Below are 67,039 nucleotides of genomic sequence, written 5' to 3' on the forward strand. Positions count from 1 at the left end.
ATTATACTAGCAAACACTCAGTGTACCTAGTGGCATCCTAAACGTGGCTATTGGACTTTGCTATAGTCCCACTAGTGCAAAGACATTTGCAGAGCACGTCTGCCTGCATTGCACACTCCAACTTTTTTAAACTAAGCAATTTTACTAGCAAACACTCAGTGTACCTAGTGGCATCCTATACGTGGCTATTGGACTTTGCTATAGTCCCACTAGTGCCAAGACATTTGCAGAGCGCATCTGCCTGCGTTGCACACTCCAACTCATAACTAAGCCATTATACTAGCAAACACTCAGTGTACCTAGTGGCATCCTATACATGGCTATTGGACTTTGCTATAGTACCACTAGTGCAAAGACATTTGCAGAGCGCATCTGCCTGCGTTGCACACTCCAACTCATAACTAAGCCATTATACTAGCAAACACTCAGTGTACCTAGTGGCATCCTATACGTGGCTATTGGACTTTGCTATAGTCCCACTAGTGCAAAGACATTTGCAGAGCGCATCTGCCTGCGTTGCACACTCCAACTCATAACTAAGCCATTATACTAGCAAACACTCAGTGTACCTAGTGGCATCCTATACATGGCTATTGGACTTTGCTATAGTCCCACTAGTGCAAAGACATTTGCAGAGCGCATCTGCCTGCGTTGCACACTCCAACTCATAACTAAGCCATTATACTAGCAAACACTCAGTGTACCTAGTGGCATCCTATACGTGGCTATTGGACTTTGCTATAGTCCCACTAGTGCCAAGACATTTGCAGAGCGCATCTGCCTGCGTTGCACACTCCAACTCATAACTAAGCCATTATACTAGCAAACACTCAGTGTACCTAGTGGCATCCTATACGTGGCTATTGGACTTTGCTGTAGTCCCACTAGTGCAAAGACATTTGCAGAGCGCATCTGCCTGCGTTGCACACTCCAACTCATAACTAAGCCATTATACTAGCAAACACTCAGTGTACCTAGTGGCATCCTATACGTGGCTATTGGACTTTGCTATAGTCCCACTAGTGCCAAGACATTTGCAGAGCGCATCTGCCTGCGTTGCACACTCCAACTCATAACTAAGCCATTATACTAGCAAACACTCAGTGTACCTAGTGGCATCCTATACGTGGCTATTGGACTTTGCTATAGTCCCACTAGTGCCAAGACATTTGCAGAGCGCATCTGCCTGCGTTGCACACTCCAACTCATAACTAAGCCATTATACTAGCAAACACTCAGTGTACCTAGTGGCATCCTATACGTGGCTATTGGACTTTGCTATAGTCCCACTAGTGCCAAGACATTTGCAGAGCGCATCTGCCTGCGTTGCACACTCCAACTCATAACTAAGCCATTATACTAGCAAACACTCAGTGTACCTAGTGGCATCCTATACGTGGCTATTGGACTTTGCTATAGTCCCACTAGTGCAAAGACATTTGCAGAGCGCATCTGCCTGCGTTGCACACTCCAACTCATAACTAAGCCATTATACTAGCAAACACTCAGTGTACCTAGTGGCATCCTATACGTGGCTATTGGACTTTGCTATAGTCCCACTAGTGCAAAGACATTTGCAGAGCGCATCTGCCTGCGTTGCACACTCCAACTCATAACTAAGCCATTATACTAGCAAACACTCAGTGTACCTAGTGGCATCCTATACGTGGCTATTGGACTTTGCTATAGTCCCACTAGTGCAAAGACATTTGCAGAGCGCATCTGCCTGCGTTGCACACTCCAACTCATAACTAAGCCATTATACTAGCAAACACTCAGTGTACCTAGTGGCATCCTATACGTGGCTATTGGACTTTGCTATAGTCCCACTAGTGCCAAGACATTTGCAGAGCGCATCTGCCTGCGTTGCACACTCCAACTCATAACTAAGCCATTATACTAGCAAACACTCAGTGTACCTAGTGGCATCCTATACGTGGCTATTGGACTTTGCTATAGTCCCACTAGTGCAAAGACATTTGCAGAGCGCATCTGCCTGCGTTGCACACTCCAACTCATAACTAAGCCATTATACTAGCAAACACTCAGTGTACCTAGTGGCATCCTATACGTGGCTATTGGACTTTGCTATAGTCCCACTAGTGCCAAGACATTTGCAGAGCGCATCTGCCTGCGTTGCACACTCCAACTCATAACTAAGCCATTATACTAGCAAACACTCAGTGTACCTAGTGGCATCCTATACGTGGCTATTGGACTTTGCTATAGTCCCACTAGTGCAAAGACATTTGCAGAGCGCATCTGCCTGCGTTGCACACTCCAACTCATAACTAAGCCATTATACTAGCAAACACTCAGTGTACCTAGTGGCATCCTATACGTGGCTATTGGACTTTGCTATAGTCCCACTAGTGCCAAGACATTTGCAGAGCGCATCTGCCTGCGTTGCACACTCCAACTCATAACTAAGCCATTATACTAGCAAACACTCAGTGTACCTAGTGGCATCCTATACGTGGCTATTGGACTTTGCTATAGTCCCACTAGTGCCAAGACATTTGCAGAGCGCATCTGCCTGCGTTGCACACTCCAACTCATAACTAAGCCATTATACTAGCAAACACTCAGTGTACCTAGTGGCATCCTATACGTGGCTATTGGACTTTGCTATAGTCCCACTAGTGCAAAGACATTTGCAGAGCGCATCTGCCTGCGTTGCACACTCCAACTCATAACTAAGCCATTATACTAGCAAACACTCAGTGTACCTAGTGGCATCCTATACGTGGCTATTGGACTTTGCTATAGTCCCACTAGTGCCAAGACATTTGCAGAGCGCATCTGCCTGCGTTGCACACTCCAACTCATAACTAAGCCATTATACTAGCAAACACTCAGTGTACCTAGTGGCATCCTATACGTGGCTATTGGACTTTGCTATAGTCCCACTAGTGCAAAGACATTTGCAGAGCGCATCTGCCTGCGTTGCACACTCCAACTCATAACTAAGCCATTATACTAGCAAACACTCAGTGTACCTAGTGGCATCCTATACGTGGCTATTGGACTTTGCTATAGTCCCACTAGTGCCAAGACATTTGCAGAGCGCATCTGCCTGCGTTGCACACTCCAACTCATAACTAAGCCATTATAGTAGCATTTTTTGCTGCCAGTTTAAGGGCTGTAGTTGCATTGTCAGGGATAGTTATTCTTTATTATTCTGCTGTTAATAAAGCTAGACCACCACTGCAATCTTCACCACCTCTCAATTTTTACTACCACATTTTCAGTCCACAATCTTGTCGCAATCAACATGAGTGGCAAAATGACAGATGCTGGTGGAAAGGGGAAGAGGCGTGGTGGAAAAGGCAAAAAAGGTTTTGTCTGTGGGGAAGGTGGCAAAGCTCCATTATCATCTGCTGAAGATAGACCATCTACCAGCAAAAGTAAGATGTCTACTACTTACCGTGGACAATCCGATGTGCTCCCTTTTTTACGGACACGAACAACAGGAAGAAAGGTAGATGATGGGCAAAAAAGGAAAATGCTTGAATGGATCTCAAGTGGTCCAACAAGTGCCCTCTCAGCCACTTCAAGTACCGCATCCAAAAAACACCAGTCCTCTGAGTTGTCATCCCAATCACACTTGATTTCTCCCAGCTCTGAAGTCTCCATCAGCCCTGCACAGTATGGTGGAACTGAGATGGCTGAGTCTGCAGAGCTGTTCAGTCACACTATAGCCTGGGAATCAGAGGTCTGCTCCCAAGCTACAGTGAGTACAGAACAGGAAATGGTCTGCAGTGATGCCCAGAACCTTTGTGACTCTAATTCAGGCCGTGAGGACCAAGTTTCTGAGCATAATGTTGACCCTTTGTCACAAACTGTAACACCTGTGGTTATAGACAATGAGGAACATACTGATGAAGATGAGACGCAGATACCCGATTGGGATGACAACTTAAATATTCGGTCAGGGCAAGAAGAGGCTCGGTCTAAGGGGGAGGGGAGTGCAAACACAACAATTGATGATGAAGTTCTAGATCCCACCTACTGTCAACCCCCAGTCAGGCAATCGAGGAGGTCAACAGAGGCGGTGGAGGAGGATGCAACCGACGACGAAGTTACCTTGCGCCTTCCTGGACAGAGTCGGAGCACTGGTAGCACGTCTACAACTGCATCCTCAGCCACCACTCTGCCTATGAGCATTATTCGGGGTGGATCAACAGGTCGCATGGCCTCTAAGCCTTGCCTAGCCTGGTCCTTTTTTGACATAGAAAAAGATCGCCCAAATCATGTGATATGTAAAATTTGTCATGATTCTCTTAGTAGAGGTCAAAACCTCAGCAGTTTGACAACTTCTTCCATGAATCGTCACATGAATAAATATCATAGGTCCCGGTGGGAAGCTCACTGTGCTGCAATGCGGCCTAGCGGAGCGAACCATCCACCGCCCGCCCCTTCCAGTGCATCCGCGCGATCTTCATCTTCTAGGACTGTGGGGACAGCTGTCACACCTGTTTTTCCACCCACAACTTCCACCACTGTAACCGCAACAGGCAGTTTGCTTGGTAGGTCGTCAGTTGGTTTGGAAGGGGAAACAAGTGAGTGTGTACAGCTCTCTCAGACATCGATAGCACCAACGTTGGATGAAGGCAACATCATGTCTCCGCCTGCACTTTCCTCACAAACCTGCATTTTTCCAGGGACACCCTACTCAACACCGTCTACACACAGCAGCCAGATCTCTGTCCCTCAGATGTGGTCAAATAAAAGGCCACTTCCTCCAACCCATGACAAATCTAAGAGGTTGACTCTATCCCTCTGTAAGCTGTTGGCTACAGAAATGCTGCCTTTCCGCCTAGTGGACACACAGGATTTTAGAGACCTTATGTCTGTCGCTGTGCCCCAGTACCAGATGCCTAGTCGCCACTACTTCTCTAAGAAAGGTGTGCCCGCGCTACACCAGCATGTCGCACACAACATCACCGCTTCCTTGAGAAACTCTGTGTGTGAACGGGTGCATTTCACCACCGATACTTGGACCAGTAAGCATGGACAGGGACGTTACATGTCGCTGACTGGGCACTGGGTAACTATGGTGATAGATGGTGAAGGGTCTGCTGCACAAGTCTTGCCGTCCCCACGACTTGTGTGTCAATCCTCTGTCTGTCCAAGTTCCGCCACAGCTTCTGCATCCTCCACCTCATCTGGGTCCTCCACCTCCGCCCCAAGCCTGCCTGGTCAGGCCACCAGCGTTCTCACTGCGCAGAAGGAATCACGCACGCCTCATTACTATTCTGGCAGCAGAGCGCAACGGCATCAGCCGGTCTTTAGCTTGACATGTCTTGGGAATAAGAGTCACACAGCTGAGGAGTTGTGGTCAGCTCTGCGGTCCGAGTTTAATAAATGGTTGTCTCCACTCAACCTGCAGCCTGGTAAGGCCGTGTGCGACAATGCTGCAAACCTGGGTGCGGCCCTTCGCCTGGGCAAGGTGACACACGTACCTTGTATGGCTCACGTGTTGAACCTTGTCGTCCAGCAATTTTTAACACACTATCCCGGCCTAGATGGCCTTCTGAACAGGGCACGAAAACTGTCTGCTCACTTCCGCCGTTCAAGCGCCGCAGCAGAGCGACTTGCATCGCTCCAGAAGTCTTTCGGCCTGCCGGTTCATCGCCTGAAATGCGATGTGGCGACACGCTGGAATTCAACTCTCCACATGTTACAGCGACTGTGGCAGCACCGCAGAGCCCTGGTGCAATACGTCATGACGTATAGCCTGGGCCAACGAGATGCAGAGGTGGGGCAGATCACCCTGATGGAGTGGTCTCAGATCAAGGACCTATGCACCCTTCTGCACAGTTTCGACATGGCGACGAATATGTTTAGCGCTGACAATGCCATTATCAGCATGACGATTCCAGTCATTTACATGCTGGAGCACACGCTAAACACTATTCGGAGTCAGGGGGTGGGACAACATGAAGGGGAGGAACTACAGGAGGATTCATATGCGCAAGGGACAACAACATCACCAAGGTCCAGACGTTCATCATCACCAACGCAGCAGGCATGGGACCATGGGGAACAGGGATCGACAAGGGCGCATAGTAGCAGGCGAAATGTTGAGCAAGGTGCAGGAGAACATGAAGAAATGGAGGACGAACTGTCCATGGACATGGAAGACTCAGCGGATGAGGGAGACCTTGGTCAAATTTCAGTTGAAAGAGGTTGGGGGGAGATGTCAGAGGAAGAAAGAACGGGTAGCACCTCTATGCCACAAACACAGCGTGGACTTGGTCCGCATGGCTGCGCAAGACACATGAGTGCCTTTTTGTTGCACTACCTCCAACATGACAGTCGTATTGTCAAAATTAGAAGTGATGATGACTACTGGATTGCCACACTATTAGATCCCCGGTACAAGTCCAAATTTTGTGACATAATTCCAGCCATAGAAAGGGACGCACGTATGCAGGAGTATCAGCAGAAGCTGTTACTCGATCTTAGCTCGGCTTTTCCACCAAACAACCGTGCAGGTGCAGGGAGGGAATCTCCCAGTTGTAACTTGACAAACATGGGACGGTCTCGTCATCTTCAACAGTCTACCCGTACCAGTAGGACCGTATCTGGTGCTGGTAACAGCAATTTTATGGAATCTTTTCATAATTTTTTTAGACCCTCTTTTGCAAGGCCACCAGAGACAACAAGTCTGACACATACTCAACGGCTGGAGAGGATGATACAGGAGTATTGTCACGGCCGGGCGGTCGGGCCGACCCAGGAGGTGGATCCACTGGACCGAACTCTTAAGATGGTGGTAGGGAGTCCGGCAGCTGAAGCACTGATGGGCAGCAGAACAGTCCGTGCGAGTGAAGGCAGCGGAGGAGTCCCTGGGACCACGGTGTCACAGATGGTAGTCCTGGTGACGTAGCTCAGGTTCGGAAGCCGAGATGATATCAGGCGGGGTCCGGAACCTCAGGAGCGAGATGACGGGTCACCGCAGGGATCCGAGATGGTACGGACTGTCAGATGGCAGATTGACAGTGTGCGGGGTTCAGGATACGGCAGACGGGATGGCGAGGCAGGTACGGCTCTACAAAGAGAGATAGGTGAGTACAGGCACATAAACACCAGGAGACCTGACTCCTAGCTCAGGGAACACGAAGATCAGGCCCCGCCCCCTTGGACACTAACCCCCTTTATACCCAGTACCTGTTCAACCTCATTTCCTGTTCATGGACGCTGGCCCTTTAAGAAAGGGTCAGTGACCGCGCGCGCGCCCTAACGCGCATGCGCGCCGCCCGGGTGCCAGAAGCCAGGGAAGGAGGCTGAGGGGAGGACGCAGGGGAGCCGGCCAGGTCCTGGGAAGCCGTCGGGCGCCGGGATCGGGGACCAGGGGGCCTGGGACGGACGGAATCCGGGGGCTGAGGAGCGGGCAGCGTGGCAGGTGAGCCGGGGAGCGGGGGTGAGGACCCGGGGAGCGTGACAGTACCCCCCCCCCCCACGCCCCCCACCCCGCAACCGGGACATGAAGGCACGGATAAGAGGAGTGCCCACGTTCTCCCTGGGCTCCCAAGACCTATCCTCAGGACCATACCCCTCCCAGTCCACCAGGAAGAACTGCCGACCTCGTACGGTCTTCATGGCCACGATATCCCTTACCGCATAGATGTCGTCATCGGCAATAGGTGGAGGGGCCGGACTGGCAGCATTGGAGAAGGGACCAAGGACAACCGGCTTGAGCAGGGAGACGTGGAATGAGTTGGGTATCCTCATCGTGGCCGGGAGCTGTAGCTTGTAGGAAACCTCATTGATCTTGCTGAGGACTTTAAACGGCCCAATGTAGCGAGGACCCAGCTTGTATGACGGTATCTTCAGGCGGACGTACTGGGAAGCAAGCCAGACGAGGTCTCCAGGAGAGAAACACGGGGGGTCTAGACGCCTTTTGTCAGCGTGTTTCTTCATCCGCTGGGAAGCGCGTCCAAGGGACGCCTTGACAGAGTCCCAAATGGTAGCGAAGTCACGGGCTACAGTATCAGCCGCAGGGACATCCGAAGAAGGGGATATAGGCAATGGAACGGAGGGCTGAAGTCCGTAAACGACATGGAAGGGAGATTTGGAGGACGACTCACTGATGTGGTGGTTATGTGAGAACTCAGCCCAAGGCAGAAGCGTGGACCAGTCGTCGTGATGGGTGTTGACATAGTGACGTAAGAAGGATGTCAAGATTTGATTGACCCTCTCCACTTGGCCATTAGACTGAGGATGGTAGGCGGAAGAAAAGTCCAGAGTTACTCCCAGGTGTTTGCAGAGCGCCCTCCAGAAGCGGGAGGTGAACTGAGTTCCTCTGTCGGACACGATGTGGGATGGAAAGCCATGCAAGCGGAAGATGTGATGGATATAGGCTTCCGCGAGTTCCTGAGCAGAGGGCAGTCCAGCCATGGGGATGAAGTGGGCCATTTTGGAGAACCGGTCCACCACGACCCATATGACTGTGTGTCCAGAGGATAATGGCAAGTCCGTAATAAAGTCCATCGCAATGTGTTGCCAGGGAACTGAGGGTATCGGTAGAGGCAGAAGACGGCCATAGGGCAGGTGTTTGGGCGTCTTGTTCCTGGCACAAGAGGAGCAGGCAGAGACAAAGGCGGCGACGTCAGTGCGAAGGGATGGCCACCAGTAATGGCGTACAATCGCACCCCATGTTCTCTTCTGGCCTGCATGGCCGGCTGTTTTTGAGGCATGACCCCAGTGTAACACTTTTTGCCTGTCGGTCTCCGAGACATAGGTCTTCCCGGGTGGTATTTGGGCCAGAGTGACGGGAGCCACCGGAACAATCTTGCTAGGAGGGATGATAGGTTGGGTAGTCTCTTCCTCCTGCTCCATGGACATGAGGGACCTAGACAAGGCATCGGCGCGTACATTCTTGTCCGCGGGTCGGAAGTGGAGCTGGAAGTCAAACCTGGCAAAGAATAAGGACCACCTGGCTTGCCGCGGGTTCAGTCGCTGAGCAGACCGCAGGTATTCCAGGTTCTTGTGGTCCGTGTAGATGGTCACGGGGTACACTGCTCCTTCCAGGAGGTAGCGCCACTCCTCCAGAGCTAGTTTGACCGCCAATAATTCTCGGTCACCGATGGTGTAATTCCGTTCTGGTGCTGAGAAGCTCTTAGAAAAGAAACCGCAAGTCACCATCTTCCCGGAGGAGGATTTTTGCATGAGCACTGCTCCGGCTCCTGAGGAGGAGGCATCCACCTCCAAGGTGAACTGGCGGTTTAACTCCGGTCGGTGGAGTACAGGAGAGGAGGCGAAAGCTCGCTTCAAAGAGCAAAACGCGGCGTCGGCCGCAGGTGACCAGTCCTTTGGTTTAGCCTCCTTTTTGGTCAAAGCGGAGAGAGGGGCAGTCAGGGCGGAGAAGTGCGGGATAAACTGGCGGTAGTAGTTGGCGAATCCCAGGAACCGTTGGATTGCCTTCAGTCCCGAAGGAGGAGGCCAGTTGAGTATGGAGGAGACCTTCTTTGGATCCATCTGCAACCCAGTACCCGAGATGATGTATCCCAGGAAAGGGAGAGAAGACTGCTCAAAGACGCACTTCTCATATTTGGCGTAGAGACGATTCTCTCTCAGTCTTTGTAGGACCAGCTTTACGTTCTCTCTGTGGGTCTGGAGGTCCGGAGAGAAGACAAGGATGTCATCCAGATAAACTACTACACAGAGGTAGAGGAGGTCCCGGAATATGTCGTTCACCAGTTCTTGGAATACGGCAGGAGCGTTACACAGACCGAAGGGCATCACGCAGTATTCGTAGTGCCCGTCGCGAGTATTAAATGCGGTCTTCCATTCGTCCCCAGAGTGGATACGAACTAGGTTGTAGGCACCCCGAAGATCCAGTTTGGTGAACACACGGGCTCCTCTGAGCCGGTCGAACAATTCGGGGATGAGCGGTAAGGGGTACTTGTTTTTTATGGTGATCTGATTCAAGCCCCGGTAGTCAATGCATGGGCGTAGGTCACCCTCTTTCTTCTTAACGAAGAAGAAGCCTGCTCCCGCAGGAGAGGAGGATCTCCGGATGAATCCCTTTGCCAGGCTTTCCGTGATGTATGTGGACATGGCCCTGGTTTCCGCTGGAGACAACGGATATATCCGTCCTCGAGGTGGTGTTGTTCCTGGGAGCAGGTCGATGGCGCAATCGTAGGGACGGTGTGGCGGAAGTACCTCAGACTCCTTCTTGTCAAAAACGTCCGCGAAGGACCAATAGGCCGAGGGCAGTTCCGGTAGGTTCTCTGGAGCCGGGGGACGTCGGATTGGTTGTAGGGACTTTAGACATCTCTCATGACAGGCAGAGCCCCAACGAGTGATTTCGCCAGTACCCCAGCTGACTGATGGTTCGTGTGTCCGCAACCAAGGAAGTCCCAGCAGGATTTGATGGGACATGTGTGGAAGGACGTAGAGAGCGATGTTCTCGGTGTGCAGAGCACCTATACGCAATTCCACCGGCTTGGTGATCCAGGAGATGGTATCAGAGAGGGGTCTCCCATCCACCGAGGCAATCATTAGGGGCTTATCGAGTGGAGTAACAGGCAGCTGGTACTTGTCCACCGTGGCCTGCTGGATAAAATTGCCTGCTGCTCCGGAGTCGAGGTATGCCTCAGCCGTGAAGCGCGTCTCTCCTGTTGACACTTGTACCGTCCACATAACTGGGTCTGAGAGAGTCCCAGCACCTAGGGTGGCCTCTCCTACCAACCCTAGGCTTTGGAGTTTCCCGGCCTTTCCGGACAGGAGCGTAAGAGATGTGTGCCCTCTCCGCAGTAAAAGCAGAGGCCTTTGGCGAGCCGCTCTGCTCTACGTTGGTCAGACTGTCGTACTCGGTCAACCTGCATGGGCTCGTGGACAGGAATCCCAGCTGTTGAAGAGTGAGGCACAGAGGACTTCTGTGGAGGAGGGGAGTGCCGTACTGCACGTCTCTCACGATACAGCTCTTTGGAGCGTTCCTGGAAACGAATGTCCACTCGAGTGGCTAGGGCAATCAGGGCATCTAGGGTGGAGGGCACGTCACGACCCGCCAACTCATCCTTGATGCGACTCGAGAGTCCTTCCCAGAAGGCGGCTGTCAGGGCCTCATTATTCCACCCGAGTTCAGAAGCCAAAGTACGGAAACGGATGGCATATTGACCCACCGTCAGTGTTCCTTGACGTAGGCGGAGGAGGGATGAAGCAGACGCAGAGGCGCGTCCCGGCTCGTCGAAGGTGCTGCGAAAGGCCTGCAGGAACTCTTGAAGGTTCTTGGTCATGGGGTCCTCCTTCTCCCACAAGGGGTTCATCCATGCCAGCGCCTCGCCCTCCAGATGAGACATTATAAAGGCGACCTTGGCTTGGTCAGAGGCGAACAGATGTGGCAGCTGCGTGAAATGAAGGGAACACTGGTTTATGAAGCCCCTGCAGGTCTTGGGATCTCCAGCATAACGAGGTGGTGACGCCAAACGGAGACGGGAAGCATCTGAAGAGGCTGCCACTGGTGCGGGAGCCATGGCTTGCATAGCTGGGGACCTGGGTGCCGCAGGCGTCATTGATGCTTGTAACGTGTACAGGCGGGTGTCCACGGAGGTCATAAATTGCAACATGCGGGTCTGGACTTCATGCTGACGTCGGAGTTCCTCTTGCAAGGCCGCTAGTGCTGCAGCGGGATCCATGGCCTGATCTTACTGTCACGGCCGGGCGGTCGGGCCGACCCAGGAGGTGGATCCACTGGACCGAACTCTTAAGATGGTGGTAGGGAGTCCGGCAGCTGAAGCACTGATGGGCAGCAGAACAGTCCGTGCGAGTGAAGGCAGCGGAGGAGTCCCTGGGACCTCGGTGTCACAGATGGTAGTCCTGGTGACGTAGCTCAGGTTCGGAAGCCGAGATGATATCAGGCGGGGTCCGGAACCTCAGGAGCGAGATGACGGGTCACCGCAGGGATCCGAGATGGTACGGACTGTCAGATGGCAGACGGACAGTGTGCGGGGTTCAGGATACGGCAGACGGGATGGCGAGGCAGGTACGGCTCTACAAAGAGAGATAGGTGAGTACAGGCACATAAACACCAGGAGACCTGACTCCTAGCTCAGGGAACACGAAGATCAGGCCCCGCCCCCTTGGACACTAACCCCCTTTATACCCAGTACCTGTTCAACCTCATTTCCTGTTCATGGACGCTGGCCCTTTAAGAAAGGGTCAGTGACCGCGCGCGCGCCCTAACGCGCATGCGCGCCGCCCGGGTGCCAGAAGCCAGGGAAGGAGGCTGAGGGGAGGACGCAGGGGAGCCGGCCAGGTCCTGGGAAGCCGTCGGGCGCCGGGATCGGGGACCAGGGGGCCTGGGACGGACGGAATCCGGGGGCTGAGGAGCGGGCAGCGTGGCAGGTGAGCCGGGGAGCGGGGGTGAGGACCCGGGGAGCGTGACAAGTATCTCCAAATGAACATCGATGCCATGACTGTGCAACTGGAGCCTTGCTCCTTTTGGGCTTCAAACCTAGAAAAATGGCCAGAGCTCGCAACTTATGCCTTGGAGATTTTGTCGTGTCCAGCTGCCAGCGTTGCCTCTGAACGTGTATTCAGTGCTGCTGGGTGTGTGCTGACAGATAAGCGCACGCGTCTGTCCAGTGACAATGTGGACAGACTGACGTTCATCAAAATGAACAAGTCATGGATCCAGAAGGAATTTACTACCCCTGTGTCATCCTGGGGAGAGTAAATGCTTGTTGATTTTGAATGTGCTTGATGCAAATCAAAACATCCTGTTTGCAACTAGGGCCCAAGTGCTGCCACTGATGGGGTGGGTGTCTGTGTGGCCCAATTTTTGGAAAAAAGGGAGACTCCGCTTGGAGTAACCCTTGCTTGCTGTGTTTTTAAAAGAAGCCAAGATGAACAGAGCTGGGATCAGGAAAGACTTTGCTACCTACCCCGGTGTCATCCTGGGGACGGATAAGAATGGCGTATTTTTGAATGTGCTTGATGCAAATCAAAACATCCTGTTTGCAACTAGGGCCCAAGTGCTGCCACTGATGGGGTGGGTGTCTGTGTGGCCCAATTTTTGGAAAAAAGGGAGACTCCGCTTGGAGTAACCCTTGCTTGCTGTGTTTTTAAAAGAAGCCAAGATGAACAGAGCTGGGATCAGGAAAGACTTTGCTACCTACCCCGGTGTCATCCTGGGGACGGTTAATTATGGCGTATTTTTGAATGTGCTTGATGCAAATCAAAACATCCTGTTTGCAACTAGGGCCCAAGTGCTGCCACTGATGGGGTGGGTGTCTGTGTGGCCCAATTTTTGGAAAAAAGGGAGACTCCGCTTGGAGTAACCCTTGCTTACATTGTTTTTAAAAGAAGCCAAGATGAACAAGTCATGGGTCAGCAAAGACTTTATCTACCTACCCCGGTGTCATCCTGGGGACGGATAAGAATGGCGTATTTTTGAATGTGCTTGATGCAAATCAAAACATCCTGTTTGCAACTAGGGCCCAAGTGCTGCCACTGATGGGGTGGGTGTCTGTGTGGCCCAATTTTTGGAAAAAAGGGAGACTCCGCTTGGAGTAACCCTTGCTTGCTGTGTTTTTAAAAGAAGCCAAGATGAACAGAGCTGGGATCAGGAAAGACTTTGCTACCTACCCCGGTGTCATCCTGGGGACGGATAAGAATGGCGTATTTTTGAATGTGCTTGATGCAAATCAAAACATCCTGTTTGCTACTAGGGCCCAAGTGCTGCCACTGATGGGGTGGGTGTCTGTGTGGCCCAATTTTTGGAAAAAAGGGAGACTCCACTTGGAGTAACCCTTGCTTGCTGTGTTTTTAAAAGAAGCCAAGATGAACAGAGCTGGGATCAGGAAAGACTTTGCTACCTACCCTGGTGTCATCCTGGGGACGGTTAATTATGGCGTATTTTTGAATGTGCTTGATGCAAATCAAAACATCCTGTTTGCAACTAGGGCCCAAGTGCTGCCACTGATGGGGTGGGTGTCTGTGTGGCCCAATTTTTGGAAAAAAGGGAGACTCCGCTTGGAGTAACCCTTGCTTGCTGTGTTTTTAAAAGAAGCCAAGATGAACAGAGCTGGGATCAGGAAAGACTTTTCTACCTACCCCGGTGTCATCCTGGGGACGGTTAATTATGGCGTATTTTTGAATGTGCTTGATGCAAATCAAAACATCCTGTTTGCAACTAGGGCCCAAGTGCTGCCACTGATGGGGTGGGTGTCTGTGTGGCCCAATTTTTGGAAAAAAGGGAGACTCCGCTTGGAGTAACCCTTGCTTGCTGTGTTTTTAAAAGAAGCCAAGATGAACAGAGCTGGGATCAGGAAAGACTTTGCTACCTACCCCGGTGTCATCCTGGGGACGGATAAGAATGGCGTATTTTTGAATGTGCTTGATGCAAATCAAAACATCCTGTTTGCAACTAGGGCCCAAGTGCTGCCACTGATGGGGTGGGTGTCTGTGTAGCCCAATTTTTGGAAAAAAGGGAGACTCCGCTTGGAGTAACCCTTGCTTGCTGTGTTTTTAAAAGAAGCCAAGATGAACAGAGCTGGGATCAGGAAAGACTTTGCTACCTACCCCGGTGTCATCCAGGGGACGGTTGATTATGGCGTATTTTTGAATGTGCTTGATGCAAATCAAAACATCCTGTTTGCAACTAGGGCCCAAGTGCTGCCACTGATGGGGTGGGTGTCTGTGTGGCCCAATTTTTGGAAAAAAGGGAGACTCCGCTTGGAGTAACCCTTGCTTACATTGTTTTTAAAAGAAGCCAAGATGAACAAGTCATGGGTCAGCAAAGACTTTATCTACCTACTCCGGTGTCATCCTGGGGACGGATAAGAATGGCGTATTTTTGAATGTGCTTGATGCAAATCAAAACATCCTATTTGCAACTAGGGCCCAAGTGCTGCCACTGATGGGGTGGGTGTCTGTGTGGCCCAATTTTTGGAAAAAAGGGAGACTCCGCTTGGAGTAACCCTTGCTTGCTGTGTTTTTAAAAGAAGCCAAGATGAACAGAGCTGGGATCAGGAAAGACTTTGCTACCTACCCCGGTGTCATCCTGGGGACGGATAAGAATGGCGTATTTTTGAATGTGCTTGATGCAAATCAAAACATCCTGTTTGCAACTAGGGCCCAAGTGCTGCCACTGATGGGGTGGGTGTCTGTGTGGCCCAATTTTTGGAAAAAAGGGAGACTCCGCTTGGAGTAACCCTTGCTTGCTGTGTTTTTAAAAGAAGCCAAGATGAACAGAGCTGGGATCAGGAAAGACTTTGCTACCTACCCCGGTGTCATCCTGGGGACGGTTAATTATGGCGAATTTTTGAATGTGCTTGATGCAAATCAAAACATCCTGTTTGCAACTAGGGCCCAAGTGCTGCCACTGATGGGGTGGGTGTCTGTGTGGCCCAATTTTTGGAAAAAAGGGAGACTCCGCTTGGAGTAACCCTTGCTTACATTGTTTTTAAAAGAAGCCAAGATGAACAAGTCATGGGTCAGCAAAGACTTTATCTACCTACCCCGGTGTCATCCTGGGGACGGATAAGAATGGCGTATTTTTGAATGTGCTTGATGCAAATCAAAACATCCTGTTTGCAACTAGGGCCCAAGTGCTGCCACTGATGGGGTGGGTGTCTGTGTGGCCCAATTTTTGGAAAAAAGGGAGACTCCGCTTGGAGTAACCCTTGCTTGCTGTGTTTTTAAAAGAAGCCAAGATGAACAGAGCTGGGATCAGGAAAGACTTTGCTACCTACCCCGGTGTCATCCTGGGGACGGATAAGAATGGCGTATTTTTGAATGTGCTTGATGCAAATCAAAACATCCTGTTTGCTACTAGGGCCCAAGTGCTGCCACTGATGGGGTGGGTGTCTGTGTGGCCCAATTTTTGGAAAAAAGGGAGACTCCGCTTGGAGTAACCCTTGCTTGCTGTGTTTTTAAAAGAAGCCAAGATGAACAGAGCTGGGATCAGGAAAGACTTTGCTACCTACCCTGGTGTCATCCTGGGGACGGTTAATTATGGCGTATTTTTGAATGTGCTTGATGCAAATCAAAACATCCTGTTTGCAACTAGGGCCCAAGTGCTGCCACTGATGGGGTGGGTGTCTGTGTGGCCCAATTTTTGGAAAAAAGGGAGACTCCGCTTGGAGTAACCCTTGCTTGCTGTGTTTTTAAAAGAAGCCAAGATGAACAGAGCTGGGATCAGGAAAGACTTTGCTACCTACCCCGGTGTCATCCTGGGGACGGTTAATTATGGCGTATTTTTGAATGTGCTTGATGCAAATCAAAACATCCTGTTTGCAACTAGGGCCCAAGTGCTGCCACTGATGGGGTAAGTGTCTGTGTGGCCCAATTTTTGGAAAAAAGGGAGACTCCGCTTGGAGTAACCCTTGCTTGCTGTGTTTTTAAAAGAAGCCAAGATGAACAGAGCTGGGATCAGGAAAGACTTTGCTACCTACCCCGGTGTCATCCTGGGGACGGATAAGAATGGCGTATTTTTGAATGTGCTTGATGCAAATCAAAACATCCTGTTTGCAACTAGGGCCCAAGTGCTGCCACTGATGGGGTGGGTGTCTGTGTGGCCCAATTTTTGGAAAAAAGGGAGACTCCGCTTGGAGTAACCCTTGCTTGCTGTGTTTTTAAAAGAAGCCAAGATGAACAGAGCTGGGATCAGGAAAGACTTTACTACCTACCCCGGTGTCATCCTGGGGACGGATAAGAATGGCGTATTTTTGAATGTGCTTGATGCAAATCAAAACATCCTGTTTGCAACTAGAGCCCAAGTGCTGCCACTGATGGGGTGGATGTCTGTGTGGCCCAATTTTTGGAAAAAAGGGAGACTCCGCTTGGAGTAACCCTTGCTTGCTGTGTTTTTAAAAGAAGCCAAGATGAACAGAGCTGGGATCAGGAAAGACTTTGCTACCTACCCCGGTGTCATCCAGGGGACGGTTGATTATGGCGTATTTTTGAATGTGCTTGATGCAAATCAAAACATCCTGTTTGCAACTAGGGCCCAAGTGCTGCCACTGATGGGGTGGGTGTCTGTGTGGCCCAATTTTTGGAAAAAAGGGAGACTCCGCTTGGAGTAACCCTTGCTTACATTGTTTTTAAAAGAAGCCAAGATGAACAAGTCATGGGTCAGCAAAGACTTTATCTACCTACTCCGGTGTCATCCTGGGGACGGATAAGAATGGCGTATTTTTGAATGTGCTTGATGCAAATCAAAACATCCTGTTTGCAACTAGGGCCCAAGTGCTGCCACTGATGGGGTGGGTGTCTGTGTGGCCCAATTTTTGGAAAAAAGGGAGACTCCGCTTGGAGTAACCCTTGCTTACATTGTTTTTAAAAGAAGCCAAGATGAACAAGTCATGGGTCAGCAAAGACTTTATCTATCTACCCCGGTGTCATCCTGGGGACGGATAAGAATGGCGTATTTTTGAATGTGCTTGATGAAAATCAAAACATCCTGTTTGCAACTAGGGCCCAAGTGCTGCCACTGATGGGGTGGGTGTCTGTGTGGCCCAATTTTTGGAAAAAAGGGAGACTCCGCTTGGAGTAACCCTTGCTTACATTGTTTTTAAAAGAAGCCAAGATGAACAAGTCATGGGTCAACAAACACTTTATCTACCTACCCCGGTGTCATCCTGGGGACGGATAAGAATGGCGTATTTTTGAATGTGCTTGATGCAAATCTAGCTGTGAAGTGTACAACTGGGGCCCAACTGCTGCCACTGAATGGGTGGGTGTGTGTGGGGCCCAATTTTTGGAAAAAAAGAAAGACTACGCTTGGAGTCACCTTGCGGTGTTTTACATAATTTTAGAATGGCGTGCCATGCCTATATCTGTGTGTCCTCCTCTTTTTCCTTGTCCAGCTGTTTTGTTTTCGCATGAGTATATGTCCTTGTCACTTTCCCATGTGTTTGAGTTGTTTGTCACCTTTTGGACACCTTTGAGGGTGTTTTCTAGGTGTTTTACTGTGTTTGTGATTGCCTGCCATTGTTTCCTATGCAGTTCGAGTTCGGTTCGTCGAACGTTCGACGAGCCGAACTCGAACGGGACCTCTGTTCGGCGAACCGACCTCGAGCCGAACCGGGACCGGTTCGCTCATCTCTAGTGTTGAAGTAATTTCCTATTAACCTGTAAAGTATGAAATTCTTGAATTCGTTGCCAAATGACAATACATTTTGGCTTCTATCACAAGGAGAACTACGATTTTGCGTTTCTTTTTTATTGAACATTTTAGCAGAAAACATAATCCCATATTATAACAATCCTGTTTGTTTCAAAATTTATAGTTCCCATAAATACAAAAGCAAACGATTAAACTGTGTAGAAAAAAGTAACACATTCAATGTAAACTTCAATTTAAGCAATATCCCTTTGTAGGAATAAAACTGGTAAAATATGTAATAAAATATGTAAATGTTTCATTACCAAAAACACTTTTCTTCAGCAATAACATGGCCCCATCAGTTACAATTCTGCTCTGCTTGCCAATACACAGTAACTTTCCAGAAGGTTTCATAGTGTAGTAGTCATTACATCTGCTTAACACTGGTTCAATCCCCAGTAAAAGCAATCTGTTCTTGGTGTTGAAATAATACCCTATCAAACTACAATATATGAAGTTCTTGGCTTTGTTGCCGAATGAATGGGATGTTTTGGCTTCCATCACTAACAGAACTAATAATTTTTTTCCCCTGGCGGTCAAAACTCGTTTTCAATTGCCATTGCTTTGCAGGAGTTCAAAGGTTTCATAGTGTAGTGGTCATCACGTCTGCTTCACACGCAGAAGGTCCTGGGTTCAATCCCCAGTGAAACCAATCCGTTTTCGCTGTTGAAGTAATTTGCTATCAACAGGATTTCACAGGTTTCATAGTGTAGTGGTCATCACGTCTGCTTAACACGCAGAAGGTCCTGGGTTTAATCCCCAGTAAAACCAGTCTGTTCTTGGTGTTGAAATAATACCCTATCCAACTGCAATACATGAAGTTCTTGGCTTTGTTGCCGAATGACGGGATGTTTTAGCTTCCATAACCAACAGAACTACGAATTTTTTTTTTTTCCTGGCAGTCAAATTTCGTCTTTAATTGCCATTACTTTGCAGGAATCACAGGTTTTAAAGTGTGGTGGTCATCAAGTCTGCTTCATATGCAGAACGTTCTGGGTTCAATACCCAGTGAAACCAATCTGTTTTCGGTGTTGAAGTAATTTCCTATCAACCTGTAAAGTATGAAATTCTTGGTTTCGTTGCCAAATGACAATACATTTTGGCTTCTATCACAAGGAGAACTACGATTTTGCGTTTCTTTTTTTATTGAACATTTTAGCAGAAAACATAATCCCATTTTATAACAATCCTGTTTGTTTCAAAATTTATAGTTCCCATAAATACAAAAGCAAATGATTAAACTGTGTAGAAAAAAGTAACACATTTAATGTAATCTTCAATTTAAGCAATATCCCTTTGTAGGAATAAAACTGGTAAAATATGTAATAAAAATTGTAAATGTTTCATTACCAAAAACACTTTTCTTCAGCAATAAAAAGGCCCCATCAGTTACAATTCTGCTCTGCTTGCCAATACACAGTAACTTTCCAGAAAGTTTCATAGTGTAGTAGTCATCACGTCTGCTTAACACTGGTTCAATCCCCAGTAAAAGCAATCTGTTCTTGGTATTGAAATAATACCCTATCAAACTACAATATATGAAGTTCTTGGCTTTGTTGCCGAATGATGGGATGTTTTGGCTTCCATCACCAACAGAACTAATAATTTTTTTCCCCTGGCTGTCAAAACTCGTTTTCAATTGCCATTGCTTTGCAGGATTTCACAGGTTTCATAGTGTAGTGGACATCACGTCTGCTTCACACGCAGAAGGTCCTGTTTTCAATCTTTTTTATTGAACATTTTAGCAGAAAACATAATGCCATATTATAACAATCCTGTTTGTTTCAAAATTTAAAGTTCCCATAAATACAAAAGCAAACGATTAAACTGTGTAGAAAAAAGTAACACATTCAATGTAAACTTCAATTTAAGCAATATCCCTTTGTAGGAATAAAACTGGTAAAATATGTAATAAAAATTGTAAATGTTTCATTACCAAAAACACTTTTCTTCAGCAATAAAAAGGCCCCGTTAGTTACAATTCTGCTCTGCTTGACAATACATAGTAACTTTCCAGAAGGTTTCATAGTGTAGTAGTCATCACGTCTGCTTAACACTGGTTCAATCCCCAGTAAAAGCAATCTGTTCTCGGTGTTGAAATAATACCCTATCAAACTACAATATATGAAGTTCTTGGCTTTGTTGCCGAATGATGGGATGTTTTGGCTTCCATCACCAACAGAACTAATAATTTTTTTCCCCTGGTGGTCAAAACTCGTTTTCAATTGCCATTGCTTTGCAGGATTTCACAGGTTTCATAGTGTAGTGGTCATCACATCTGCTTCACACGCAGAAGGTCCTGGGTTCAATCCCCAGTGAAACCAATCTGTTTTCGCTGTTGAAGTAATTTGCTATCAACATGATTTCACAGGTTTTATAGTGTAGTGGTCATCACGTCTGCTTAACACGCAGAAGGTCCTGGGTTTAATCCCCAGTAAAAACCAGTCTGTTCTTGGTGTTGAAATAATACCCTATCCAACTGCAATACATGAAGTTCTTGGCTTTGTTGCCGAATGACGGGATGTTTTAGCTTCCATAACCAACAGAACTACGAATTTTTTTTTTTTTCCTGACAGTCAAATTTCGTCTTTAATTGCCATTACTTTGCAGGAATCACAGGTTTTAAAGTGTGGTGGTCATCAAGTCTGCTTCATATGCAGAACGTTCTGGGTTCAATACCCAGTGAAACCAGTCTGTTTTCGGTGTTGAAGTAATTTCCTATCAACCTGTAAAGTATGAAATTCTTGGTTTCGTTGCCAAATGACAATACATTTTGGCTTCTATCACAAGGAGAACTACGATTTTGCGTTTCTTTTTTTATTGAACATTTTAGCAGAAAACATAATCCCATATTATAACAATCCTGTTTGTTTCAAAATTTATAGTTCCCATAAATACAAAAGCAAATGATTAAACTGTGTAGAAAAAAGTAACACATTTAATGTAATCTTCAATTTAAGCAATATCCCTTTGTAGGAATAAAACTGGTAAAATATGTAATAAAAATTGTAAATGTTTCATTACCAAAAACACTTTTCTTCAGCAATAAAAAGGCCCCATCAGTTACAATTCTGCTCTGCTTGCCAATACACAGTAACTTTCCAGAAGGTTTCATAGTGTAGTAGTCATCACGTCTGCTTAACACTGGTTCAATCCCCAGTAAAAGCAATCTGTTCTTGGTATTGAAATAATACCCTATCAAACTACAATATATGAAGTTCTTGGCTTTGTTGCCGAATGATGGGATGTTTTGGCTTCCATCACCAACAGAACTAATAATTTTTTTCCCCTGGCTGTCAAAACTCGTTTTCAATTGCCATTGCTTTGCAGGATTTCACAGGTTTCATAGTGTAGTGGACATCACGTCTGCTTCACACGCAGAAGGTCCTGTTTTCAATCTTTTTTATTGAACATTTTAGCAGAAAACATAATGCCATATTATAACAATCCTGTTTGTTTCAAAATTTATAGTTCCCATAAATACAAAAGCAAACGATTAAACTGTGTAGAAAAAAGTAACACATTCAATGTAAACTTCAATTTAAGCAATATCCCTTTGTAGGAATAAAACTGGTAAAATATGTAATAAAAATTGTAAATGTTTCATTACCAAAAACACTTTTCTTCAGCAATAAAAAGGCCCCGTTAGTTACAATTCTGCTCTGCTTGCCAATACATAGTAACTTTCCAGAAGGTTTCATAGTGTAGTAGTCATCACGTCTGCTTAACACTGGTTCTAATCCCCAGTAAAAGCAATCTGTTCTCGGTGTTGAAATAATACCCTATCAAACTACAATATATGAAGTTCTTGGCTTTGTTGCCGAATGATGGGATGTTTTGGCTTCCATCACCAACAGAACTAATAATTTTTTTCCCCTTGTGGTCAAAACTCGTTTTCAATTGCCATTGCTTTGCAGGATTTCACAGGTTTCATAGTGTAGTGGTCATCACATCTGCTTCACACGCAGAAGGTCCTGGGTTCAATCCCCAGTGAAACCAATCTGTTTTCGCTGTTGAAGTAATTTGCTATCAACATGATTTCACAGGTTTTATAGTGTAGTGGTCATCATGTCTGCTTAACACGCAGAAGGTGCTGGGTTTAATCCCCAGTAAAAACCAGTCTGTTCTTGGTGTTGAAATAATACCCTATCCAACTGCAATAAATGAAGTTCTTGACTTTGTTGCCGAATGACGGGATGTTTTAGCTTCCATAACCAACAGAACTACGAATTTTTTTTTTCCTGGCAGTCAAATTTCGTCTCTAATTGCCATTACTTTGCAGGAATCACCGGTTTTAAAGTGTGGTGGTCATCAAGTTTGCTTCATATGCAGAACGTTCTGGGTTCAATACCCAGTGAAACCAATCTGTTTTCGGTGTTATAGTAATTTCCTATTAACCTGTAAAGTATGAAATTCTTGGTTTCGTTGCCAAATGACAATACATTTTGGCTTCTATCACAAGGAGAACTACGATTTTGGGTTTCTTTTTTATTGAACATTTTAGCAGAAAACATAATCCCATATTATAACAATCCTGTTTGTTTCAAAATTTATAGTTCCCATAAATACAAAAGCAAACGATTAAACTGTGTAGAAAAAAGTATCACATTCAATGTAAACTTCAATTTAAGCAATATCCCTTTGTAGGAATAAAACTGGTAAAATATGTAATAAAAATTGTAAATGTTTCATTACCAAAAACACTTTTCTTCAGCAATAAAAAGGCTCCATCAGTTACAATTCTGCTCTGCTTGCCAATACACAGTAACTTTCCAGAAGGTTTCATAGTGTAGTAGTCATCACGTCTGCTTAACACTGGTTCAATCCCCAGTAAAAGCAATCTGTTCTTGGTGGTGAAATAATACCCTATCAAACTACAATATATGAAGTTCTTGGCTTTGTTGCCGAATGATGGGATGTTTTGGCTTCCATCACCAACAGAACTAATAATTTTTTTCCCCTGGCGGTCAAAACTCGTTTTCAATTGCCATTGCTTTGCAGAATTTCACAGGTTTCATAGTGTAGTGGTCATCACGTCTGCTTCACACGCAGAAGGTCCTGGGTTCAATCCCCAGTGAAACCAATCCGTTTTCGCTGTTGAAGTAATTTGCTATCAACAGGATTTCACAGGTTTCATAGTGTAGTGGTCATCACGTCTGCTTAACACGCAGAAGGTCCTGGGTTTAATCCCCAGTAAAACCAGTCTGTTCTTGGTGTTGAAATAATACCCTATCCAACTGCAATACATGAAGTTCTTGGCTTTGTTGCCGAATGACGGGATGTTTTAGCTTCCATAACCAACAGAACTACGAATTTTTTTTTTTTCCTGGCAGTCAAATTTCGTCTCTAATTGCCATTACTTTGCAAGAATCACAGGTTTTAAAGTGTGGTGGTCATCAAGTCTGCTTCATATGCAGAACGTTCTGGGATCAATACCCAATGAAACCAATCTGTTTTCCGTGTTGAAGTAATTTCCTATCAACCTGTAAAGTATGAAATTCTTGGTTTCGTTGCCAAATGACAATAAATTTTGGCTTCTATCACAAGGAGAACTACGATTTTGGGTTTCTTTTTTATTGAACATTTTAGCAGAAAACATAATCCCATATTATAACAATCCTGTTTGTTTCAAAATTTATAGTTCCCATAAATACAAAAGCAAACGATTAAACTGTGTAGAAAAAAGTAACACATTCAATGTAATCTTCAATTTAAGCAATATCCCTTTGTAGGAATAAAACTGGTAAAATATGTAATAAAAATTGTAAATGTTTCATTACCAAAAACACTTTTCTTCAGCAATAAAAAGGCCCCATCAGTTACAATTCTGCTCTGCTTGCCAATACACAGTAACTTTCCAGAAGGTTTCATAGTGTAGTAGTCATCACGTCTGCTTAACACTGGTTCAATCCCCAGTAAAAGCAATCTGTTCTTGGTGTTGAAATAACACCCTATCAAACTACAATATATGAAGTTCTTGGCTTTGTTGCCGAATGATGGGATGTTTTGGCTTCCATCACCAACAGAACTAATAATTTTTTTCCCCTGGCTGTCAAAACTCGTTTTCAATTGCCATTGCTTTGCAGGATTTCACAGGTTTCATAGTGTAGTGGACATCACGTCTGCTTCACACGCAGAAGGTCCTGGGTTCAATCTTTTTTATTGAACATTTTAGCAGAAAACATAATGCCATATTATAACAATCCTGTTTGTTTCAAAATTTATAGTTCCCATAAATACAAAAGCAAACGATTAAACTGTGTAGAAAAAAGTAACACATTTAATGTAAACTTCAATTTAAGCAATATCCCTTTGTAGGAATAAAACTGGTAAAATATGTAATAAAAATTGTAAATGTTTCATTACCAAAAACACTTTTCTTCAGCAATAAAAAGGCCCCGTTAGTTACAATTCTGCTCTGCTTGCCAATACATAGTAACTTTCCAGAAGGTTTCATAGTGTAGTAGTCATCACGTCTGCTTAACACTGGTTCAATCCCCAGTAAAAGCAATCTGTTCTCGGTGTTGAAATAATACCCTATCAAACTACAATATATGAAGTTCTTGGCTTTGTTGCCGAATGATGGGATGTTTTGGCTTCCATCACCAACAGAACTAATAATTTTTTTCCCCTGGTGGTCAAAACTCGTTTTCAATTGCCATTGCTTTGCAGGATTTCACAGGTTTCATAGTGTAGTGGTCATCACATCTGCTTCACACGCAGAAGGTCCTGGGTTCAATCCCCAGTGAAACCAATCTGTTTTCGCTGTTGAAGTAATTTGCTATCAACAGGATTTCACAGGTTTTATAGTGTAGTGGTCATCACGTCTGCTTAACACGCAGAAGGTCCTGGGTTTAATCCCCAGTAAAAACCAGTCTGTTCTTGGTGTTGAAATAATACCCTATCCAACTGCAATACATGAAGTTCTTGACTTTGTTGCCGAATGACGGGATGTTTTAGCTTCCATAACCAACAGAACTACGAATTTTTTTTTTTCCTGGCAGTCAAATTTCGTCTCTAATTGCCATTACTTTGCAGGAATCACCGGTTTTAAAGTGTGGTGGTCATCAAGTTTGCTTCATATGCAGAACGTTCTGGGTTCAATACCCAGTGAAACCAATCTGTTTTCGGTGTTATAGTAATTTCCTATTAACCTGTAAAGTATGAAATTCTTGGTTTCGTTGCCAAATGACAATACATTTTGGCTTCTATCACAAGGAGAACTACGATTTTGGGTTTCTTTTTTATTGAACATTTTAGCAGAAAACATAATCCCATATTATAACAATCCTGTTTGTTTCAAAATTTATAGTTCCCATAAATACAAAAGCAAACGATTAAACTGTGTAGAAAAAAGTAACACATTCAATGAAAACTTCAATTTAAGCAATATCCCTTTGTAGGAATAAAACTGGTAAAATATGTAATAAAAATTGGAAATGTTTCATTACCAAAAACACTTTTCTTCAGCAGTAAAAAGGCCCCATCAGTTACAATTCTGCTCTGCTTGCCAATACACAGTAACTTTCCAAAAGGTTTCATAGTGTAGTAGTCATCACGTCTGCTTAACACTGGTTCAATCCCCAGTAAATGCAATCTGTTCTTGGTGTTGAAATAATACCCTATCAAACTACAATATATGAAGTTCTTGGCTTTGTTGCCGAATGATGGGATGTTTTGGCTTCCATCACCAACAGAACTAATAATTTTTTTCCCCTGGCGGTCAAAACTCGTTTTCAATTGCCATTGCTTTGCAGGATTTCACAGGTTTCATAGTGTAGTGGTCATCACGTCTGCTTCACACGCAGAAGGTCCTGGGTTCAATCCCCAGTGAAACCAATCCATTTTCGCTGTTGAAGTAATTTCCTATCAACAGGATTTCACAGGTTTCATAGTGTAGTGGTCATCACGTCTGCTTAACACGCAGAAGGTCCTGGGTTTAATCCCCAGTAAAACCAGTCTGTTCTTGGTGTTGAAATAATACGCTATCCAACTGCAATACATGAAGTTCTTGGCTTTGTTGCCGAATGACGGGATGTTTTAGCTTCCATAACCAACAGAACTACGAATTTTTTTTTTTCCTGGCAGTCAAATTTCGTCTCTAATTGCCATTACTTTGCAGGAATCACAGGTTTTAAAGTGTAGTGGTCATCACGTCTGCTTAACACGCAGAACGTCCTGGGTTCAATCCCCAGTGAAACCAATCTCTTCTTGGTGTTGAAATAATACCCTATCCAACTACAATATATGAATTTCTTGGCTTTGTTGCCGAATAACAGGATGTTTTGTCTTCCATCACCAACAGAACTTTGACTTTATTTTTTTTTCCCTGGCGGTCAAAACTCGTCTCCAATTGCCATTGCTTTGCAGGATTTCACAGGTTTCATAGTGTAGTGGTTATCACGTCTGCTTAACACACAGAAGGTCCTGGGTTCAATCCCCAGTGAAACCAGTCTCTTCTTGGTGTTGAAATAATACCCTATCCAACTGCAATACATGAAGTTCTTGGCTTTGTTGCCGAATGACGGGATGTTTTAGCTTCCATAACCAACAGAACTACGAATTTTTTTTTTTTCCTGGCAGTCAAATTTCGTCTCTAATTGCCATTACTTTGCAGGAATCACAGGTTTTAAAGTGTGGAGGTCATCAAGTCTGCTTCATATGCAGAACGTTCTGGGTTCAATACCCAGTGAAACCAATCTGTTTTCGGTGTTGAAGTAATTTCCTATCAACCTGTAAACTATGAAATTCTTGGTTTCGTTCCCAAATGACAATACATTTTGGCTTCTATCACAAGGAGAACTACGATTTTGGGTTTCTTTTTTATTGAACATTTTAGCAGAAAACATAATCCCATATTATAACAATCCTGTTTGTTTCAAAATTTATAGTTCCCATAAATACAAAAGCAAACGATTAAACTGTGTAGAAAAAAGTAACACATTCAATGTAGACTTCAATTTAAGCAATATCCCTTTGTAGGAATAAAACTGGTAAAATATGTAATAAAAATTGTAAATGTTTCATTACCAAAAACACTTTTCTACAGCAATAAAAAGGCCCCATCAGTTACAATTATGCTCTGCTTGCCAATACACAGTGACTTTCCAGAAGGTTTCATAGTGTAGTAGTCATCACATCTGCTTAACACTGGTTCAATCCCCAGTAAAAGCAATCTGTTCTTGGTGTTGAAATAATACCCTATCAAACTACAATATATAAAGTTCTTGGCTTTGTTGCCGAATGATGGGATGTTTTGGCTTCCATCACCAACAGAACTAATAATTTTTTTCCCCTGGCGGTCAAAACTCGTTTTCAATTGCCATTGCTTTGCAGGATTTCACAGGTTTCATAGTGTAGTGGTCATCACGTCTGCTTTACACGCAGAAGGTCCTGGGTTCAATCCCCAGTGAAACCAATCCGTTTTCGCTGTTGAAGTAATTTGCTATCAACAGGATTTCACAGGTTTCATAGTGTAGTGGTCATCACGTCTGCTTAACACGCAGAAGGTCCTGGGTTTAATCCCCAGTAAAACCAGTCTGTTCTTGGTGTTGAAATAATACCCTATCAAACTACAATATATGAAGTTCTTGGCTTTGTTGCCGAATGATGGGATGTTTTGGCTTCCATCACCAACAGAACTAATAATTTTTTTCCCCTGGCTGTCAAAACTCGTTTTCAATTGCCATTGCTTTGCAGGATTTCACAGGTTTCATAGTCTAGTGGTCATCACGTCTGCTTCACACGCAGAAGGTCCTGGGTTCAATCCCCAGTGAAACCAATCTGTTTTCGCTGTTGAAGTAATTTGCTATCAACCTGTAATATATAAAATTCTTGGTTTCGTTGCCAAATGACAATACATTTTGGCTTCCATCACAAAGAGAACTACTATTTTGGGTTTCTTTTTTATTGTCCATTTTAGCAGAAAGCATAATCCCATATTATAAAAATCCTGTTTGTTTAAAAATATATAGTTCCCATAAATACAAAAGCAAACGACTAAACTGTGTAGAAAAAAGTAACACATTCAATGTAAACTTCAATTTAAGCAATATCCCTTTGTAGGAATAAAACTGGTAAAATATGTAATAAAAATTGTAAATGTTTCATTACCAAAAATACTTTCCTTCAGCAATAAAAAGGCCCTGTCAGTCACAATTCTGCTCTGCTAGGCAATACACAGTAATTTTTCATCAGGATTCATAGTGTAGTGGTCATCATGTCTGCTTAACACGTAGAAGGTCCTGGGTTTAATCCCCAGAAAAACCAGTCTGTTCTTGGTGTTGAAATAATGCCCTATCCAACTGCAATACATGAAGTTCTTGGCTTTGTTGCCGAATGACGGGATGTTTCAGCTTCCAAAACCAACAGGACTACGAATTTTGTTTTTTTCCTGGCAGTCAAATTTCGTCTCTAATTGCCATTACTTTGCAGGAAACACAGGTTTTAAAGTGTGGTGGTCTTCAAGTCTGCTTCATATGCAGAACGTTCTGGGTTAACACTGGTTCAATCCCCAGTAAAAGCAATCTGGTCTCGGAGTTGAAATAATACCCTATCAAACTACAATATATGAAGTTCTTGGCTTTGTTGCCGAATGATGGGATGTTTTGGCTTCCATCACCAACAGAACTAATAATTTTTTTCCCCTGGCGGTCAAAACTCGTTTTCAATTCCCATTGCTTTGCAGGATTTCTCAGGTTTCATAGTGTAGTGGTCATCACGTCTGCTTCACACGCAGAAGGTCCTGGGTTCAATCCCCAGTGAAACCAATCTGTTTTCGCTGTTGAAGTAATTTGCTATCAACAGGATTTCACAGGTTTTATAGTGTAGTGGTCATCACGTCTGCTTAACACGCAGAAGGTCCTGGGTTTAATCCCCAGTAAAAACCAGTCTGTTCTTGGTGTTGAAATAATACCCTATCCAACTGCAATACATGAAGTTCTTGGCTTTGTTGCTGAATGACGGGATGTTTTAGCTTCCATGACCAACAAAACTACGATTTTTTTTTTTTCCTGGCAGTCAAATTTCGTCTCTAATTGCCATTACTTTGCAGGAATCACCGGTTTTTAAGTGTGGTGGTCATCAAGTTTGCTTCATATGCAGAACGTTCTGGGTTCAATACCCAGTGAAACCAATCTGTTTTCGGTGTTATAGTAATTTCCTATTAACCTGTAAAGTATGAAATTCTTGGTTTCGTTGCCAAATGACAATACATTTTGGCTTCTATCACAAGGAGAACTACGATTTTGGGTTTCTTTTTTATTGAACATTTTAGCAGAAAACATAATCCCATATTATAACAATCCTGTTTGTTTCAAAATTTATAGTTCCCATAAATACAAAAGGAAACGATTAAACTGTGTAGAAAAAAGTAACACATTCAATGTAATCTTCAATTTAAACAATATCCCTTTGTAGGAATAAAACTGGTAAAATATGTAATAAAAATTGTAAATGTTTCATTACCAAAAACACTTTTCTTCAGCAATAAAAAGGCCCCATCAGTTACAATTCTGCTCTGCTTGCCAATACACAGTAACTTTCCAGAAGGTTTCATAGTGTAGTAGTCATCACGTCTGCTTAACACTGGTTCAATCCCCAGTAAAAGCAATCTGTTCTTGGTGTTGAAATAATACCCTATCAAACTACAATATATGAAGTTCTTGGCTTTGTTGCCGAATGATGGGATGTTTTGGCTTCCATCACCAACAGAACTAATAATTTTTTTCCCCTGGCTGTCAAAACTCGTTTTCATGTGCCATTGCTTTGCAGGATTTCACAGGTTTCATAGTGTAGTGGTCATCACGTCTGCTTCACACGCAGAAGGTCCTGGGTTCAATCCCCAGTGAAACCAATCTGTTTTCGCTGTTGAAGTAATTTGCTATCAACCTGTAATATATAAAATTCTTGGTTTCGTTGCCAAATGACAATACATTTTGGCTTCCATCACAATGAGAACTACTATTTTGGGTTTCTTTTTTATTGTCCATTTTAGCAGAAAGCATAATCCCATATTATAAAAATCCTGTTTGTTTAAAAATATATAGTTCCCATAAATACAAAAGCAAATGACTAAACTGTGTAGAAAAAAGTAACACATTCAATGTAAACTTCAATTTGGCTTTGTTGCCGAATGATGGGATGTTTTGGCTTCCATCACCAACAGAACTAATAATTTTTTTCCCCTGGTGGTCAAAACTCGTTTTCAATTGCCATTGCTTTGCAGGATTTCACAGGTTTCATAGTGTAGTGGTCATCACATCTGCTTCACACGCAGAAGGTCCTGGGTTCAATCCCCAGTGAAACCAATCTGTTTTCGCTGTTGAAGTAATTTGCTATCAACAGGATTTCACAGGTTTTATAGTGTAGTGGTCATCACGTCTGCTTAACACGCAGAAGGTCCTGGGTTTAATCCCCAGTAAAAACCAGTCTGTTCTTGGTGTTGAAATAATACCCTATCCAACTGCAATACATGAAGTTCTTGACTTTGTTGCCGAATGACGGGATGTTTTAGCTTCCATAACCAACAGAACTACGAATTTTTTTTTTTTCTGGCAGTCAAATTTCGTCTCTAATTGCCATTACTTTGCAGGAATCACCGGTTTTAAAGTGTGGTGGTCATCAAGTTTGCTTCATATGCAGAACGTTCTGGGTTCAATACCCAGTGAAACCAATCTGTTTTCGGTGTTATAGTAATTTCCTATTAACCTGTAAAGTATGAAATTCTTGGTTTCGTTGCCAAATGACAATACATTTTGGCTTCTATCACAAGGAGAACTACGATTTTGGGTTTCTTTTTTATTGAACATTTTAGCAGAAAACATAATCCCATATTATAACAATCCTGTTTGTTTCAAAATTTATAGTTCCCATAAATACAAAAGCAAACGATTAAACTGTGTAGAAAAAAGTAACACATTCAATGTAATCTTCAATTTAAGCAATATCCCTTTGTAGGAATAAAACTGGTAAAATATGTAATAAAAATTGTAAATGTTTCATTACCAAAAACACTTTTCTTCAGCAATAAAAAGGCCCCGTCAGTTACAATTCTGCTCTGCTTGCCAATACACAGTAACTTTCCAGAAGGTTTCATAGTGTAGTAGTCATCACGTCTGCTTAACACTGGTTCAATCCCCAGTAAAAGCAATCTGTTCTTGGTGTTGAAATAATACCCTATCAAACTACAATATATGAAGTTCTTGGCTTTGTTGCCGAATGATGGGATGTTTTGGCTTCCATCACCAACAGAACTAATAATTTTTTTCCCCTGGCAGTCAAAACTCATTTTCAATTGCCATTGCTTTGCAGGATTTCACAGGTTTCATAGTGTAGTGGTCATCACGTCTGCTTCACACGCAGAAGGTCCTGGGTTCAATCCCCAGTGAAACCAATCCGTTTTCGCTGTTGAAGTAATTTGCTATCAACAGGATTTCACAGGTTTCATAGTGTAGTGGTCATCACGTCTGCTTAACACGCAGAAGGTCCTGGGTTTAATCCCCAGTAAAACCAGTCTGTTCTTGGTGTTGAAATAATACCCTATCCAACTGCAATACATGAAGTTCTTGGCTTTGTTGCCGAATGACGGGATGTTTTAGCTTCCATAACCAACAGAACTACGAATTTTTTTTTTTTCCTGGCAGTCAAATTTCGTCTCTAATTGCCATTACTTTGCAAGAATCACAGGTTTTAAAGTGTGGTGGTCATCAAGTCTGCTTCATATGCAGAACGTTCTGGGATCAATACCCAGTGAAACCAATCTGTTTTCCGTGTTGAATTAATTTCCTATCAACCTGTAAAGTATGAAATTCTTGGTTTCGTTGCCAAATGACAATACATTTTGGCTTCTATCACAAGGAGAACTACGATTTTGGGTTTCTTTTTTATTGAACATTTTAGCAGAAAACATAATCCCATATTATAACAATCCTGTTTGTTTCAAAATTTATAGTTCCCATAAATACAAAAGCAAACGATTAAACTGTGTAGAAAAAAGTAACACATTCAATGTAATCTTCAATTTAAGCAATATCCCTTTGTAGGAATAAAACTGGTAAAATATGTAATAAAAATTGTAAATGTTTCATTACCAAAAACACTTTTCTTCAGCAATAAAAAGGCCCCATCAGTTACAATTCTGCTCTGCTTGCCAATACACAGTAACTTTCCAGAAGGTTTCATAGTGTAGTAGTCATCACGTCTGCTTCAATCCCCAGTAAAAGCAATCTGTTCTTGGTGTTGAAATAATACCCTATCAAACTACAATATATGAAGTTCTTGGCTTTGTTGCCGAATGATGGGATGTTTTGGCTTCCATCACCAACAGAACTAATAATTTTTTTCCCCTGGCTGTCAAAACTCGTTTTCAATTGCCATTGCTTTGCAGGATTTCACAGGTTTCATAGTGTAGTGGTCATCACGTCTGCTTCACACGCAGAAGGTCCTGGGTTCAATCCCCAGTGAAACCAATCCGTTTTCGCTATTGAAGTAATTTGCTATCAACAGGATTTCACAGGTTTCATAGTGTAGTGGTCATCACGTCTGCTTAACACGCAGAAGGTCCTGGGTTTAATCCCCAGTAAAACCAGTCTGTTCTTGGTGTTGAAATAATACCCTATCCAACTGCAATACATGAAGTTCTTGGCTTTGTTGCCGAATGACGGGATGTTTTAGCTTCCATAACCAACAGAACTACGAATTTTTTTTTTTTCCTGGCAGTCAAATTTCGTCTCTAATTTCAATTACTTTGCAGGAATCACAGGTTTTAAAGTGTGGTGGTCATCAAGTCTGCTTCATATGCAGAACGTTCTGGGTTCAATACCCAGTGAAACCAATCTGTTTTTGGTGTTGAAGTAATTTCCTATTAACCTGTAAAGTATGAAATTCTTGGTTTCGTTGCCAAATGACAATACATTTTGGCTTCTATCACAAGGAGAACTACGATTTTGGGTTTCTTTTTTATTGAACATTTTAGCAGAAAACATAATCCCATATTATAACAATCCTGTTTGTTTCAAAATTTATAGTTCCCATAAATACAAAAGCAAACGATTAAACTGTGTAGAAAAAAGTAACACATTCAATGTAAACTTCAATTTAAGCAATATCCCTTTGTAGGAATAAAACTGGTAAAATATGTAATAAAAATTGGAAATGTTTCATTACCAAAAACACTTTTCTTCAGCAGTAAAAAGGCCCCATCAGTTACAATTCTGCTCTGCTTGCCAATACACAGTAACTTTCCAAAAGGTTTCATAGTGTAGTAGTCATCACGTCTGCTTAACACTGGTTCAATCCCCAGTAAATGCAATCTGTTCTTGGTGTTGAAATAATACCCTATCAAACTACAATATATGAAGTTCTTGGCTTTGTTGCCGAATGATGGGATGTTTTGGCTTCCATCACCAACAGAACTAATAATTTTTTTCCCCTGGCGGTCAAAACTCGTTTTCAATTGCCATTGCTTTGCAGGATTTCACAGGTTTCATAGTGTAGTGGTCATCACGTCTGCTTCACACGCAGAAGGTCCTGGGTTCAATCCCCAGTGAAACCAATCCATTTTCGCTGTTGAAGTAATTTCCTATCAACAGGATTTCACAGGTTTCATAGTGTAGTGGTCATCACGTCTGCTTAACACGCAGAAGGTCCTGGGTTTAATCCCCAGTAAAACCAGTCTGTTCTTGGTGTTGAAATAATACCCTATCCAACTGCAATACATGAAGTTCTTGGCTTTGTTGCCGAATGACGGGATGTTTTAGCTTCCATAACCAACAGAACTACGAATTTTTTTTTTTCCTGGCAGTCAAATTTCGTCTCTAATTGCCATTACTTTGCAGGAATCACAGGTTTTAAAGTGTAGTGGTCATCACGTCTGCTTAACACGCAGAAGGTCCTGGGTTCAATCCCCAGTGAAACCAATCTCTTCTTGGTGTTGAAATAATACCCTATCCAACTACAATATATGAATTTCTTGGCTTTGTTGCCGAATAACAGGATGTTTTGTCTTCCATCACCAACAGAACTTTGAATTTATTTTTTTTTCCCTGGCGGTCAAAACTCGTCTCCAATTGCCATTGCTTTGCAGGATTTCACAGGTTTCATAGTGTAGTGGTTATCACGTCTGCTTCACACGCAGAAGGTCCTGGGTTCAATCTTTTTTATTGAACATTTTAGCAGAAAACATAATGCCATATTATAACAATCCTGTTTGTTTCAAAATTTATAGTTCCCATAAATACAAAAGCAAACGATTAAACTGTGTAGAAAAAAGTAACACATTCAATGTAGACTTCAATTTAAGCAATATCCCTTTGTAGGAATAAAACTGGTAAAATATGTAATAAAAATTGTAAATGTTTCATTACCAAAAACACTTTTCTACAGCAATAAAAAGGCCCCATCAGTTACAATTATGCTCTGCTTGCCAATACACAGTGACTTTCCAGAAGGTTTCATAGTGTAGTAGTCATCACATCTGCTTAACACTGGTTCAATCCCCAGTAAAAGCAATCTGTTCTTGGTGTTGAAATAATACCCTATCAAACTACAATATATAAAGTTCTTGGCTTTGTTGCCGAATGATGGGATGTTTTGGCTTCCATCACCAACAGAACTAATAATTTTTTTCCCCTGGCGGTCAAAACTCGTTTTCAATTGCCATTGCTTTGCAGGATTTCACAGGTTTCATAGTGTAGTGGTCATCACGTCTGCTTTACACGCAGAAGGTCCTGGGTTCAATCCCCAGTGAAACCAATCCGTTTTCGCTGTTGAAGTAATTTGCTATCAACAGGATTTCACAGGTTTCATAGTGTAGTGGTCATCACGTCTGCTTAACACGCAGAAGGTCCTGGGTTTAATCCCCAGTAAAACCAGTCTGTTCTTGGTGTTGAAATAATACCCTATCAAACTACAATATATGAAGTTCTTGGCTTTGTTGCCGAATGATGGGATGTTTTGGCTTCCATCACCAACAGAACTAATAATTTTTTTCCCCTGGCTGTCAAAACTCGTTTTCAATTGCCATTGCTTTGCAGGATTTCACAGGTTTCATAGTCTAGTGGTCATCACGTCTGCTTCACACGCAGAAGGTCCTAGGTTCAATCCCCAGTGAAACCAATCTGTTTTCGCTGTTGAAGTAATTTGCTATCAACCTGTAATATATAAAATTCTTGGTTTCGTTGCCAAATGACAATACATTTTGGCTTCCATCACAAAGAGAACTACTATTTTGGGTTTCTTTTTTATTGTCCATTTTAGCAGAAAGCATAATCCCATATTATAAAAATCCTGTTTGTTTAAAAATATATAGTTCCCATAAATACAAAAGCAAACGACTAAACTGTGTAGAAAAAAGTAACACATTCAATGTAAACTTCAATTTAAGCAATATCCCTTTGTAGGAATAAAACTGGTAAAATATGTAATAAAAATTGTAAATGTTTCATTACCAAAAATACTTTCCTTCAGCAATAAAAAGGCCCTGTCAGTCACAATTCTGCTCTGCTAGGCAATACACAGTAACTTTTCATCAGGATTCATAGTGTAGTGGTCATCATGTCTGCTTAACACGTAGAAGGTCCTGGGTTTAATCCCCAGAAAAACCAGTCTGTTCTTGGTGTTGAAATAATGCCCTATCCAACTGCAATACATGAAGTTCTTGGCTTTGTTGCCGAATGACGGGATGTTTCAGCTTCCAAAACCAACAGGACTACGAATTTTTTTTTTTTCCTGGCAGTCAAATTTCGTCTCTAATTGCCATTACTTTGCAGGAAACACAGGTTTTAAAGTGTGGTGGTCTTCAAGTCTGCTTCATATGCAGAACGTTCTGGGTTAACACTGGTTCAATCCCCAGTAAAAGCAATCTGGTCTCGGTGTTGAAATAATACCCTATCAAACTACAATATATGAAGTTCTTGGCTTTGTTGCCGAATGATGGGATGTTTTGGCTTCCATCACCAACAGAACTAATAATTTTTTTCCCCTGGCGGTCAAAACTCGTTTTCAATTCCCATTGCTTTGCAGGATTTCTCAGGTTTCATAGTGTAGTGGTCATCACGTCTGCTTCACACGCAGAAGGTCCTGGGTTCAATCCCCAGTGAAACCAATCTGTTTTCGCTGTTGAAGTAATTTGCTATCAACAGGATTTCACAGGTTTTATAGTGTAGTGGTCATCACGTCTGCTTAACACGCAGAAGGTCCTGGGTTTAATCCCCAGTAAAAACCAGTCTGTTCTTGGTGTTGAAATAATACCCTATCCAACTGCAATACATGAAGTTCTTGGCTTTGTTGCTGAATGACGGGATGTTTTAGCTTCCATGACCAACAAAACTACGATTTTTTTTTTTTCCTGGCAGTCAAATTTCGTCTCTAATTGCCATTACTTTGCAGGAATCACTGGTTTTTAAGTGTGGTGGTCATCAAGTTTGCTTCATATGCAGAACGTTCTGGGTTCAATACCCAGTGAAACCAATCGGTTTTCGGTGTTATAGTAATTTCCTATTAACCTGTAAAGTATGAAATTCTTGGTTTCGTTGCCAAATGACAATACATTTTGGCTTCTATCACAAGGAGAACTACGATTTTGGGTTTCTTTTTTATTGAACATTTTAGCAGAAAACATAATCCCATATTATAACAATCCTGTTTGTTTCAAAATTTATAGTTCCCATAAATACAAAAGGAAACGATTAAACTGTGTAGAAAAAAGTAACACATTCAATGTAATCTTCAATTTAAACAATATCCCTTTGTAGGAATAAAACTGGTAAAATATGTAATAAAAATTGTAAATGTTTCATTACCAAAAACACTTTTCTTCAGCAATAAAAAGGCCCCATCAGTTACAATTCTGCTCTGCTTGCCAATACACAGTAACTTTCCAGAAGGTTTCATAGTGTAGTAGTCATCACGTCTGCTTAACACTGGTTCAATCCCCAGTAAAAGCAATCTGTTCTTGGTGTTGAAATAATACCCTATCAAACTACAATATATGAAGTTCTTGGCTTTGTTGCCGAATGATGGGATGTTTTGGCTTCCATCACCAACAGAACTAATAATTTTTTTCCCCTGGCTGTCAAAACTCGTTTTCATGTGCCATTGCTTTGCAGGATTTCACGGGTTTCATAGTGTAGTGGTCATCACGTCTGCTTCACACGCAGAAGGTCCTGGGTTCAATCCCCAGTGAAACCAATCTGTTTTCGCTGTTGAAGTAATTTGCTATCAACCTGTAATATATAAAATTCTTGGTTTCGTTGCCAAATGACAATACATTTTGGCTTCCATCACAATGAGAACTACTATTTTGGGTTTCTTTTTTATTGTCCATTTTAGCAGAAAGCATAATCCCATATTATAAAAATCCTGTTTGTTTAAAAATATATAGTTCCCATAAATACAAAAGCAAATGACTAAACTGTGTAGAAAAAAGTAACACATTCAATGTAAACTTCAATTTAAGCAATATCCATTTGTAGGAATAAAACTGGTAAAATATGTAATAAAAATTGTAAATGTTTCATTACCAAAAATACTTTCCTTCAGCAATAAAAAGGCCCTGTCAGTCACAATTCTGCTCTGCTAGGCAATACACAGTAACTTTTCATCAGGATTCATAGTGTAGTGGTCATCATGTCTGCTTCACACGCAGAAGGTCCTGTGTTCAATCCCCAGTGAAACCAATCCGTTTTCGCTGTTTAAGTAATTTGCTATCAACAGGATTTCACAGGTTTCATAGTGTAGTGGTCATCACGTCTGCTTAACACGCAGAAGGTCCTGGGTTTAATCCCCAGTAAAACCAGTCTGTTCTTGGTGTTGAAATAATACCCTATCCAACTGCAATACATGAAGTTCTTGGCTTTGTTGCCGAATGACGGGATGTTTTAGCTTCCATAACCAACAGAACTACGAATTTTTTTTTTTCCTGGCAGTCAAATTTCGTCTCTAATTGCCATTACTTTGCAGGAATCACAGGTTTTAAAGTGTAGTGGTCATCACGTCTGCTTAACACGCAGAAGGTCCTGGGTTCAATCCCCAGTGAAACCAATCTCTTCTTGGTGTTGAAATAATACCCTATCAAACTACAATATATGAAGTTCTTGGCTTTGTTGCCGAATAACAGGATGTTTTGTCTTCCATCACCAACAGAACTTTGAATTTTTTTTTTTTTCCCTGGCGGTCAAAACTGGTCTCCAATTGCCATTGCTTTGCAGGATTTCACAGGTTTCATAGTGTAGTGGTTATCACGTCTGCTTAACACACAGAAGGTCCTGGGTTCAATCCCCAGTGAAACCAGTTTCTTCTTGGTGTTGAAATAATACCCTATCCAACTGCAATACATGAAGTTCTTGGCTTTGTTGCTGAATGACGGGATGTTTTAGCTTCCATAACCAACGGAACTACGAATTATTTTTTTTTCCTGGCAGTCAAATTTCGTCTCTAATTGCCATTACTTTGCAGGAATCACAGGTTTTAAAGTGTGGTGGTCATCAAGTCTGCTTCATATGCAGAACGTTCTGGGTTCAATACCCAGTGAAACCAATCTGTTTTCGGTGTTGAAGTAATTTCCTATCAACCTGTAAAGTATGAAATTCTTGGTTTCGTTGCCAAATGACAATACATTTTGGCTTATATCACAAGGAGAACTACGATTTTGGGTTTCTTTTTTATTGAACATTTTAGCAGAAAACATAATCCCATATTATAACAATCCTGTTTGTTTCAAAATTTATAGTTCCCATAAATACAAAAGCAAACGATTAAACTGTGTAGAAAAAAGTAACACATTCAATGTAGACTTCAATTTAAGCAATATCCCTTTGTAGGAATAAAACTGGTAAAATATGTAATAAAAATTGTAAATGTTTCATTACCAAAAATACTTTCCTTCAGCAATAAAAAGGCCCCGTCAGTCACAATTCTGCTCTGCTAGCCAATACACAGTAACTTTTCATTAAGATTCATAGTGTAGTGGTCATCACGTCTGCTTAACGCGCAGAAAGTCCTGGGTTTAATCCCCAGTAAAACCAGTCTGTTCTTGGTGTTGAAATAATACCTTATCCAACTACAATACATGAAGTTCTTGGCTTTGTTGCCGAATGACGGGATGTTTTAGCTTCCATCACCAACAGAACTAAGAATTTTTTTTTTTTTCCCTGGCGGTCAAAACTCGTCTCCAATTGCCATTGCTTTGCAGGATTTCACAGGTTTCATAGTGTAGTGGTCATCATGTCTGCTTCACACGCAGAAGGTCCTGGGTTCAATCCTCAGTGAAACCAATCTGTTTTCGCTGTTGAAGTAATTTCCTATCAACCTGTAAAGTATGAAATTCTTGGTTTCGTTGCCAAATGACAATACATTTTGGCTTCTATCACAAGGAGAACTACGATTTTGCGTTTCTTTTTTATTGAACATTTTAGCAGAAAACATAATCCCATATTATAAAAATCCTGTTTGTTTAAAAATATATAGTTCCCATAAATACAAAAGCAAACGACTAAACTGTGTAGAAAAAAGTAACACATTCAATGTAAACTTCAATTTAAGCAATATCCCTTTGTAGGAATAAAACTGGTAAAATATGTAATAAAAATTGTAAATGTTTCATTACCAAAAATACTTTCCTTCAGCAATAAAAAGGCCCCGTCAGTCACAATTCTGCTCTGCTAGCCAATACACAGTAACTTTTCATCAGGTTTCATAGTGTAGTGGTCATCACGTCTGCTTAACACGCAGAAGGTCCTGGGTTCAATCCCCAGTGAAACCAATCTCTTCTTGGTGTTGAAATAATACCCTATCCAACTACAATATATGAATTTCTTGGCTTTGTTGCCGAATAACAGGATGTTTTGTCTTCCATCACCAACAGAACTTTGAATTTTTTTTTTTTTTCCCTGGCGGTCAAAACTCGTCTCCAATTGCCATTGCTTTGCAGGATTTCACAGGTTTCATAGTGTAGTGGTTATCACGTCTGCTTAACTCACAGAAGGTCCTGGGTTTAATCCCCAGTGAAACCAGTCTCTTCTTGGTGTTGAAATAATACCCTATCCAACTGCAATACATGAAGTTCTTGGCTTTGTTGCCGAATGTCGGGATGTTTCAGCTTCCATAACCAACGGAACTACGAATTTTTTTTTTTTCCTGGCAGTCAAATTTCATCTCTAATTGCCAGAACTTTGCAGGAATCACAGGTTTTAAAGTGTGGTGGTCATCAAGTCTGCTTCATATGCAGAACGTTCTGGGTTCAATACCCAGTGAAACCAATCTGTTTTCGGTGTTGAAGTAATTTCCTATCAAACTGTAAAGTATTAAATTCTTGGTTTCGTTGCCAAATGACAATACATTTTGGCTTCTATCACAAGGAGAACTACGATTTTGGGTTTCTTTTTTATTGAACATTTTAGCAGAAAACATAATCCCATATTATAACAATCCTGTTTGTTTCAAAATTTATAGTTCCCATAAATACAAAAGCAAACGATTAAACTGTGTAGAAAAAAGTAACACATTCAATGTAAACTTCAATTTAAGCAATATCCCTTTGTAGGAATAAAACTGGTAAAATATGTAATAAAAATTGTAAATGTTTCATTACCAAAAATACTTTCCTTCAGCAATAAAAAGGCCCCGTCAGTCACAATTCTGCTCTGCTAGCCAATACACAGTAACTTTTCATTAAGATTCATAGTGTAGTAGTCATCACGTCTGCTTAACACGCAGAAAGTCCTGGGTTTAATCCCCAGTAAAACCAGTCTGTTCTTGGTGTTGAAATAATACCTTATCCAACTACAATACATGAAGTTCTTGGCTTTGTTGCCGAATGACGGGATGTTTTAGCTTCCATAACCAACAGAACTACGATTTTTTTTTTTCCTGGCAGTCAAAACTCGTCTCTAATTGCCATTACTTTGCAGGATTTCACAGGTTTTAAAGTGTGGTGGTCATCAAGTCTGCTTCATATGCAGAACGTTCTGGATTCAATACCCAGTTAAACCAATCTGTTTTCGGTGTTGAAGTAATTTCCTATCAACCTGTAAAGTATGAAATTCTTGGTTTCGTTGCCAAATGACAATACATTTTGGCTTCTATCACAAGGAGAACTACGATTTTGTGTTTCTTTTTTATTGAACATTTTAGCAGAAAACATAATCCCATATTATAAAAAAACCTGTTTGTTTTAAAATATATAGTTCCCATAAATACAAAAGCAAACGACTAAACTATGTAGAAAAAAGTAACACATTCAATGTAAACTTCAATTTAAGCAATATCCCTTTGTAGGAATAAAACTCGTAAAATATGTAATAAAAATTGGAAATGTTTCATTACCAAAAATACTTTCCTTCAGCAATAAAAAGGCCCTGTCAGTCACAATTCTGCTCTGCTAGCCAATACACAGTAACTTTTCATCAGGATTCATAGTGTAGTGGTCATCATGTCTGCTTAACGCGTAGAAGGTCCTAGGTTTAATCCCCAGTAAAACCAGTCTGTTCTTGGTGTTGAAATAATACCCTATCAAACTACAATATATGAAGTTTTTGGCTTTGTTGCAGAATGATGGGATGTTTTGGCTTCCATCACCAACAGAACTAAGAATTTTTTGTTTTTTTCCCTGGCGGTCAAAACTCGTCTCCAATTGCCATTGCTTTGCAGGATTTCACAGGTTTCATAGTGTAGTGGTCATCACGTCTCCTTAACACGCAGAAGGTCCTGGGTTCAATCCCCAGTGAAACCAGTCTCTTCTTGGTGTTGAAATAATACCCTATCCAACTGCAATACATGAAGTTCTTGGCTTTGTTGCCGAATGACGGGATGTTTTAGCTTCCATAACCAACAGAAATACGAATTTTTTTTTTTCCTGGCAGTCAAATTTCGTCTCTAATTGCCATTACTTTGCAGGAATCACAGGTTTTAAAGTGTGGTGGTCATCAAGTCTGCTTCATATGAAGAACGTTCTGGGTTCAATACCCAGTGAAACCAATCTGTTTTCGGTGTTAAATAGAGTTGAGCGCGGTTCGTGGTTCGTGGTTCTCCAGTTCTAGGCTCGAGTGATTTTGGGGCATGTTCTAGATCGAACTAGAACTCGAGCTTTTTTTAAAAGCTCGATAGTTCTAGAAATGTTCGAGAACGGATCTAGCAGCAAAAAAACATCTAAATCATAGCTGCTGTAATAGTGTAAGTCACTCTGTGAATCACACTATTATGACATTTCAGTGTATAGTGTGCGTGAACAGCGCCTTCAGATCACTTCTGTTTGTATAATGGCGATCACCATTTTTTTTTTTTTTTTTCTTGTCTTCCTTCCCTAAGCGCACGCGTCTTGTGGGGCGGGCCAGCATGTCAGCCAATCCCAGACACACACACAGCTAAGTGGACTTTGAGCCAGAGAAGCAACGGCATGTGTGATAGGATGTCCATGTCACATGTCCCTGCATTATAAAACCGGACATTTTCTTCCAGGACGCCATTATCTGCCTTCTGCGTCTTTGGTGTCAGACATCACTGTCGCAGCTCCGTCCTCCTGAGTCCTATAGCCGATACAGCTGTATGCGCTGCATACACAGCGTTAGACAGCATAGGGAGAGCACTTTATAGCAGTCCTTTTAAGGGCTCAAACCGGCAGGGTAAGAGTTAAGGTGACAGGTCCTGAAAACAGCGCCAGCGTCTGTGTAGCCAAGGTCAGGGATTTCCTCCCTGCATTTCACCATTAGGAGGGAATAGAAAGGCAGGCTTCCATTCCTCTACCCAGAGCACCACAATCCTGCCACTGTACCCTCTTGTCCTCTGCACACTCCAACTCATTATAACTAAGCCATTATACTAGCAAACACTCAGTGTACCTAGTGGCATCCTAAACGTGGCTATTGGACTTTGCTATAGTCCCACTAGTGCAAAGACATTTGCAGAGCACGTCTGCCTGCATTGCACACTCCAACTTTTTTAAACTAAGCAATTTTACTAGCAAACACTCAGTGTACCTAGTGGCATCCTATACGTGGCTATTGGACTTTGCTATAGTCCCACTAGTGCCAAGATATTTGCAGAGCGCATCTGCCTGCGTTGCACACTCCAACTCATAACTAAGCCATTATACTAGCAAACACTCAGTGTACCTAGTGGCATCCTATACATGGCTATTGGACTTTGCTATAGTACCACTAGTGCAAAGACATTTGCAGAGCGCATCTGCCTGCGTTGCACACTCCAACTCATAACTAAGCCATTATACTAGCAAACACTCAGTGTACCTAGTGGCATCCTATACGTGGCTATTGGACTTTGCTATAGTCCCACTAGTGCAAAGACATTTGCAGAGCGCATCTGCCTGCGTTGCACACTCCAACTCATAACTAAGCCATTATACTAGCAAACACTCAGTGTACCTAGTGGCATCCTATACGTGGCTATTGGACTTTGCTATAGTCCCACTAGTGCAAAGACATTTTCAGAGCGCATCTGCCTGCGTTGCACACTCCAACTCATAACTAAGCCATTATACTAGCAAACACTCAGTGTACCTAGTGGCATCCTATACGTGGCTATTGGACTTTGCTATAGTCCCACTAGTGCCAAGACATTTGCAGAGCGCATCTGCCTGCGTTGCACACTCCAACTCATAACTAAGCCATTATACTAGCAAACACTCAGTGTACCTAGTGGCATCCTATACGTGGCTATTGGACTTTGCTATAGTCCCACTAGTGCCAAGACATTTGCAGAGCGCATCTGCCTGCGTTGCACACTCCAACTCATAACTAAGCCATTATACTAGCAAACACTCAGTGTACCTAGTGGCATCCTATACGTGGCTATTGGACTTTGCTATAGTCCCACTAGTGCCAAGACATTTGCAGAGCGCATCTGCCTGCGTTGCACACTCCAACTCATAACTAAGCCATTATACTAGCAAACACTCAGTGTACCTAGTGGCATCCTATACGTGGCTATTGGACTTTGCTATAGTCCCACTAGTGCAAAGACATTTGCAGAGCGCATCTGCCTGCGTTGCACACTCCAACTCATAACTAAGCCATTATACTAGCAAACACTCAGTGTACCTAGTGGCATCCTATACGTGGCTATTGGACTTTGCTATAGTCCCACTAGTGCCAAGACATTTGCAGAGCGCATCTGCCTGCGTTGCACACTCCAACTCATAACTAAGCCATTATACTAGCAAACACTCAGTGTACCTAGTGGCATCCTATACGTGGCTATTGGACTTTGCTATAGTCCCACTAGTGCAAAGACATTTGCAGAGCGCATCTGCCTGCGTTGCACACTCCAACTCATAACTAAGCCATTATACTAGCAAACACTCAGTGTACCTAGTGGCATCCTATACGTGGCTATTGGACTTTGCTATAGTCCCACTAGTGCCAAGACATTTGCAGAGCGCATCTGCCTGCGTTGCACACTCCAACTCATAACTAAGCCATTATACTAGCAAACACTCAGTGTACCTAGTGGCATCCTATACGTGGCTATTGGACGTTGCTATAGTCCCACTAGTGCAAAGACATTTGCAGAGCGCATCTGCCTGCGTTGCACACTCCAACTCATAACTAAGCCATTATACTAGCAAACACTCAGTGTACCTAGTGGCATCCTATACGTGGCTATTGGACTTTGCTATAGTCCCACTAGTGCCAAGACATTTGCAGAGCGCATCTGCCTGCGTTGCACACTCCAACTCATAACTAAGCCATTATACTAGCAAACACTCAGTGTACCTAGTGGCATCCTATACGTGGCTATTGGACTTTGCTATAGTCCCACTAGTGCAAAGACATTTGCAGAGCGCATCTGACTGCGTTGCACACTCCAACTCATAACTAAGCCATTATACTAGCAAACACTCAGTGTACCTAGTGGCATCCTATACGTGGCTATTGGACTTTGCTATAGTCCCACTAGTGCCAAGACATTTGCAGAGCGCATCTGCCTGCGTTGCACACTCCAACTCATAACTAAGCCATTATACTAGCAAACACTCAGTGTACCTAGTGGCATCCTATACGTGGCTATTGGACTTTGCTATAGTCCCACTAGTGCCAAGACATTTGCAGAGCGCATCTGCCTGCGTTGCACACTCCAACTCATAACTAAGCCATTATACTAGCAAACACTCAGTGTACCTAGTGGCATCCTATACGTGGCTATTGGACTTTGCTATAGTCCCACTAGTGCAAAGACATTTGCAGAGCGCATCTGCCTGCGTTGCACACTCCAACTCATAACTAAGCCATTATACTAGCAAACACTCAGTGTACCTAGTGGCATCCTATACGTGGCTATTGGACTTTGCTATAGTCCCACTAGTGCCAAGACATTTGCAGAGCGCATCTGCCTGCGTTGCACACTCCAACTCATAACTAAGCCATTATACTAGCAAACACTCAGTGTACCTAGTGGCATCCTATACGTGGCTATTGGACTTTGCTATAGTCCCACTAGTGCAAAGACATTTGCAGAGCGCATCTGCCTGCGTTGCACACTCCAACTCATAACTAAGCCATTATACTAGCAAACACTCAGTGTACCTAGTGGCATCCTATACGTGGCTATTGGACTTTGCTATAGTCCCACTAGTGCCAAGACATTTGCAGAGCGCATCTGCCTGCGTTGCACACTCCAACTCATAACTAAGCCATTATAGTAGCATTTTTTGCTGCCAGTTTAAGGGCCGTAGTTGCATTGTCAGGGATATTTATTCTTTATTATTCTGCTGTTAATAAAGCTAGACCACCACTGCAATCTTCACCACCTCTCAATTTTTACTACCACATTTTCAGTCCACAATCTTGTCGCAATCAACATGAGTGGCAAAATGACAGATGCTGGTGGAAAGGGGAAGAGGCGTGGTGGAAAAGGCAAAAAAGGTTTTGTCTGTGGGGAAGGTGGCAAAGCTCCATTATCATCTGCTGAAGATAGACCATCTACCAGCAAAAGTAAGATGTCTACTACTTACCGTGGACAATCCGATGTGCTCCCTTTTTTACGGACACGAACAACAGGAAGAAAGGTAGATGATGGGCAAAAAAGGAAAATGCTTGAATGGATCTCAAGTGGTCCAACAAGTGCCCTCTCAGCCACTTCAAGTACCGCATCCAAAAAACACCAGTCCTCTGAGTTGTCATCCCAATCACACTTGATTTCTCCCAGCTCTGAAGTCTCCATCAGCCCTGCACAGTATGGTGGAACTGAGATGGCTGAGTCTGCAGAGCTGTTCAGTCACACTATAGCCTGGGAATCAGAGGTCTGCTCCCAAGCTACAGTGAGTACAGAACAGGAAATGGTCTGCAGTGATGCCCAGAACCTTTGTGACTCTGATTCAGGCCGTGAGGACCAAGTTTCTGAGCATAATGTTGACCCTTTGTCACAAACTGTAACACCTGTGGTTATAGACAATGAGGAACATACTGATGAAGATGAGACGCAGATACCCGATTGGAATGACAAATTAAATATTCGGTCAGGGCAAGAAGAGGCTCGGTCTGAGGGGGAGGGGAGTGCAAACACAACAATTGATGATGAAGTTCTAGATCCCACCTACTGTCAACCCCCAGTCAGGCAATCGAGGAGGTCAACAGAGGCGGTGGAGGAGGATGCAACCGACGAAGAAGTTACCTTGCGCCTTCCTGGACAGAGTCGGAGCACTGGTAGCACGTCTACAACTGCATCCTCAGCCACCACTCTGCCTATGAGCATTATTCGGGGTGGATCAACAGGTCGCATGGCCTCTAAGCCTTGCCTAGCCTGGTCCTTTTTTGACATAGAAAAAGATCGCCCAAATCATGTGATATGTAAAATTTGTCATGATTCTCTTAGTAGAGGTCAAAACCTCAGCAGTTTGACAACTTCTTCCATGAATCGTCACATGAATAAATATCATAGGTCCCGGTGGGAAGCTCACTGTGCTGCAATGCGGCCTAGCGGAGCGAACCATCCACCGCCCGCCCCTTCCAGTGCATCCGCGCGATCTTCATCTTCTAGGACTGTGGGGACAGCTGTCACACCTGTTTTTCCACCCACAACTTCCACCACTGTAACCGCAACAGGCAGTTTGCTTGGTAGGTCGTCAGTTGGTTTGGAAGGGGAAACAAGTGAGTGTGTACAGCTCTCTCAGACATCGATAGCACCAACGTTGGATGAAGGCAACATCATGTCTCCGCCTGCACTTTCCTCACAAACCTGCATTTTTCCAGGGACACCCTACTCAACACCGTCTACACACAGCAGCCAGATCTCTGTCCCTCAGATGTGGTCAAATAAAAGGCCACTTCCTCCAACCCATGACAAAGCTAAGAGGTTGACTCTATCCCTCTGTAAGCTGTTGGCTACAGAAATGCTGCCTTTCCGCCTAGTGGACACACAGGATTTTAGAGACCTTATGTCTGTCGCTGTGCCCCAGTACCAGATGCCTAGTCGCCACTACTTCTCTAAGAAAGGTGTGCCCGCGCTACACCAGCATGCCGCACACAACATCACCGCTTCCTTGAGAAACTCTGTGTGTGAACGGGTGCATTTCACCACCGATACTTGGACCAGTAAGCATGGACAGGGACGTTACATGTCGCTGACTGGGCACTGGGTAACTATGGTGATAGATGGTGAAGGGTCTGCTGCACAAGTCTTGCCGTCCCCACGACTTGTGTGTCAATTAGAGTTGAGCGCGGTTCGTGGTTCGTGGTTCTCCAGTTCTAGGCTCGAGTGATTTTGGGGCATGTTCTAGATCGAACTAGAACTCGAGCTTTTTGCAAAAGCTCGATAGTTCTAGAAACGTTCGAGAACGGTTCTAGCAGCCAAAAAACAGCTAAATCTTAGCTTGGTTTCTGCTGTAATAGTGTAAGTCACTCTGTGAATCAAACTATTATCACATTTCAGTGTATAGTGTGCGTGAACAGCGCCTTCAGATCACTGCTGTTTCTATAATGGCGATCGCCATTTTTTTTTTTTTTTTTCTTGTCTTCCTTCCCTAAGCGCGCGCGTCTTGTGGGGCTGGCCAGCATGTCAGCCAATCACAGACACACACACACCTAAGTGGACTTTGAGGCAGAGAAGCAACGGCATGTGTGATAGGATCTGCATGTCACATGTCCCTGCATTATAAAACCGGACATTTTCTTCACGATCGCCATTATCTGCCTTCTGCGTCTTTGGTGTCAGACATCACTGTCGCAGTTCCGTCCTTTGTCCTATCGCCGATACAGCTGTATGCGCTGCATACACAGCGTTAGACAGCTTAGGGAGAGCACATTCTAGCAGTCCTTTTAAGGGCTCGTACCGGCAGGGTCAGAGAGCCATAGGTGACAGGTCCTGCAAACAGCAACAGCGTCTGTGTAGCCCAGGTCAGGGATTTCCTCCCTGCATTTCACCATTAGGAGGGAATAGAAAGGCAGGCTTCCATTCCTCTACCCAGAGCACCACAATCCTGCCACTGTACCCTCTTGTCCTCTGCACACTCCAACTCATTCTAACTAAGCCATTATACTAGCAAACACTCAGTGTACCTAGTGGCATCCTATCTGTGGCTATTGGACTTTGCTATAGTCCCACTAGTGCAAAGACATTAGCAGAGCACATCTGCCTGCATTGCACACTCCAAGTTTTTTAAACTCAGCCATTATACTAGCAAACACTCAGTGTACCTAGTGGCATCCTATACGTGGCTATTGGACTTTGCTATAGTCCCACTAGGGCCAAGACATTTGCAGAGCGCATCTGCCTGCGTTGCACACTCCAACAAATTATAACGAAGCCATTATACTAGCAAACACTCAGTGTACCTAGTGGCATCCTATACGTGGCTATTGGACTTTGCTATAGTCCCACTAGTGCCAAGACATTTGCAGCACGTCTGCCTGCGTTGCACACTCCAACGAATTATAACTAAGCCATTATACTAGCACACACTCAGTGTACCTAGTGGCATCCTATACGTGGCTATTGGACTTTGCTATAGTCCCACTAGTGCAAAGACATTAGCAGAGCACATCTGCCTGCATTGCACACTCCAAGTTTTTTAAACTCAGCCATTATACTAGCAAACACTCAGTGTACCTAGTGGCATCCTATACGTGGCTATTGGACTTTGCTATAGTCCCACTAGTGCCAAGACATTTGCAGAGCGCATCTGCCTGCGTTGCACACTCCAACTAATTATAACGAAGCCATTATACTAGCAAACACTCAGTGTACCTAGTGGCATCCTATACGTGGCTATTGGACTTTGCTATAGTCCCACTAGTGCCAAGACATTTGCAGAGCGCATCTGCCTGCGTTGCACACTCCAACAAATTATAACGAAGCCATTATACTAGCAAACACTCAGTGTACCTAGTGGCATCCTATACGTGGCTATTGGACTTTGCTATAGTCCCACTAGTGCCAAGACATTTGCAGAGCGCATCTGCCTGCGTTGCACACTCCAACTAATTATAACGAAGCCATTATACTAGCACACACTCAGTGTACCTAGTGGCATCCTATACGTGGCTATTGGACTTTGCTATAGTCCCACTAGTGCCAAGACATTTGCAGAGCACATCTGCCTGCATTGCACACTCCAAGTTTTTTAAACTCAGCCATTATACTAGCAAACAGTCAGTGTACCTAGTGGCATCCTAAACGTGGCTATTGTACTTTTGTCAATTCACAGTATTGGAACGTTATTTGCAGCACGTCTGCCTGCATTGCACACTCTAACTTTTTTAAACTCAGCCATTATACTAGCAAACAGTCAGTGTACCTAGTGGCATCCTATACGTGGCTATTGTACTTTTGTCAATTCACAGTATTGGAACGTTATTTGCAGCACGTCTGCCTGCATTGCACACTCTAACTTTTTTAAACTCAGCCATTATACTAGCAAACAGTCAGTGTACCTAGTGGCATCCTAAACGTGGCTATTGTACTTTTGTCAATTCACAGTATTGGAACGTTATTTGCAGCACGTCTGCCTGCATTGCACACTCTAACTTTTTTAAACTCAGCCATTATACTAGCAAACACTCACTGTACCTAGTGGCATCCTAAACGTGGCTATTGTACTTTTGTCAATTCACAGTATTGGAACGTTATTTGCAGCACGTCTGCCTGCATTGCACACTCTAACTTTTTTAAACTCAGCCATTATACTAGCAAACACTCACTGTACCTAGTTGTATCCTAAACGTGGCTATTGTTCTTTTGTCAATTCACAGTATTGGAACGTTATTTGCAGCACGTCTGCCTGCATTGCACACTCTAACTTTTTTAAACTCAGCCATTATACTAGCAAACACTCACTGTACCTAGTTGTATCCTAAACGTGGCTATTGTACTTTTGTCAATTCACAGTATTGGAACGTTATTTGCAGCACGTCTGCCTGCATTCCACACTCTAACTTTTTTAAACTCAGCCATTATACTACCAAACAGTCAGTGTACCTAGTGGCATCCTAAATGTGGCTATTGTACTTTTGTCAATTCACAGTATTGGAACGTTATTTGCAGCACGTCTGCCTGCATTGCACACTCTAACTTTTTTAAACTCAGCCATTATACTACCAAACAGTCAGTGTACCTAGTGGCATCCTAAACGTGGCTATTGTACTTTTGTCAATTCACAGTATTGGAACGTTATTTGCAGCACGTCTGCCTGCATTGCACACTCTAACTTTTTTAAACTCAGCCATTATACTAGCAAACAGTCAATGTACCTAGTGGCATCCTAAACGTGGCTATTGTACTTTTGTCAATTCACAGTATTGGAACGTTATTTGCAGCACGTCTGCCTGCATTGCACACTCTAACTTTTTTAAACTCAGCCATTATACTAGCAAACAGTCAGTGTACCTAGTGGCATCCTATACGTGGCTATTGTACTTTTGTCAATTCACAGTATTGGAACGTTATTTGCAGCACGTCTGCCTGCATTGCACACTCTAACTTTTTTAAACTCAGCCATTATACTAGCAAACAGTCAGTGTACCTAGTGGCATCCTAAACGTGGCTATTGTACTTTTGTCAATTCACAGTATTGGAACGTTATTTGCAGCACGTCTGCCTGCATTGCACACTCTAACTTTTTTAAACTCAGCCATTATACTAGCAAACAGTCAGTGTACCTAGTGGCATCCTAAACGTGGCTATTGTACTTTTGTCAATTCACAGTATTGGAACGTTATTTGCAGCACGTCTGCCTGCATTGCACACTCTAACTTTTTTAAACTCAGCCATTATACTACCAAACAGTCAGTGTACCTAGTGGCATCCTATACGTGGCTATTTGACTTTGCTATAGTCCCACTAGTGCCAAGACATTTGCAGAGCGCATCTGCCTGCGTTGCACACTCCAACTAATTATAACGAAGCCATTATACTAGCAAACACTCACTGTACCTAGTTGTATCCTAAACGTGGCTATTGTACTTTTGTCAATTCACAGTATTGGAACGTTATTTGCAGCACGTCTGCCTGCATTGCACACTCTATCTTTTTTAAACTCATCCATTATACTAGCAAACACACAGTGTACCTAGTGGCATCCTATACGTGGCTATTGGACTTTGCTATAGTCCCACTAGTGCCAAGACATTTGCAGAGCGCATCTGCCTGCGTTGCACACTCCAACAAATTATAACGAAGCCATTATACTAGCACACACTCAGTGTACCTAGTGGCATCCTATACGTGGCTATTGGACTTTGCTATAGTCCCACTAGTGCAAAGACATTTGCATAGCACGTCTGCCTGCATTGCACACTACAACTTTTTTAAACTAAGCAATTTTACTAGCAAACACTCACTGTACCTAGTGGCATCCTATACGTGGCTATTGGACTTTGCTATAGTCCCACTAGTGCCAAGACATTTGCAGAGCGCATCTGCCTGCGTTGCACACTCCAACAAATTATAACGAAGCCATTATACTAGCAAACACTCAGTGTACCTAGTGGCATCCTATACGTGGCTATTGGACTTTGCTATAGTCCCACTAGTGCCAAGACATTTGCAGAGCGCATCTGCCTGCGTTGCACACTCCAACTAATTATAACGAAGCCATTATACTAGCACACACTCAGTGTACCTAGTGGCATCCTATACGTGGCTATTGGACTTTGCTATAGTCCCACTAGTGCCAAGACATTTGCAGAGCACATCTGCCTGCATTGCACACTCCAAGTTTTTTAAACTCAGCCATTATACTAGCAAACAGTCAGTGTACCTAGTGGCATCCTAAACGTGGCTATTGTACTTTTGTCAATTCACAGTATTGGAACGTTATTTGCAGCACGTCTGCCTGCATTGCACACTCTAACTTTTTTAAACTCAGCCATTATACTAGCAAACAGTCAGTGTACCTAGTGGCATCCTATACGTGGCTATTGTACTTTTGTCAATTCACAGTATTGGAACGTTATTTGCAGCACGTCTGCCTGCATTGCACACTCTAACTTTTTTAAACTCAGCCATTATACTAGCAAACAGTCAGTGTACCTAGTGGCATCCTAAACGTGGCTATTGTACTTTTGTCAATTCACAGTATTGGAACGTTATTTGCAGCACGTCTGCCTGCATTGCACACTCTAACTTTTTTAAACTCAGCCATTATACTAGCAAACACTCACTGTACCTAGTGGCATCCTAAACGTGGCTATTGTACTTTTGTCAATTCACAGTATTGGAACGTTATTTGCAGCACGTCTGCCTGCATTGCACACTCTAACTTTTTTAAACTCAGCCATTATACTAGCAAACACTCACTGTACCTAGTTGTATCCTAAACGTGGCTATTGTTCTTTTGTCAATTCACAGTATTGGAATGTTATTTGCAGCACGTCTGCCTGCATTGCACACTCTAACTTTTTTAAACTCAGCCATTATACTAGCAAACACTCACTGTACCTAGTTGTATCCTAAACGTGGCTATTGTACTTTTGTCAATTCACAGTATTGGAACGTTATTTGCAGCACGTCTGCCTGCATTCCACACTCTAACTTTTTTAAACTCAGCCATTATACTACCAAACAGTCAGTGTACCTAGTGGCATCCTAAATGTGGCTATTGTACTTTTGTCAATTCACAGTATTGGAACGTTATTTGCAGCACGTCTGCCTGCATTGCACACTCTAACTTTTTTAAACTCAGCCATTATACTACCAAACAGTCAGTGTACCTAGTGGCATCCTAAACGTGGCTATTGTACTTTTGTCAATTCACAGTATTGGAACGTTATTTGCAGCACGTCTGCCTGCATTGCACACTCTAACTTTTTTAAACTCAGCCATTATACTAGCAAACAGTCAATGTACCTAGTGGCATCCTAAACGTGGCTATTGTACTTTTGTCAATTCACAGTATTGGAACGTTATTTGCAGCACGTCTGCCTGCATTGCACACTCTAACTTTTTTAAACTCAGCCATTATACTAGCAAACAGTCAGTGTACCTAGTGGCATCCTATACGTGGCTATTGTACTTTTGTCAATTCACAGTATTGGAACGTTATTTGCAGCACGTCTGCCTGCATTGCACACTCTAACTTTTTTAAACTCAGCCATTATACTAGCAAACAGTCAGTGTACCTAGTGGCATCCTAAACGTGGCTATTGTACTTTTGTCAATTCACAGTATTGGAACGTTATTTGCAGCACGTCTGCCTGCATTGCACACTCTAACTTTTTTAAACTCAGCCATTATACTAGCAAACAGTCAGTGTACCTAGTGGCATCCTAAACGTGGCTATTGTACTTTTGTCAATTCACAGTATTGGAACGTTATTTGCAGCACGTCTGCCTGCATTGCACACTCTAACTTTTTTAAACTCAGCCATTATACTACCAAACAGTCAGTGTACCTAGTGGCATCCTATACGTGGCTATTTGACTTTGCTATAGTCCCACTAGTGCCAAGACATTTGCAGAGCGCATCTGCCTGCGTTGCACACTCCAACTAATTATAACGAAGCCATTATACTAGCAAACACTCACTGTACCTAGTTGTATCCTAAACGTGGCTATTGTACTTTTGTCAATTCACAGTATTGGAACGTTATTTGCAGCACGTCTGCCTGCATTGCACACTCTATCTTTTTTAAACTCATCCATTATACTAGCAAACACACAGTGTACCTAGTGGCATCCTATACGTGGCTATTGGACTTTGCTATAGTCCCACTAGTGCCAAGACATTTGCAGAGCGCATCTGCCTGCGTTGCACACTCCAACAAATTATAACGAAGCCATTATACTAGCACACACTCAGTGTACCTAGTGGCATCCTATACGTGGCTATTGGACTTTGCTATAGTCCCACTAGTGCAAAGACATTTGCATAGCACGTCTGCCTGCATTGCACACTACAACTTTTTTAAACTAAGCAATTTTACTAGCAAACACTCACTGTACCTAGTTGTATCCTAAACGTGGCTATTGTACTTTTGTCAATTCACACTACTGCAAATCTATGTGCAGCACCTCTGCATGACAACCTCGTGCTCTGTTTTTAATAAGCTATAATGATAGCACAAAATACTGCCATTTTGTGGCATCATAGAACTGGCTGTTGTATTCCATTAGTGCCCCACTGGTGACAAGCTATTTCTAGCACCTCTACATCACACCCTCATGCACATTTTGCTACGCTAATGTTATAGCAAACTCATGGAATTCATTGCTGCATTTCATAATTCGGAGGGATAGAAAGTCAGGCTTCCTTTAGCTTTTCCTTCTGTTCATAGACAGCATCTCCAAGACAAATTTCCCCTCCACGTCTAAGTGTGGAGAGGCAGCTAGTGCGCATGCGTGTGCCGATGTACCCCAGCTGCAGCATAATTACAGTGTTTCGCCTAGTGAGTATGCTCAGCCTGACTGTGCCATTCCTGACGCTAAGTTTTCATTTCGGGATACAGCGCATGCTCCCACACTAAGTGTGAAAAGCCTCTTTGCACAGGTGCTTGCATTCCGTGCCGGGTCTAAGTCCTGTTTTGGGCATAGACACCATGCTAAAGCTGATAGTCTTTTTTCAGAGACTGTATTTCATGCTACTGAGCATGCTCAGGCACTTCCTGCATCAGAGACTAGGTCCGGTAATGAACTCTTTGGCCCTGGCCCTGATGTGGGGGTCCCATATAGACCACAGGGCATCAGGTGTCCTCCCAAATGGCTTGCAGAGGCCCACACCTATGACTTGTCACCGCATTATTGATGCTCAGACGATGACTGGTGAGGTGTTTGGGTCATGGCAGCCATGAGGTCATCATTGAAGTTGCGTTTCCAAATAGGACGCTAGTTATGCCACTCATGACGTGTCACTCTACTTTTGTCTCCAGGAGGTGCATTGTGGTTCACCCTGGTTTGGGGCGGACCCAGGTTATAAAAGGGGCTGGAGCCAACAAGGAGGTGCGCAGTCTTCTATTATGCTCCGAAAGAGCACACCTCCATGTGTTGAACCCATTGCGGCTTTAGGCCAGAGGTAGGCAGGGATCGGGTGGTGGATGCAGGCCACCACCACAGTTGGTAACGCAGAACGGTTAAGACCAGCTCCTGTCCTAACAGTCCTGCTTGTGCAGCCCAGTGGCATTAACAGGCCTGCTGCTGCTGATGCGCCTGCTGTCCACAGGTGTGGCCCCTACGCACACGGTCAGCGTACTCAATGGCCCCTGTGTTGTTAACAGGGAGTTCCTGGGCTGGGTGGGCATGTGGACCCTGTGACGCTAACAGGGCTCACAGTCTCCAGATCCGAATGGCGTCTAACTCGGTTCAGGCTACTATTAGTTTCATAGCCACACAGCTCTGTATCCTCCACCAAACCTTCAAGTTGCCAACCTCTCCTTTTCCAACTGGGAGCACGGTGGACACTGACTGCTGATGGGGATATATACCTTTCTCTTTCTTTTCTTATTAATTTTCGTTATATAGCGGTCACAGATTATATACCACTTTATCCAAATCTGCCAGTCCCACTGTAACAGATGTTGTTTCTTCAGCAAATGTTACAGTTGCTTAACCACCAAATCCACGGACCAAAACTTTTTTCCCCTTTCCAACACACCTGTTCCCCTTTCCAACAGCATCTGTCCTTTTTCAACTCATTTTGGGATATGACCAAAAGTGCAACTGTGCAGGGACACCGTACTCAACGCCATCTCAGCACAGCAGCCATCCCTCGGTCCCTCCGATGTGGACAAGTAAAAGACCATTTCCTCCTATCCATGACAAAGCGTTGAGATTCACTCTGTGCAGCACTGGTGTTTAGTGGACAAGTAGATCTAAGATTGCGTACCACATTCTGCAGATACTCCTGTATACGTGCGTCTATTTCTATGGCAGGAATTAGTTCGCCAAATTTTGTCTTGTACCGGGGATCTAACAGTGTGGCAACCCAGTATTCAGGATTAGTTCAAATTCATACAATCCGAGGGTCATGTAGGTAGTGCAGCAAGAAGGCGCTCATGTGTCTTGTGCATCCAGGAGGACCAAGTCCTTGGTGTGTTGGTGGCAGAGAGGTGAGAATCGTGCATCCTTCCTCTGCCCTCTACCCACAACCTCGCACAACCGAAATGTGAGCAAGCTCTCACTCATCTGCTGAGTCTTCCATGCCCATCGCCAGTTCGTCCTCCATTTCTTCATGGGCTCCTGCACTTTCATCAACACTTTTTGCTGATACTATGCGCCCTTGTTAATCCCTCTCCCTCACCATGAATGCCGCATAGGTGCCGCTGACCATCTGGACCTCGTAGATCTTGTTATCCCTTCCGCATATGACTCCTCCTGTACTTCCTCCCCTTCCTCTTGTCCCAACACCTGACTCCGAATAATAATTACAGTGTGCTCCATCATGTAGATGACCAGAATTGTCACGCTGAGAATGACATTGCCAGTGCTAAACATCTTCGTCGACATTTCAAAACTGTGTAGCAGGGTGCATAGGTCCTTGATCTGACACCACTCCAGCAGCGTGATCTGCACCACCTCTGGATCAAGTTATCCCAGGCTATATGTCTTACCGTATTTCAGCAGGGCTCTGCGGTGCTGCCACACACGCTGCAACATGTGCAGATTCCAATTCCTGCGTGTCGAAACATCGCATTTACGGCGTTTAACTGCCAGACCCTAAGACTTCCGGAGTGATGAAAGTTGTTGAGCTGCTGTGTGCGCACGATGGAAGTGAGCACATAGCGAGCGTGCCCACTGCACAAGGCCATGTAGGCCGTGATGGTGTTTTAAAAATTGCTGGCGAATTCGGTTCAACACGTGAGCCCTAAAAGGCACGTGTGTCACATTGCCCTGAGGATGGCCCGCAGCCAGGTTTGCATCATTGCCGCACACGGCTGTTAAGTCACCAACGTAGTCCGCTCCGTCAATTTGTACTCCGGTTGCCAGGTGACAACGTGTTCCTTTCATGAATAGTGCTGATGATGTGAGAGTAGTCGATGCCAGCGGCGCAGGTGGACGCAGGTTATGCTCACCCACTGGGCTGCATTACCTTGACAGATGCAGAATCTCTGGCTGAATGTAGCTGGTGGGTATCTCACAGATGAAATACCATCATTCAGCTACAACCAATGGGAAGACACCACACCCTTTTTTATGCCCATCCTGTCTGCAGACCACTGCCAGACATAGCTATGAACCTCTGGTTAATTTTACCCCCAGTTCAGTTTTATGATTTTGTGTGCTTGTTACCTGACTACTTTTCCTGCTTGCTGTTTATGTACCTTGTTGGCCGATACGCATTTCAACTCTGCTTGTTTTCTGATTCTTTCCTGGCCGTCCCATTCTGTTCCTGTTCCTCAATTAATGTTTTGACCCTGCCTGACTACTATTCTCTGTAATAGCGGTGTGACTCACATTTCCCATACATTTCAAAGTAAAGCTTTGACCGCCTGATGGCATTGAGCTCTGCTGCCAGCATAGTAAGGAGGTGTGTGGTAGTCCTTGTGCGCAGTTGCAAGGAAGGGTGGCCTGACCACACAGGGTTTGCGCCAAGGTAGAGGACCCACACGAGGTTGAAGAGGCAGAAGCAGTGTATTAACTTCTACATACAGAACAAGGATTGAAACAACTCGTGGGGACGGCAAGACTTGTACAGCAGACCCTTCTCCATCTCTCACCATAGTTTGCCAGTGCCCAGTCAGTGACATGTAATGACCCTGTCTATGCTTACTGGTCCAAGTATCTGTGTTGAAATGCACCCTGTCGCACACAGATTTTCTCAAGGAAGTGGTGATGTTGTGTGCGACATGCTGGTGTAGCGCGGGCATGCTTTTCTTGGAGAAGCAGTGGTGATTGGGCATGTGGTACTGGGGCACAGCGACAGACATAAGGTCTGTAAAATCCTGTGTGTCCACTACGCGTAAAGGCAGCATTTCGGTAGCCAACAGCTTACAGAGGGATAGAGTCAACCACTTAGCTTTGTCATGGGTCGCAGTAAGTGGCCTTTTATTTGACCACATCTGAGGGAAAGAGATCTGGCTGCTGTCTGTAGACGGTGTTGAGTAGGGTGTCCCTGGAAAAATGCAGGTTTGTGAGAAAAGTGCAGGCGGAGACATGATGTTGCCTTCATCTTGCCTTCAGATCTGTTCATCTTGTATCATTTTTAAAAAACACATCAAGCAAGGGTTACTCCAAGCGGAGTCTACCTTTTTTCCCAACATTGGGCACACAGACACCCCATCAGTGGCAGCACTTGTGCCCTAGTTGCAAACAGGATGTTTTGATTTGCATCAAGCACATTCCAAATCCACAAGCATTTACTCTCCCCAGGATGACACAGGGGTAGTAAATTCCTTCTGGATCCATGACTTGTTCATTTTGATGAACGTCAGTGTGTCCACATTGTCACTGGACAGACGCGTGCGCTTATCTGTCAGCACACACCCAGCAGCACTGAAGAAGACACGTTCAGAGACAACGCTGGCAGCTGCACACGACAAAATCTCCAAGGCGTAACTGGAGAGCTCTGTCAATTTTTCTAGATTTGAAGCCCAAAAGGAGCAAGGCTCCATTTGCAAAGTCATTGCATCGATGTTCATTTGGAGATACTCCTGTATCATCCTCTCCATCCGTTGACTATGTGTCAGACTTGTTGTCTCTGGTGGCCTTGCAAAGGAGGGTCTAAAAAAATTATGAAAATATTCCATAAAATTGCTGTTACCAGCACCAGATACGGTCCTACTGGTACGGGTAGACTGTTGAAGATGACGATGCCGTCCCATGTTTGTCAAGTTACAACTGGGAGAATCACTCCCTTCACCTGCACGGTTGTTTGGTGTAAAAGCCGAGCTAAGATCGAGTAACAGCTTATGCTGATACTCCAGCATACGTGCGTCCCTTTCTATGGGTGGAATTATGTCACAAAATTTGGACTTGTCCCGGGGATCTAATAGTGTGGCAAGCCAGTAGTCATCATCACTTCTAATTTTGACAATCCGAGGGTCATGTTGGAGGTAGTGCAACAAGAAGGCACTCATGTGTCTTGCGCAGCCATGCGGACCAAGTCCACGCTGTGTTTGTGGCATAGAGGTGCTAACCGTTCTTTCTTCCTCTGACATCTCCCCCCAACCTCTTTCAACTGAATTTTGACCAAGGTCTCCCTCATCCGCTGAGTCTTCCATGTCCATGGACAGTTCGTCCTCCATATCTTCATGTCCTCCTGCACCTTCCTCAACATCTCGCCTGCTACCATGCGCCCTTGTTGATCCCTGTCCCCCATGGTCCCATGCCTGCCGCGTTGGTGATGATGAACGTCTGGACCTTGGTGATGTTGTTGTGTCTTGCGCATATGAATCCTCCTGTACTTCCTCCCCTTCCTGTTGTCCCACCCCCTGACTCCGAATAGTGTTTAGCGTGTGCTCCAGCATGTAAATGACTGTAATCGTCATGCTGATAATGGCATTGTCAGCGCTAAACATATTCGTCGCCATGTCGAAACTGTGCAGAACGGTGCATAGGTCCTTGATCTGAGATCACTCCATCAGGGTGATCTGCCCCACTTCTGCATCTCGTTGGCCCAGGCTATACATCATGACGTATTGCACCAGGGCTCGCCGGTGCTGCCACAGTCGCTGTAACATGTGGAGAGTTGAATTCCAGCGTGTCGCCACATCGCATTTCAGGCGATGAACCGGCAGGCCGAAAGACTTCTGGAGCGATGCAAGTCGCTCAGCTGCGGCGGTTGAACGGCGGAAGTGAGCACTGCAGACAGTTTACGTGCCCTGGTCAGAAGGCCATCTAGGCCGGGATAGTGTGTTAAAAATTGCTGGACAACAAGGTTCAACACGTGAGCCATACAAGGCACGTGTGTCACCTTGCCCAGGCGAAGGGCCGCACCCAGGTTTGCAGCATTGTCGCACACGGCCTTACCAGGCTGCAGGTTGAGTGGAGACAACCATTTATTAAACTCGGACCGCAGAGCTGACCACAACTCCTCAGCTGTGTGACTCTTATTCCCAAGACATGTCAAGCTAAAGACCGCCTGATGCCGTTGCGCTCTGCTGCCAGCATAGTAATGAGGGGTGCGTGATTCCTTCTGCGCAGTGAGAACGCTGGTGGCCTGACCAGGCAGGCTTGGGGCGGAGGTGGAGGACCCAGATGAGGTGGAGGATGCAGAAGCAGTGGCGGAACTTGGACAGACAGAGGATTGACACACAAGTCGTGGGGACGGCAAGACTTGTGCAGCAGACCATTCACCATCTATCAACATAGTTACCCAGTGCCCAGTCAGCGACATGTAACGTCCCTGTCCATGCTTACTGGTCCAAGTATCGGTGGTGAAATGCACCCGTTCACACACAGAGTTTCTCAAGGAAGCGGTGATGTTGTGTGCGACATGCTGGTGTAGCGCGGGCACACCTTTCTTAGAGAAGTAGTGGCGACTAGGCATCTGGTACTGGGGCACAGCGACAGACATAAGGTCTCTAAAATCCTGTGTGTCAACTAGGCGGCAAGGCAGCATTTCGGTAGCCAACAGCTTACAGAGGGATAGAGTCAACCTCTTAGCTTTGTCATGGGTCGGAGGAAGTGGCCTTTTATTTGACCACATCTGAGGGACAGAGATCTGGCTGCTGTGTGTAGACGGTGTTGAGTAGGGTGTCCCTGGAAAAATGCAGGTTTGTGAGGAAAGTGCAGGCGGAGACATGATGTTGCCTTCATCCAACGTAGGTGCTATCGATGTCTGAGAGAGCTGTACACACTCACTTGTTTCCCCTTCCAAACCAACTGACGACCTACCAAGCAAACTGCCTGTTGCGGTTACAGTGGTGGAAGTTTTGCGTGGAAAAACAGGTGTGACAGCTGTCCCCGCAGTCCTAGAAGATGAAGAGCGCGCGGATGCACTGGAAGGGGCGGGCGGTGGATGGTTCGCTCCGCTAGGCCACATTGCAGCACAGTGAGCTTCCCACCGGGACCTATGATATTTATTCATGTAACGATTCATGGAAGAAGTTGTCAAACTGCTGAGGTTTTGACCTCTACTAAGAGAATCATGACAAATTTTACATATCACATGATTTGGGCGATCTTTTTCTATGTCAAAAAAGGAACAGGCTAGGCAAGGCTTAGAGGCCATGCGACCTGTTGATGCACCCCGAATAATGCTCATAGGCAGAGTGGTGGCTGAGGATGCAGTTGTAGACGTGCTACCAGTGCTCCGACTCTGTCCAGGAAGGCGCAAGGTAATTTCGTCGTCGGTTGCATCCTCCTCCACCGCCTCTGTTGACCTCCTCGAGTGCCTGACTGGGGGTTGACAGTAGGTGGGATCTAGAACTTCATCATCAATTGTTGTGTTTGCACTCCCCTCCCCCTCAGACCGAGCCTCTTCTTGCCCTGACCGAATATTTAAGTTGTCATCCCAATCGGGTATCTGCGTCTCATCTTCATCAGTATGTTCCTCATTGCCTATAACCACAGTTGTTGGAAAGGCAGCATTTTGGTAGCCAACAGTTTGCATTTTATGAAAGTCAACCTCCAAGCCATGTCATGCCCTTCTAAAAGCATGTATAACACAGCGAGGGGACTCCAACCACAGTCTCCCTCGTTTCCACTCACTGGGCCACACACACCCCACTTGACTGGCATCGGTTGAGCTCCCTTTTGAAAAAGAAAAAGATGCTTTGCATGAAGCACTCTCAAAAATACGCGTGCCTTTCCCGTCCCCTGGCTGACCCAGGGGAAGAAAAGTCCTCTGAGAGCCATGACTTGTTCATCTTGGTTCTTTTAGAGACACAGCGAGGGGACTCCAACCACAGTCTCCCTCGTTGCCACTCACTGGGCCACACACACCCCACTTGACTGGCATCGGTTGAGCTCCCTTTTGAAAAAGAAAAAGATGCTTTGCATGAAGCACTCTCAAAAATACGCGTGCCTTTCCCGTCCCCTGGCTGACCCAGGGGAAGAAAAGTCCTCTGAGAGCCATGACTTGTTCATCTTGGTTCTTTTAGAGACACAGCGAGGGGACTCCAACCACAGTCTCCCTCGTTTCCACTCACTGGGCCACACACACCCCACTTGACTGGCATCGGTTGAGCTCCCTTTTGAAAAAGAAAAAGATGCTTTGCATGAAGCACTCTCAAAAATACGCGTGCCTTTCCCGTCCCCTGGCTGACCCAGGGGAAGAAAAGTCCTCTGAGAGCCATGACTTGTTCATCTTGGTTCTTTTAGAGACACAGCGAGGGGACTCCAACCACAGTCTCCCTCGTTGCCACTCACTGGGCCACACACACCCCACTTGACTGGCATCGGTTGAGCTCCCTTTTGAAAAAGAAAAAGATGCTTTGCATGAAGCACTCTCAAAAATACGCGTGCCTTTCCCGTCCCCTGGCTGACCCAGGGGAAGAAAAGTCCTCTGAGAGCCATGACTTGTTCATCTTGGTTCTTTTAGAGACACAGCGAGGGGACTCCAACCACAGTCTCCCTCGTTGCCACTCACTGGGCCACACACACCCCACTTGACTGGCATCGGTTGAGCTCCCTTTTGAAAAAGAAAAAGATGCTTTGCATGAAGCACTCTCAAAAATACGCGTGCCTTTCCCGTCCCCTGGCTGACCCAGGGGAAGAAAAGTCCTCTGAGAGCCATGACTTGTTCATCTTGGTTCTTTTAGAGACACAGCGAGGGGACTCCAACCACAGTCTCCCTCGTTTCCACTCACTGGGCCACACACACCCCACTTGACTGGCATCGGTTGAGCTCCCTTTTGAAAAAGAAAAAGATGCTTTGCATGAAGCACTCTCAAAAATACGCGTGCCTTTCCCGTCCCCTGGCTGACCCAGGGGAAGAAAAGTCCTCTGAGAGCCATGACTTGTTCATCTTGGTTCTTTTAGAGACACAGCGAGGGGACTCCAACCACAGTCTCCCTCGTTGCCACTCACTGGGCCACACACACCCCACTTGACTGGCATCGGTTGAGCTCCCTTTTGAAAAAGAAAAAGATGCTTTGCATGAAGCACTCTCAAAAATACGCGTGCCTTTCCCGTCCCCTGGCTGACCCAGGGGAAGAAAAGTCCTCTGAGAGCCATGACTTGTTCATCTTGGTTCTTTTAGAGACACAGCGAGGGGACTCCAACCACAGTCTCCCTCGTTTCCACTCACTGGGCCACACACACCCCACTTGACTGGCATCGGTTGAGCTCCCTTTTGAAAAAGAAAAAGATGCTTTGCATGAAGCACTCTCAAAAATACGCGTGCCTTTCCCGTCCCCTGGCTGACCCAGGGGAAGAAAAGTCCTCTGAGAGCCATGACTTGTTCATCTTGGTTCTTTTAGAGACACAGCGAGGGGACTCCAACCACAGTCTCCCTCGTTGCCACTCACTGGGCCACACACACCCCACTTGACTGGCATCGGTTGAGCTCCCTTTTGAAAAAGAAAAAGATGCTTTGCATGAAGCACTCTCAAAAATACGCGTGCCTTTCCCGTCCCCTGGCTGACCCAGGGGAAGAAAAGTCCTCTGAGAGCCATGACTTGTTCATCTTGGTTCTTTTAGAGACACAGCGAGGGGACTCCAACCACAGTCTCCCTCGTTTCCACTCACTGGGCCACACACACCCCACTTGACTGGCATCGGTTGAGCCCCCTTTTGAAAAAGAAAAAGATGCTTTGCATGAAGCACTCTCAAAAATACGCGTGCCTTTCCCGTCCCCTGGCTGACCCAGGGGAAGAAAAGTCCTCTGAGAGCCATGACTTGTTCATCTTGGTTCTTTTAGAGACACAGCGAGGGGACTCCAACCACAGTCTCCCTCGTTTCCACTCACTGGGCCACACACACCCCACTTGACTGGCATCGGTTGAGCTCCCTTTTGAAAAAGAAAAAGATGCTTTGCATGAAGCACTCTCAAAAATACGCGTGCCTTTCCCGTCCCCTGGCTGACCCAGGGGAAGAAAAGTCCTCTGAGAGCCATGACTTGTTCATCTTGGTTCTTTTAGAGACACAGCGAGGGGACTCCAACCACAGTCTCCCTCGTTGCCACTCACTGGGCCACACACACCCCACTTGACTGGCATCGGTTGAGCTCCCTTTTGAAAAAGAAAAAGATGCTTTGCATGAAGCACTCTCAAAAATACGCGTGCCTTTCCCGTCCCCTGGCTGACCCAGGGGAAGAAAAGTCCTCTGAGAGCCATGTCCACATTGTCAGTGGACAGACACGTGTGCTTATCTGCCAGCAGACCCACAGCAGCACTGAAGACAGGTTCCGAGAGAACGCTGGCTGCAGGACACGACAAGATCCCCAAGACGTACGTGGCGAGCTCAGGCAATTTATCAAGATTGGAAGCCAAGAATGAGCAGGGCTCAAGTTGCACATTAATGGAATCGATGTTTCCTTGCATATACTCATATATCTGTGTGTCCTCCTCTTTTTCCTTGTCCAGCTCTTTTGTTTTCGCATGAGTATATGTCCTTGTCACTTTCCCATGTGTTGTGAGTTGTTTGTGACCTTTTGGACACCTTTGAGGGTGTTTTCTAGGTGTTTTTCTGTGTTTGTGATTGCCTGCCATTGTTTCCTATGCAGTTCGAGTTCGGTTCGTCGAACGTTCGACGAACCGAACTCGAACGGGAGGTCCGTTCGGCGAACCAACCTCGAGCCGAACCGCGACCGGTTCGCTCATCTCTAGTGTCAATCCTCTGTCTGTCCAAGTTCCGCCACAGCTTCTGCATCCTCCACCTCATCTGGGTCCTCCACCTCCGCCCCAAGCCTGCCTGGTCAGGCCACCAGCGTTCTCACTGCGCAGAAGGAATCACGCACGCCTCATTACTATTCTGGCAGCAGAGCGCAACGGCATCAGCCGGTCTTTAGCTTGACATGTCTTGGGAATAAGAGTCACACAGCTGAGGAGTTGTGGTCAGCTCTGCGGTCCGAGTTTAATAAATGGTTGTTTCCACTCAACCTGCAGCCTGGTAAGGCCGTGTGCGACAATGCTGCAAACCTGGGTGCGGCCCTTCGCCTGGGCAAGGTGACACACGTACCTTGTATGGCTCACGTGTTGAACCTTGTGGTCCAGCAATTTTTAACACACTATCCCGGCCTAGATGGCCTTCTGAACAGGGCACGAAAACTGTCTGCTCACTTCCGCCGTTCAAGCGCCGCAGCAGAGCGACTTGCATCGCTCCAGAAGTCTTTCGGCCTGCCGGTTCATCGCCTGAAATGCGATGTGGCGACACGCTGGAATTCAACTCTCCACATGTTACAGCGACTGTGGCAGCACTGCAGAGCCCTGGTGCAATACGTCATGACGTATAGCCTGGGCCAACGAGATGCAGAGGTGGGGCAGATCACCCTGATGGAGTGGTCTCAGATCAAGGACCTATGCACCCTTCTGCACAGTTTCGACATGGCGACGAATATGTTTAGCGCTGACAATGCCATTATCAGCATGACGATTCCAGTCATTTACATGCTGGAGCACACGCTAAACACTATTCGGAGTCAGGGGGTGGGACAACATGAAGGGGAGGAACTACAGGAGGATTCATATGCGCAAGGGACAACAACATCACCAAGGTCCAGACGTTCATCATCACCAACGCAGCAGGCATGGGACCATGGGGAACAGGGATCGACAAGGGCGCATAGTAGCAGGCGAAATGTTGAGCAAGGTGCAGGAGAACATGAAGAAATGGAGGACGAACTGTCCATGGACATGGAAGACTCAGCGGATGAGGGAGACCTTGGTCAAATTTCAGTTGAAAGAGGTTGGGGGGAGATGTCAGAGGAAGAAAGAACGGGTAGCACCTCTATGCCACAAACACAGCGTGGACTTGGTCCGCATGGCTGCGCAAGACACATGAGTGCCTTTTTGTTGCACTACCTCCAACATGACAGTCGTATTGTCAAAATTAGAAGTGATGATGACTACTGGATTGCCACACTATTAGATCCCCGGTACAAGTCCAAATTTTGTGACATAATTCCAGCCATAGAAAGGGACGCACGTATGCAGGAGTATCAGCAGAAGCTGTTACTCGATCTTAGCTCGGCTTTTCCACCAAACAACCGTGCAGGTGCAGGGAGGGAATCTCCCAGTTGTAACTTGACAAACATGGGACGGTCTCGTCATCTTCAACAGTCTACCCGTACCAGTAGGACCGTATCTGGTGCTGGTAACAGCAATTTTATGGAATCTTTTCATAATTTTTTTAGACCCTCTTTTGCAAGGCCACCAGAGACAACAAGTCTGACACATACTCAACGGCTGGAGAGGATGATACAGGAGTATCTCCAAATGAACATCGATGCCATGACTGTGCAACTGGAGCCTAGCTCCTTTTGGGCTTCAAACCTAGAAAAATGGCCAGAGCTCGCAACTTACGCCTTGGAGATTTTGTCGTGTCCAGCTGCCAGCGTTGCCTCTGAACGTGTATTCAGTGCTGCTGGGTGTGTGCTGACAGATAAGCGCACGCGTCTGTCCAGTGACAATGTGGACAGACTGACGTTCATCAAAATGAA

General features: G+C 44.5%; 17 non-coding genes across 17 annotated transcripts; all 17 read left to right on the forward strand.

Moving 5' to 3' along the window:
- Nucleotides 1-18,700: 18,700 nt before the first annotated feature.
- Nucleotides 18,701-18,773, forward strand: TRNAV-CAC (transfer RNA valine (anticodon CAC)). Its single transcript has one exon. It is a non-coding gene; the product is annotated as a tRNA-Val (tRNA).
- A 1,599-nt stretch (nt 18,774-20,372) lies between these two features.
- Nucleotides 20,373-20,445, forward strand: TRNAV-CAC (transfer RNA valine (anticodon CAC)). The gene has a single exon. It is a non-coding gene; the product is annotated as a tRNA-Val (tRNA).
- A 1,602-nt stretch (nt 20,446-22,047) lies between these two features.
- TRNAV-CAC (transfer RNA valine (anticodon CAC)) lies at nt 22,048-22,120 on the forward strand. The gene has a single exon. It is a non-coding gene; the product is annotated as a tRNA-Val (tRNA).
- Nucleotides 22,121-23,131: 1,011 nt separating this feature from the next.
- Nucleotides 23,132-23,204, forward strand: TRNAV-CAC (transfer RNA valine (anticodon CAC)). The gene has a single exon. It is a non-coding gene; the product is annotated as a tRNA-Val (tRNA).
- Nucleotides 23,205-24,802: 1,598 nt separating this feature from the next.
- TRNAV-CAC (transfer RNA valine (anticodon CAC)) lies at nt 24,803-24,875 on the forward strand. The gene has a single exon. It is a non-coding gene; the product is annotated as a tRNA-Val (tRNA).
- A 1,012-nt stretch (nt 24,876-25,887) lies between these two features.
- TRNAV-CAC (transfer RNA valine (anticodon CAC)) lies at nt 25,888-25,960 on the forward strand. The gene has a single exon. It is a non-coding gene; the product is annotated as a tRNA-Val (tRNA).
- A 1,506-nt stretch (nt 25,961-27,466) lies between these two features.
- On the forward strand, nt 27,467-27,539 carry TRNAV-UAC (transfer RNA valine (anticodon UAC)). Its single transcript has one exon. It is a non-coding gene; the product is annotated as a tRNA-Val (tRNA).
- A 1,278-nt stretch (nt 27,540-28,817) lies between these two features.
- Nucleotides 28,818-28,890, forward strand: TRNAV-CAC (transfer RNA valine (anticodon CAC)). Its single transcript has one exon. It is a non-coding gene; the product is annotated as a tRNA-Val (tRNA).
- A 1,012-nt stretch (nt 28,891-29,902) lies between these two features.
- On the forward strand, nt 29,903-29,975 carry TRNAV-CAC (transfer RNA valine (anticodon CAC)). The gene has a single exon. It is a non-coding gene; the product is annotated as a tRNA-Val (tRNA).
- A 381-nt stretch (nt 29,976-30,356) lies between these two features.
- Nucleotides 30,357-30,429, forward strand: TRNAV-CAC (transfer RNA valine (anticodon CAC)). The gene has a single exon. It is a non-coding gene; the product is annotated as a tRNA-Val (tRNA).
- Nucleotides 30,430-31,441: 1,012 nt separating this feature from the next.
- On the forward strand, nt 31,442-31,514 carry TRNAV-CAC (transfer RNA valine (anticodon CAC)). The gene has a single exon. It is a non-coding gene; the product is annotated as a tRNA-Val (tRNA).
- A 1,002-nt stretch (nt 31,515-32,516) lies between these two features.
- Nucleotides 32,517-32,589, forward strand: TRNAV-CAC (transfer RNA valine (anticodon CAC)). The gene has a single exon. It is a non-coding gene; the product is annotated as a tRNA-Val (tRNA).
- Nucleotides 32,590-33,601: 1,012 nt separating this feature from the next.
- TRNAV-CAC (transfer RNA valine (anticodon CAC)) lies at nt 33,602-33,674 on the forward strand. Its single transcript has one exon. It is a non-coding gene; the product is annotated as a tRNA-Val (tRNA).
- A 1,126-nt stretch (nt 33,675-34,800) lies between these two features.
- TRNAV-UAC (transfer RNA valine (anticodon UAC)) lies at nt 34,801-34,873 on the forward strand. Its single transcript has one exon. It is a non-coding gene; the product is annotated as a tRNA-Val (tRNA).
- Nucleotides 34,874-36,151: 1,278 nt separating this feature from the next.
- Nucleotides 36,152-36,224, forward strand: TRNAV-CAC (transfer RNA valine (anticodon CAC)). The gene has a single exon. It is a non-coding gene; the product is annotated as a tRNA-Val (tRNA).
- Nucleotides 36,225-37,236: 1,012 nt separating this feature from the next.
- Nucleotides 37,237-37,309, forward strand: TRNAV-CAC (transfer RNA valine (anticodon CAC)). Its single transcript has one exon. It is a non-coding gene; the product is annotated as a tRNA-Val (tRNA).
- Nucleotides 37,310-39,808: 2,499 nt separating this feature from the next.
- TRNAV-AAC (transfer RNA valine (anticodon AAC)) lies at nt 39,809-39,881 on the forward strand. The gene has a single exon. It is a non-coding gene; the product is annotated as a tRNA-Val (tRNA).
- Nucleotides 39,882-67,039: the final 27,158 nt, after the last annotated feature.

Source organism: Anomaloglossus baeobatrachus, chromosome 2, assembly GCF_048569485.1.
Source record: "Anomaloglossus baeobatrachus isolate aAnoBae1 chromosome 2, aAnoBae1.hap1, whole genome shotgun sequence".
NCBI lineage: Eukaryota > Metazoa > Chordata > Amphibia > Anura > Aromobatidae > Anomaloglossus > Anomaloglossus baeobatrachus.